At 36.8% G+C, this 72,089-nt stretch overlaps 3 protein-coding genes and 1 long non-coding RNA gene across 5 annotated transcripts in view; all 4 read left to right on the top strand.

The window, feature by feature from the left end:
- The window catches only part of LOC108989214 (serine/threonine protein phosphatase 2A regulatory subunit B''beta), a 32,997-nt gene extending 4,628 nt beyond the window's left edge, over positions 1 to 28,369 (top strand). For both annotated transcript variants that reach the window (XM_035695720.1, XM_035695719.1), the window contains exons 4-13: positions 1 to 85; positions 6,043 to 6,148; positions 6,331 to 6,421; positions 9,986 to 10,127; positions 10,301 to 10,448; positions 10,658 to 10,767; positions 15,212 to 15,368; positions 16,664 to 16,789; positions 16,906 to 17,056; positions 27,884 to 28,369. The exon at positions 1 to 85 is cut by the window's left edge and continues 15 nt beyond it. In XM_035695720.1, the coding sequence (XP_035551613.1) occupies positions 1 to 85; positions 6,043 to 6,148; positions 6,331 to 6,421; positions 9,986 to 10,127; positions 10,301 to 10,448; positions 10,658 to 10,767; positions 15,212 to 15,368; positions 16,664 to 16,789; positions 16,906 to 17,046 (1,106 nt within the window). In that variant the 3' untranslated portion in view covers positions 17,047 to 17,056; positions 27,884 to 28,369. The remainder of the gene's footprint in view (positions 86 to 6,042; positions 6,149 to 6,330; positions 6,422 to 9,985; positions 10,128 to 10,300; positions 10,449 to 10,657; positions 10,768 to 15,211; positions 15,369 to 16,663; positions 16,790 to 16,905; positions 17,057 to 27,883) is intronic.
- Positions 18,252 to 20,464, top strand: LOC108989210. The gene is made up of 5 exons (XM_035695848.1): positions 18,252 to 18,417; positions 19,122 to 19,266; positions 19,701 to 19,957; positions 20,052 to 20,314; positions 20,393 to 20,464. Exons 1-5 carry the CDS (start codon positions 18,252 to 18,254, stop codon positions 20,462 to 20,464), a joined length of 903 nt encoding a protein of 300 aa, XP_035551741.1.
- A 12,033-nt stretch (positions 28,370 to 40,402) lies between the features above and the next one.
- On the top strand, positions 40,403 to 41,502 carry LOC108989213. The gene is made up of 2 exons (XR_001995801.2): positions 40,403 to 40,454; positions 41,256 to 41,502. It is a non-coding gene; the product is annotated as an uncharacterized LOC108989213 (long non-coding RNA).
- An 18,835-nt stretch (positions 41,503 to 60,337) lies between these two features.
- LOC108989209 lies at positions 60,338 to 60,937 on the top strand. The gene has a single exon (XM_018962746.2). The coding sequence runs from the start codon at positions 60,338 to 60,340 to the stop codon at positions 60,935 to 60,937; it is 600 nt and encodes a 199-aa protein (XP_018818291.2).
- Positions 60,938 to 72,089: the final 11,152 nt, after the last annotated feature.

The raw sequence follows: 72,089 nt of genomic DNA, 5'->3' as shown, positions 1-72,089 counted from the left end.
CTAAGGATGTCTGCAAGCTACCATCATTCTTCTCCGCATCCATTTTCAGAAAGATTGATAGTAATAGCTCTGGTTTTGTGACGAGGTATGCACTTTTCATTGTTGGAGAAAGAAGTGGTTATTGTCTAATCTAACTATTTATCACATATTGTGTATTTTTAATTTTGCTGCCTTTTCCAAATTCAACAGGATTTGTTTTTTCATATTTTTCAAGGAAACTCAAATATCTGAATGTTCTCTCTGCTATACTAGAAGTTCCACCCTACCCATACTTTAAGGACGTGCTCCTTCCCCCACTGAACTGGACAATAGTTCAACTCCTTGCCCCTTCCCCAAGGAATGACTGGTTTTGGGCATATTTCCGCTCCATTGTACCTGTTGGGTACGGGTGCTTTTAATTAGAGTATATCACATTTATGAAAGGCTTACCACTGCCATTCCTAGCGAGCTTACATGTCAGGGGTTTCTAGATGCCTTCATAAGTTTTAGACTATGCCAAATTGACTTCCTGCAAATTTATGCAGACACTTCTGTGATTATTCACATTTTGACCAGGATAAAGGAAGAATATTATAGCTCTTACAAATTCCTCAGTAGTATGACTGCAACTAATCCTGAAAGGAAGGAATGGAAAAAACAGCATGTCGTGTAATGGAGAATTTTGAGAATATTTTATTTGTATCTTATCAAATCGATACAAAATCTTGTTTGAATTCTTGACACAGAAAAATAAAGATCAAATTTGGGTACAATCTGGTCCAACAAACATGGATTAGGTAGCCATACTTCTAGGTGCTGACACCAAATTTTGAGTCGACTGGAGTGCTTAAGTGAATTTAGTGGATTTTATAGTTAGACAATCATCAAAGCATGTGTTGTGCTCCAAAGACCAGTGTTCAACCCTCTATCGCTGAAGTGGAAATGCTCTTGGTTGTTTAGCAAGTTAGCATGCCAATTCTTTGCCACAAGTAGTATTCACCATGTGACAAGTTCACTTTCAGTTTATTTTACTTGTAACAGCCCCTTCCTCTAGGATTAGAGATGCTACTATTGTTACTATTCCATGAGCCATGTTATAAGAGAATTCCATAAACATCAAAAGCAAGATGAAAATTTTATTGGTAAACTCAATTACTTGCAGTTTTAACAAAATTCATAAGCTCATAAGTTTTGTGAAAATTTCTGATGTTATTTTTTTTGGAGCAGTAAAACAAGGACTTTATTGAGGATAATAATAGGCATATCCCAAGTGCATGAGACATATACAAGGGCGCCACCTCATGAGTGTCCAATGATACATGGAAATCATGGCCATTCAAGTGTTAAAAAAATAGAAGTCTAAGCTCGTCCACTAACTGTTGATGATCCTCAATTTTGCTTGCACCAAAGACACCATAGACAAATTGGGACCATTTTCTGTAGAGAAATGCTAAGCCTTACACCACACATCCATCTAACCAACATGTGATTTGTCATTTTTTCCATTCTATCTAAATACCCACATATTTAAGCATTAAGATAAAAGGGTAAAAATGACAAATTACGTGTTGATTAGGGGGAGATGTGTGTTGTAAGACTTCCATATATAATTTCTTTTTTCCATATTGCCGCGATTTGAGCATTACCATTTAGCCCATTCCAACTTGCTAGGAAGTCAACAACCCTTCTTGGCATTATCCAAGCTAATCCCACTCTAGCAAAGAAATTATTCTAGTGTGACATGGTCACCTCACAATGACGTAGTGGGTGATCGACAGTCTCCCCACTCTTTTTGCACATACAATATCAATCCATAATAATAAACCGGCGTTTTCTTAGATTATCTATAGTGAGAATTTATCCCAGTGAGGCTGTCCATATAAAAAAAAGGCTGTTTTTAGGGGAGCCTTTGTATTCCAAATGTGCTTACAAGGGAATGAGTTTGCATTGTATGTGGTGAGAGACTTGTACAATGAACGAACAGTAAATCCCCCTTCCCTCATGGGTCGCCACACCAACTTGTCTTCTTCATCCTCCCTCACTCTAGAAGAGTATACAAGATTTTAGAACTCAGAGAAAGTGTCCACTCTCAGTCTCGTGTAGCTCTAAAGAAAGTGGCGTTCCATTGGGGAGATCTACGGGATAGGTCAAGAAGATCCACAACTGAAGCTGTCTGGACCCTCGAAATGCCGTAAATAGTGGGGAAGGCTTCCTTGAGGGACCTTCTGCCACACCAAAGATCATGTTAGAATTTAATTGTAGACTTGTTACCCACGTCGAAACAAGTGTGCTTGGAGAAAGCATCCCATTCTTCTTATATGTTTCCAAAGCCCCACCCCATATGTCCACACCAAACTTTGAGTCGATAACAACTCTCCATAAGGCCCTCTATCTAGTTGGTATCAACATCTTACCCAGTAGAGCTTTGTTGAAACTAGCAAGTTCTGAACTCCCAAACCGCTGCTTGAAATTGGGGTGCATACTGGGACAAGTTCACAAGGTGGGATGTTAACTCCTTGTCCATACCTCCCCATGGAAAATCCTGCTACGCCTTCTCTAATTAGAGGGCCACAAGTTCACAAGGTGGGATGTTAACTCCTTGTCCATACCTCCCCATGGAAAATCCTGCTACGCCTTCTCTAATTAGAGGGCCACCATGGTGGGTGGTAGAAGCAAAGATAAGAAGTTGGTAGGTAAGTTGGAAATAGTACTTTTGATCAAGGTAACCCTTTCCACCTTTGGATAGATCCATACTTTTCCTACCAACCAACCTTCTCTCAATTTTTTCAATCACCCCATCCTAGATAGACAAAGACTTGAAAGAGGCAGCCAAGGGGAGAGGCTGAGATATTTCATAGGAAAAGAGATACCTTGAACCCCAGGAGGTTGGCCATAATCTCCACCTCAGAGATATTCCCAATTATGACTTGGCAAGTTTTACACTCAATCTAGAAGCAACTTTGAAACAAAGACAGAGCTCTCAAAGCTCGAATATCATCTTGGTTGGCCGCGCAAAAGATGAGTGTCATATGCAAAAAGGAAGTGAGAGATATCTAACTAACCCATATTTACTGCTCCCACTGAGAATCCAAAAGGAATCTGCCATCCACAATAGTTGAAATCATTTTACTGAAAGCTTCTATTACAAAAACAAAGAGTAATGGGGATAATGGATCACTTATCTCAAGCCTCTAGAGCTATTAAAAAAACCCATTGGCGATTCACCAAAACAGAAAAGCGGGCCAAGGATATGTAGTGTTTAATCCAAGCACACCATTTCTCCCCAAGACCACATCGCTCAAGCATGTGAAGCAAGAAGTTCCAATTAACTTTTTTTTTGAAAAGTTTTAAAGCAAATTAATCAAATAATCATGTTTCCTTCCAATTAACTTGATCATAAGCTTTTGACATATCCAGTTTGCAAAGTAAACCCGGTACTCCCGACTTGATCATGCTATCTAAACATTCATTAGCAAGGGGCACTGAATCAAGAATCTGTCTACCTTTTACAAAGGCATTTTGGCGCTTTGATATGATCTTCTCCATCCCATTCACCAGGCTAATGGGGCGATAATCTTTTACCTCTACTAGCCCCTATGTTTTTGGCACTAGAGCAGTGACTGGTTTTGATCACTTCGCAGCCAAGTTTGAAAGAATGTCATAGTGAACCCATCAAGATATGGGGTTTTGTCACCAGCAATGTTCTTGACCACTTTCCATATGTCTTCCTCCTCAAAAGGCCTCTCTAGCCATCCCACGCCCTGTGATTCAAGAGAATCGAAAGGTAGTCTGTCAAAGTTTGGTCTCCAAGAGAATTATTCAGAGAGTGAAGGGACCCGCTGAAGTTGCACATGAAGGGTCATCAGGGGTAAAGGGACTTGATGTCATACCATTGGAGAGAACCAATGGAGTTGTTGAGGAGGTACAGGATTTGAATATGAATTTGGCGTTGGTGCAGTTGGATACTGTGTTTGGGGATATTGTGGCTCCCCTGGTCTCTCTTCCTCCAATAGCGGGTTGGATTCTGCCTAAAGTTAACGATATTTAGCAGTTCATGGGAATTTCACATGGAAGATGTGAAGACCAATTTAAAGAACTAATTATGGCGATCGAGGCAAGCCACGCGCTTGAAACCAAATCAAGTTTCAAGAAAAGCAGGGAGTTGCAATGTCTTTTTTCGGGAATCAATTACGACACTAAGGGTGGTAGCTCATCTAGAGGGAAGTCTAAAGGGAGGGCATTGTGAAGATAGGAAAACAAGGGGTTGGGGCAGGGTTTTTGGGTAGAGTTTTAGTTCTACGGAAAGCAAGGGGTTGGGTCGGGCTTGGTGTATTTTGGGTTGTTTTTCACTGGCTTTTTGGGTTATTAGGAGGGGCTTTCTATTATGGGCAAGGTGTTCTCTTGTATACATTCAGTGTACTTGGTTACTTTTTTTGATATATATATATATATAATATTTTTACTTATAAAAAAAAAAAGAATTATTTAGAGAGTAAGTGCTCATAATATTGAACGATATGCTCTATGTGCTGTGGAAGATTTGAAGAACCTTTACTATCCACCACCATTGTTTCAATGAAGTTGTTCCTCTTGTGAGAGCGACATGATGAAAGAACTTGGTACACTTGTCTTCCTCTTTCAGCCATAAAGCCCTCTACTTTTGTCTCCATGAGATTTCTTCCATTAGTATCACCCTTTCTATGTCCATAGTCACCTCAACATCCGAACTCTCTCAACATCCGAGAGAATCCTAACCTCCTCCATACCTTCCAAACCTTGAAGTTCCTCCAATAAAGAGTTCTTTTGGAGTTCCACATTTGTTTTGATCGGTAGGAGTTCCATGGCACCTGCTCATTCCAAGCTTTCAAGTCTTTCTTTAATGCCTTAAGCTTGCATGCCAAGATGTAACAAGGGGTGCCAAAGAATGTGAGGACCACCATTGCTGAACTCTATCGACAAACCCTTTAGATTTCAACCACATATTTTTGAACTTGAAGTACCTATGGCTTCCAGGAATCCCCCCACAATCACGGAAAATAGGGAAGTGGTCTGAGCACAATTGGGGAAGTTGCTTTTGGATAAGATCTGGATGGTGTGCTTCCCAATCTAGGGATACCAAGAATCTATCTATTCTCAACCAAGAAGGATGCTCGCGAGTGTTGGACCAAGTATATGCACCACCAACAAGAGGGATGGCCCATAAGTCCAGCTCAGAGATGAAATTGGAGAAATCCATCATGGCAAAGTTGAGGCTAGAAACCCTTGATCTTTCACTTGGAAATTGAGTGACATTAAAGTCACCTGATGCACCACGGAATGTAGTTTTGCCAACTCACCCCACAAAAATTTTTTGCTGCCTTAGACATATCAAAATCCCTTCACATTCATCTCTAACCTGCTCCAACAAGCTTTTTACAAATTGCAGAGTACTACGTAAAGCCTATGAATGTCTTCCTTTCTCGTCCAAAATTTTTGCTGCCTTAGACCCCAGAGTTTGGTGCAATCTTCTTTTGAGATCCCTATGCATATCTCTAAGTGCCCTGCTACCCACTGACTTGGGTTGACTTCAAATTTCTCCTGTTTTTCAAACTCCGAACAGGACATCAACAAATGGGAGTTGGCCAACCGTCGATCATCTCTTATTGCATTGTGAGCTTGCTAGAGTGCTATGGGATGAAGTTTTTCACATATTAGACTTAGCTTGGGTTATGCCCGCCTCAGTGACAGTGTTGGGAGGTCCCACAAATCAAAGCTGTGTGGAAGATGGTTCCTATCTGTATTCTATGGTGTTTGTGGCAGGATCGAAATGATTGGACATTCGAAGACAATGAGCGCATGATAGAGGAACTTAGATCTCTTTTTATTAGAACTCTATTTCTATGTGCCTTAGCTGTAGATTTTAATGGCCGTGATGTTCATGACTTTGTTGTAGCCTCTGTTTCTTCCTAGATAGGTGCTATCTTTTGTATACCATCTTGTGTACTTGAAATATGCCTATTATATTATTACAATCGTTTACTTATCAAAAAAAATGTTTGCTTAATTTTTTAACATGTTTTGTAGGGATGCATTTCTCAATTATTGGGTAAATGGAAACATGCTGACAATGGATATAGCAACCCAAATATATACTATTTTGAAGCAACCGGATGCTAAATTTCTTACCCAGGTATTTTGTTTTGTTTTATATCTCTAGTTCTTCTCCTTATTATTTTGCTCAAAATGTGAGATATCTTTGCAGCCTAGGTCACATTCATTGAATTCAATGTGTGGTATTAATTGATTGTCAAAGTTACTTGCTATGTCAATCTCTATTTCTCTATTATGTTGAGAATGTCCTACTTGCAACAGGATGACTTCAAACCCGTGCTTCGAGAACTTTTGGCAGCTCATCCAGGGTTGGAGTTCTTGCAGAGCACACCAGAGTTTCAAGAAAGATATGGTTTGTTCTCAACTTGTTAATTTGCTCTACATGTTTTGTGGCTAGCAAAGATTTATTTTCTTCTTCTTTTTTTTCATTTTTTAAAGAAAGGTTTCATCCCTTCTTTACGATGTGTTGGCCATTGGGTGCATGCTATTGTTTTGGTTCCTTTGATTTCTTTTGGATTGAAGGAACTCAATCTACTGAATCTTCAAACCCTATGTCTATTTTACTAATTGGATGGATTTGGGTTCGGCATATTTCCTCTCCAAGGATGCTTGTATAATTTATATTCATATTGGAACTTGAACGTGGCACATAAATGAAGATTGCTATCTGCATCAACACCCTTCTTTCTCTCCTACTCAAACAAAAGCTAAATTAAACTTTTTTTTTTTTATAAGTAATAAGAGATTTTATTGATAAGTAAATAGGCATAGCCCAAGTACACAAGAAGTATATAAGAGAAAACACCTAAATACAAGTTAAGAACTAGAGTAGGCTAAGAGCAAATCATGAAGGTTATCTCCATTCAATACAAGAAACTTAGCCCAAGTACACAAAGTACTAAAGAAAAACTCTCTAAGTTCTCCCCTTGAGTGTTCTCTATCTTCAAAGCATCGCCCATTCCTTTCCAACCATAAGCACCACATTAAGGATATGTTTGGATAGTGAGATGAGAATTTTTGGTTTTAGATGAAAGTTTAAAATATTTATTATTATTATTATTATTGTTTTGGAATTTGAAAAAGTTGAATTGAGATTTGAAAAAGTTAAATTGTTTATTATATTTTGTGTTGAAATTTGAAAAAATTGTAATGATGAGATGATATGAGAATTTTGTATCTCATCCCACTTGCCAAACCTATCTTAAACATGAAGGAATCATCTTCCATATCACAACAATATGATGGCTACCCTTAAATACTTTCCAACATGCTAAAAGATCTACCACTTGCTTGGGCATCACCCAAGCAATACCTGTCCTACCAAAAATCTCATCCCACAAAATCTTAGCCACCTCAAAATGTAGAAATAAATGGTCAATAGATTCACCATCTTTTTTGCACAAGAAGCACCAATCCGCAACAAAAAAACCACGCTTTCTCAAATTATCCGTGGTCAAGATTTTTCCAAGAGACGCTAACCAAGAAAAAAATGCAACCTTACTAGGCACCTTAGATCTCCAGATGCTCTTCCAAGGGAATTTGTTGGCACAATGACAAGTTAACGCCTTATAAAAGGAGCTAACTGAAACTCTAGAATTTCCAGCATGTATCAACTGCAAACTGTCTTCCCTTCCTTGCACAATCTTCATGTGGTATAATCTTCCAAAAAAATCAGAAACACTGTTCCCTTCTCAGTCATGCACATCTCTAATGAAATGTACATTCCATTGGAGATTACTGTTTAACAAAATAAAGGAGTTAGCCACTGCAGCTTCTTAATCACTAGCAAAATACGTTTAACCCTCCTGGTTTTGTGCCTCTAGACGCTGGGATAATTCTGCTATTTGCCTTTGCAAATCTGCAATCATCGCGTCTTGTACGCTATGATCGTTGTGAGGGACTTTCTCAATCGAAACCTGCCCACGCCGACCAAGACCTCTACCACCATCCATGAAAACTGATGATAAATCATCCTAAGAAATTGCTAAAGCTCTGGTGCCCACTAACGCCGGATGCAGAATAAGAACTATTTTGGCGGCTAGCTAAACAACAGAAGCTAGAGATTGAGATTGAGATTAAGATTGAGAAAAACGCAAACAGAAAGAAAACTTTGAGATTAGGGTTTCTTCATAAAAAATGAATTTTCTTTCTGAAGCCCACAAGCTGGGCTTATATAGCTAAGGAAAAGAGGCAAAATTACAATTATGACCAAATAATAAAATAGGGATAAAATAAGTATCTTGCTAAAATCTAGCTGAAAATCCAATATACAATCAGTCCTCAAACTAGACATTATCATAATAGAAAAATAACTTAAAAATGACGATTCAGAAGGGAAACAAAACTGATTTTGGGCTCGAAACGGGAACCACCAGGTGTAGCGTGGTGACTACGACGTGTGTGCTGAATAGAGCTTTCCGGATTGGGGGTCATGCGAGATTCTGACACCCGTAGCTAAAGTTATGGCCATTATACTGGCATGTGCGCAAGCTAACCGAGGAATGCTGTTCCTTGCCCAATCGAGGAATGCTAATCTCTTTCAGTCGGTTTTGCACTAATCTCCCTTCTCGAGGTAGTCTAGTGCTATTAACGTCGCACTTGTTAGCCGAGCATATCGGACTCGAATTCTCCTGCATCACCTGTGCACTCCCGGGATTAGTTGGAACTTTGTTCTTGGACACCTGGTGCCATTAAAAGAAATTGCGTTCTAAGCTAGTTTTTTTTTCTTTTTATTTTTTTTTTAAATATAGTTCTGAGCTAGTTGTATCCTAGAAGCTGAACGTGGATTGATTATCCTTTTCATGGTGATCAAATTATACGTTGTTTGGGTTTCAGTTGAGTTTGGACCTGATCTATGGTGCCTAACAACTACTTGTGGCGATTATAAAGGAGACCACGGTCAATTATATTGCTGATCAGGAACTAATGTAAACTATTAGGAGGTTCTCCTTTGATTAGTTCGGATGTGGATTCTTATAAGCTGATTGAAATTGAGTGGGCTTACTGCAGAAGAGAGCATAAGAACTCTACTTAGGTTTTACTTATAAAAAAAAGGAACTCTACTTAGGTTTTCTTTGATCTGCAGTATAGCTACATATTTGAGGTTAATGACTGTCGTGGGCAAGACAGGTACTGCCATTTCTACCTAGAATGATAATTTGAGAAGACAATTTTTTTACAGTATAATATTATTAATGAGCAAAAGGTGCAACCAAGTACACCAGAAATATACATACAGAATCACCTATGTGGAGAGAGTAATAAATAAAGACCAGGTAAAACTGGAGAGATTCATGATTGCTGTCATCCAAAGATAAAAAGGATCTGAAGAAGAAATACTTCAGCTCCTGACATCCTTCTTGCCATTCTTCAAGCTGTGAGCCTTCCTCTTCCAGCAAATGCACCACACTATGCAAATTGGGACCATCTTTCACAAAGTTTTCTATGATGGCTGCCAAACCAACCGATCCAACAATGTTTAGGTCCACTACCTGTCTTGACATTACTCAATTTTACCTGGTGGTCTGAAAATGGCTATATTATGTAGAACTTCCCCAAGAAATTATGGCTATTTATTTTATGTAGATATTAGCTTTATTATATGTTCTCTTATACGTAGTACAAATTAATGTAGCTTCGTGTACAATATTATACATTGTAAATGCTGATTTTGAACCAGAGACTACTCTTGAATTTGTTGTACTTCTGCTTCATAAAAGAAGTATGTGCACCACTTTCTGATATATTTTTCCTTGATTCATGGTTTAGCTGTTGATTTATAATTAGCTTGTAATTGATATGGACCATAACCACTCATCTTTTGGTACGCCCTTATGTTCCTTATGCGTGTCAAAAGATGGAATTGTTACTTATCTGTTGCAACTTGGTAACTTAAAATATTATTGCATTGGGACAGCTGAAACTGTAATATACAGAATATTTTACTACATAAATAGAGCTGGGAATGGTCATCTTAGCCTCCGGGAGCTGAAACGTGGTAACTTAATTGACGCAATGCAACATGCAGACGAAGAAGAGGACATCAACAAAGTATTGAGGTATAGCAAATGAAGGTCACCTTCAAATAAAAGATAAATGGTGGTTAAATAGGGAACTGATGTTTATTACAAGTAACACAATCAAGAATTTGTTTTAGGAACCGTGCTTAGTGAAAAATATCTAGTATCAAAATTTTAACACTTTTACCCTTTCTTTATATCACACTTCTCAGGTACTTCTCTTATGAACATTTTTATGTTATATACTGCAAGTTTTGGGAGCTGGATACGGATCATGATTTTTTGATCGACAAAGAGAACCTTATCAGATATGGTAACCATGCGCTTACCTACCGGATTGTTGATAGAATATTTTCTCAGGTTTGTGTCAGTTGGGCGTTGCTTTAGATCAGTTTACCTGCTGTTCAGTGGAAGAAATTTCTTCCATTGAAGGATTCTAATTACTATTTCTCTCTCTTTTATATTATCTATCCGATTACTCTCTCTCTCTCTCTCTTAATCTCTCGATATTCTGTGTGTGTATATTGATGATATGAACACTCACTTGCTATTCTTTAATATCTGCTCAGGTTGCAAGGAAGTTCACTAGTAAGGTTGAGGGAAAGATGGGGTATGAAGATTTTGTGTACTTCATACTGTCAGAGGAGGATAAATCATCTGAACCTAGTCTTGAGTATTGGTATGACTGGACATCGTATTTGTGTTATATATCACTTTCGTTACTTCTCATACTTTTGATATGTTTATCAGTACTCAATAGGGAGGAAGGGTTATGAAATGAGATATATCCTTTGGATGGTTCAGTAAATTATTAGGGATGGGAGAAAGAGATGTATGATTTTAATCATATACGAAATGTTTAGAAGTGCTGGTGAAATGAAAACTTGGATGAAATTCTTGCAAAATGAAGAAAGGCCTCTGAACAAACATGTTATTGCAAAGTTTCACATGTTATATTGATTTCCAAATAGTTAAATTAAAATTTGGTGTTAAAGGTTTTAAAAAGCCTTAAAAACTCATGCTAGCTGTTTGAAGTTGAATTATTTAAATTTTTTTCCTTTCTTTTGGGTTGATTGTACTTTGCACACCCAAACTTTGTTAAAGTTGTATTTTTGTATCTATACTAAATCAAACCCAACAAAAAAAAAAAACTACTACACTTTTTTAATGTCCAATCTAAACTATTGAATTTGACATCTTGGATCCTCAAACTACCTAAAAGTTACCATGTGCACCTTTGGTTAAGATCAGTCTTTAAGATGAGCTAAAACAATAGGCCAGATGGCACCATCTTAATGGCTAGGTATTTATTGAAGGTGCACATTACTACCTTTTTCATAATTTGAGAATGCAATGTATCAAAATTGGAAGTTTGGAATGCACATAGCAAAAAGGTCATAGTTTATGGTAGATCTCATATATGTTTTTATTTAGTTCTCTTTCTCCTCTTTTTCGTCATTCTCTCCCGATGATAGTGGGCCAGTGATTTCTTCTAGGTGACTTTTTGCCGGGATTAGTTCAACAGTTAGTTGTTGATTATTACGCTATTATTAGCCATACAAGATGGGGTTCATAAAAAAACAAAGGTGGTTGATTTATCGTTGGAGAGTGCAAAGTTCATACACCTTATCGAGAGTAGGAAGGCTAAGAAGGAAATGGTGCTATGCTGTCATAGTGCATGCTGCTTCGCACATACAATGTAAAAATGCTCATAATTAGTGGAGAATAAGACTTCTGCAAAACATATCGTGAGGACAGCAAAGCATATTTTGCACAACAGTGGTCTAATGCTTATGGACGTTATCTGGACTTGACAGAATACGGTGAGGTGGGCGACAAGGCCTTATAGTTATATTGGAAGGAATGGAGGGAAGAGGGTGGAAAAGCTTCGCAGTGGAGCTAACACAAACGCTGTCTGTGCATACTATCTTGATTGGCAAGGCCTTAAACAAAGGCAAGCATGAGACTCAAGCCTTGCCTCTACTTATCACTACCTCAGGCACAATGTTAAACAAGGGGAAACAGGTTAAGTCGAAGTATGCAGAGGCGGTGATGGATGGTGCATCCACGAAGCATGAGCCAGAAGGGATGGAAGCTGGAGGTGGCGATGGGGGGAGTGGGCCATGCATCAGTGATGCAGCTAAGGAGTAGGGGTAAATAGGGAAGATCGGTAGGGACGAGTGTTACGGTTTAAGGAGTAGGGGTAAAAAGGGCTTTACTCATTGCCATCAAGGCAGGATATTCCCATCCAATATCTTAGCCTATTCTCCATTCGGCCAAAAAATAAGAGAACTAAAGAGGCTTACTTGGGCAATGAATGATGATGTAGGAGAGAGGAGCTCTAGCCAGGGACGATCCAATGGAAGGGCAAAGGTGGTCTCTTTATGAAACAAAAAATAATAGCATGGAATGTAAGGGGTTGAACGAGTTACAATACTGTCAAGCGGCTCCAAATTAGAAACTTACTTTGTCAATGAAAGGTAGATGTAGTTTGTTTGCAAGAGACAAAGCTGAAATTTATCACAAGAGGATTTGTTCGGAGTTTGTGGAGATGTCAACATGTTGGTTGGTCTTACCTGCCGTCAAAATGGACATCTAGGGATGTTTTAGTTATGTATGACAAAAGGGTGGTGGAGAGATTGGATGAGTGTGTGGGAGAGTTCGCCGTCTCTTGGTCATTTAAGAACATATAATATGGATTATTGTGGGCATTTGTAGGTGTATATGGCCCAAATATTGACTCTGAAAGGTTACTGTGGGAAGAGTTGGCTGGGCTTCATAGTTGGCGGGATATACCATGGCCCATAGGTGGTGATTTGAGTGTCATTCGTTTTCTGAATCTCACATTAATCGCTCTATGCTGGAATTCTCTGATTTCATTTTCGAACCAGCTCTTATGCATAGGGGTGAAAGAAAGAACTGACGAACCGTCCAAACCGATCAGTTCAGTTAGTTTTATTAGTTCACTGAGCCGGTTTTTCTTGGAATTTGGTTCAGTCTCCAGTTCCCATGTTTTGTGAACCAAACCAAACCAAACCAAATTATACATAATTATATATATATGTATAGAATTATTATATACTATAGAATATATATATATATATTATACATATCATAAATATAAAAATCATAGCATGGAATTTTAATCTTATTATTTATGCTTCCTTGATATAAACTTACTCTTATGTATGAATATTAATATTAAGTTAATTAATATTTTATTTACTAATTTAACATGTTTTTGGCTATGCTTTGGTTAAATCATGTGTGCTTGGTTTACTTGGTATTTGACAATATGCGATTTTAATTTATTTTATTTTGGCAAAGTAGTTGGTATGTAGTTGTTCTGTAATTTTCTTTTATATACTTTGGACGGCTGGACCTTCGCTTTGGTGGTTGCAATTGCAATTGTTTTACTGCATTTGCAATTGCTTTGGCGGTTGCATTTGCAATTTTCTTTTATAGATAAGCTACTACTGAAAGGATAAAGAATGCAGCATGTCATGCTAAATGCAGATTTAGAAGGCACTGTAGATACCGGAATTGCAAAATCATTTCGTGCAACTTTTGAAAGCATGCTTATCTCACAGAGTTGCGTTCCACTAAACTAATATGTCAAACATCCCCTCGTCTTCCTCACAATTCCTAGCCAAGATTTATCCACTTTTGTTTTCCTTTCCAAAGAATTTCCCAGCTCTAAATGTTTCTTAAATTGAGCCAACCGCAATTCCTCCTATCCTCTATTTGAATCGTATTTTTACTTATTTCCTCATTCGATTGACTTGTATTTCGCTCTTGTGCATAAAACAGCCCTATTCTTCCTCTTCAAATTCACATTATATAAGCGAGTCAAAGCATATTTAACTTTATTAGTCAACACTATAACCTTGATAACATCATTAGTATACCATGTTTCCTAACAAAATTCAAGGTTTCACAACTCGTATCAAGGATCAAGAACCAACTCAATATACAACAGCATATTCAATTCTATTTGCAAAGTCTCTTGCATTCTCTATAGATACGAATAAATCGGACAGACTCGACGGATATGATAGATTTTTTTTATAAGAAGATATTTTATTGATATTCTATCTTATAAAAAAATAAAGATATTTTATTGATATAGAGTCGACGGATACGATAGATGGAATGGGTAGCTTGTCTTATAATGTAGACAGAGGTTCTTGTGTTCTGACTTAGTTAGGACTGTCTCCCTTTCATTATCTTCTGCCACCATCAATACTTTTCAAATTTATCTTTCACACTTGTTACCATTTTTCTCGACACAACCCCTTCTTCACACTCTGTCTTAATTGCATCTTGAATTATAACTAGCTCCAGAACAAAAATAAATGCACTTTATATTCTTACCCCTGTGAATTGTATGCTTGTTAAAAAAGTTCAAGAAATTTCACAAGCGCATAGCTTTTTTTAAATCCTCAATATACATGGATCATAACTTTCACAAATAACTGACTGAACAAAAACACTTTCACAAATAACTAGATTACCTTTTATAGTCTCAAGTATGAAGATTCATACGCTTACACTAGTAAATATAATTTTTATTTATGCAATATTTATTAGATAAAAAATTATGTTTTTGTTGGTTTGGTTGGTTTCAGGGTGCAAAATTCAAACCTCAAAACCAAACTGAAAAATGGAAAAGGTATACCAAAACAAAACCAACTGAGATGCATAGAAAACCAAACCAAACAGTGAAAAACTGGTCAATTCGATTTTACTGATTCCTTACAAGCCTATTCAGAGGTGAAATGATGAAAATGACACACCATTGAAACAACTAAAATAATTTTAAAACTTTGAAGAGCAGAAAAATAAAAAAGAGGTAGCGCAGATCCACAACTTCCTGCAGCCTCCCAATATTATAAAACCCGTCTTTATCTTGTCATGAACATATTCCATATTTTATGTTCGTCTAAACTGAACTAGAAGTAATACATATTAGAGATTGAATTCATTTCTTTCTGAACTTGTCATTAATTCATATATAAGACATGTCTGCCATGGGTGACTTTATTCTGAGATCCTTTGATATCCATAAAGACTATTTGTGCAATTAGCAGTGCTCTAGTTTTGACACTACACTGTCTTTTCAGGTTCAAATGCATTGATCTGGATGGAAATGGGATTCTTACACGGAACGAATTGCAATTCTTTTATGAGGAGCAGTTGCATCGAATGGAATGCATGGCCCAAGAGCCCGTGCTCTTTGAGGATATATTGTGCCAAATAATTGACATGATTGGACCTGAGGTTCACCTTCTCTTTTACGCTTCTGGCTGTTTTGTTTTCACTGACTTTATTTTTCAATAAAAGTTACTGCTAATGATAATTGATATATCATATATACTAGAGCACTAATTGGTAACTAAAGCTTTTTGTAAGTGAAGTGATGTTGGACGTCCAGAAAACATTTTTTTCTCTGTTTTTGGGTAAATTCCAAAAAGAATAAATAAATAGAACTCAAACTACAACCCTCATCTTAAATAGACTTTCAAACCATAACTCGTAACATCTCACCCCTAAATTGAACATTTTTTGTACCACCCCAAATGAAAGCGCTTGGGCTTTTATTCCAAAAGGACTAGTTAATGGTATAATTGGAGCCCATTGGAACCGTTATAAAGAGTAAGAACTTCTTTCTCTCAAGCAATGCGAGATCCCATGTACCACGTACACATATCAGTTAGTAGACAGTATGGTATCACAATCTCTCCCCCTTAGATTCCTGACATCCTCATCGGGCCAGTCCATCGTAGGTGGCACGAATCAAGTCCTACACTTCTGGTTGAGATAGACTATGATACCATTTGTAGTTCCTCAAGTGAATGCCCAAGCCTCATATGGGTCTTTACACCAAAATGACTAATCAATGATACAATTAGAGCCCATTAGAACTATGACAAAGAGCAAGAACTTCTCCCCCCCAAGCAATGTGGGATCCTATACACAACCTATACATATTAGTTAGTAGACAGTACGGGTTATCACATTTTATTTCGAAGTTTCCTCCAATTCAAAGTGGGAGCTTAATTGTTCTCCACTAAGAGGTTGGTGACCATGGGAGCAAGGACCATGGCTCTTAAGGTGGGCCACTGATATCTTATACTTTTATTTTTTTTCAAAAGATTTTTTCTTGAGTTAGTTTATATTGTATATGGGAGTAATTTCCTCATTTTACCCCCATTTGATGCCTCAACCTGGCCCAAAGGGCAACTTGTAACAAATGGTGTTTGTTTTGGAGATTAGTTGTTATGAATCATAGTTTGAAGGTGTTTTTGAGACTGAATAATATTTTGTTGGGGTCTTTTGTAATTATCCCTTCCATTTTCATTTCTTTCCTTTTGGACCAAAAAAGAAGTGTAGAAACACAGTTTACTTTCCAAGTCTAGAAACAAATTTAGTAGGAGAAACTGGTCCTTTGATAATAATGCTTATCGTGATCTCATTTAGCTATTTGTAGCGAATGTTTCTTGAATATTGTTACCAAGACATCAGCAACTAGAGATTATTTTGCTGGTTTTTACTCCGAGTTTTTGTGCTTGCAGAATGAGAGCTATATCACACTGCGTGACCTGAAAGGATGTAAACTCTCAGGAAGTGTATTTAATATTCTTTTTAACCTTAATAAGTTTATGGCCTTTGAAACTCGTGATCCATTTCTCATTCGCCAGGTACTTGAAATGCTTCTATTTCTTAATTCTGTTTGATGACACATTAGAAGAAGAAAAAAAGTGGTACACTGCTGCTTGCCATTGTTGGTGACAGAATAACGTTGTGTTTTGAGCAGGAACGTGAGAATCCAACATTGACAGAATGGGATCGCTTTGCGCATAGAGAATATATTAGACTTTCGATGGAGGAAGATGTTGAAGATGCTTCTAATGGGAGTGCAGAAGTTTGGGATGAATCACTTGAGGCTCCTTTCTGAGTTAAGTTAGGTAGGCTACTTCAGTTTCTGTGATTATAGTTCGTATTGTTTTCTTTCTTTCTTCCGTCATTTCGTTTTTAATATATATATATATATATATATAGATATATTTATTTAAGGTTTGTATATATCAGTTTAAGTTTTGAAACTAAGATTATTTCAGCAGTGTCAAGTTTGGTAATTTTAAATAAATTTATTCTTGCCAAGAATATATACATGTCTGCGTGTGCCTTATTGGATGAGTTAGCTTTTGTACGTGGCATGGACTCTTAATAGCAGGGAAATGCAAGATTTTTAGCTAGGAAAAGTATTATGCATTTCTTTTTTGGACAGGCAAAATAATATTTTTTTGGCTGATTAAATAGCCAAAGCAAGTACAAAGGAAGTTTACATAGAGAACAGCTAGTTACAATTGAGTATCTAGAAATGGATACAAGAAAATCATGGAAACTAGTCCCACTGAGGAAAATGACAGAATCCCACACGAATAAAGTATGGAAATCTTATACATTTCTTATCTCATGTTCTAATTTGGAAAAGAATATAACATATAGCTTATTCTCCAAAACTAGTGATTAAATGGCATGTAATACTGCTGACTTTAAGTAAATTTTGAGTGTAATCACTGCTAGTGTGTCACTGATTGCTCTCCAACGTGTTCACTACTTTCCCTGCACTTAAAGCTGGACAGATGAAAGTTAAGTGGAGATGGAATTTCGGAGTTTTGCTGTAACAGAACTTTCCCATAAGGTTAGGAATGTCACCAACATAAACATACATGAGGCAGGTATAAAAGATTCTATAAATATAAAAAAAAAGTTTAATTCAAAGTTCATGAATGAAAATCATCAGTAGTACTTATTGGAAAACCATAGTCCTGTGTTTAATCATAAAACTATTAATAATTACAAAAAAATTAATTAAATTTCTAATAAAGTCATAAAAATTGTGAGTTCTGTTGGGGAAGTTTGTTGTCTTCCTCCGAGCCTGAGGTTCTGATGGGAGATTCTCTTCTCGGGGTTGGAAGGTTCTCTTCGCAGTCGTTACAAGCTCCTAATGAGCTATGTTTTGGAGGCACTGAGAGGGTTTCAGAGGGGTTGGAAGTGGTGGAGGGAGATGCGGGATTGAGTGGTAATGTCTCTGAGTCCATTGAGGAGTTTGTCTCTAGGGACCCTTGCACCTAGAGGTTTAACTCTGAGACATAGATGGTTCTTGGAGGGGAGAAGGAAGTAGAGTCAAGTGAGTCAGGAGAGTTGAGGGTGTCTGATGAAGAAATTGACCCTGATCCGTTGTGTTCTATTCTTCCTGAAATTGATTGGCCCAATTCTTCATCTGATCAGGTGATGAGGAAAGTGGATGAAATAAAGGATTGTGTGGGAATCTCTTGTGTCTGATTCGAGGAACAATTTCGAGCACTTCTAATAGCTATAGAGGCTGGTCAACCTTCTTTGGCTAGATCCGCTCTAAAGAAGGAGAGGGAATTGAAGAGGTTATCATGCTCCGTTAATTATAATTCAAAGGGAGGAAGTGCCTTTAGAGATAAAGACAAGGAGAGGGTTGTTTATAGTCATCAATGAAACCAACAATCATCTCTTGGAATGTAAGGGGGCTGAATGACTATAGAAAACGTCTTTGGGTAAAGAATATGCTTCGAAAGTGGAGTGCTGATGTTATTTGTTTCCAAGAAACCAAGCTGAAGTTGGTTAATCAAACAATTGTGAACAGTTTATGGAGCTGTCAATGTGTGGGATGGGTTGAATTAGTTTTGAAAGGGGCTTCGGGTGGTATTATTGTTATGTGGGATAGAAGGTTAGTGGAGATGGTAGATCATTATGTGGGAGAGTTTATGGTTGCTTGCCGATTCAAAAGTGTGGATGATGAATTTGAATGGTTTTTTGCGGGGATTTATGGTCTTAACGTGGATAATAGTAGGAGTATTTTGTGGGATGAAATGGCGGGTGTTTGCTGCTGTTGGGATGTTCCTTGGTGTTTTGGAGGGGATTTTAATATTACATGGTACCCTAGTGAGTGAATGGGGGATAATTATTTCTCTCATGCCATGAATGTTTTTTCAGATCTGATTTTTGAGCTTGGTTTGATCGATTTACTGATGGTTGGTAGGGATTTTACGTGGTCCAATGGAAGGGCATGGTCTAAGCTGGACAGATTTCTGGTTTCAGCTTCTTGGGAGGTTCGTTTTCCTGATTTGAGGCAGAAAAGGTTACCGAGAATGTGTTATGACCATTATCCTATTATGCTGGAAAGTCCCTTTAAGGCCCCGTTTGGATAGTGAGGTGGAATGAGATGGTTTTAGATGAAAGTTGACAGTTCCTTTTTGATATATATAATATTTTTACTTGTATAAAAAAAAAAAGATAGAAAGATGAAAGTTGAATAAAATATTTTAGAATATTATTTTTTAATATTATTATTGTTTTGGGATTTGAAAAAGTTGAATTGTTTATTATATTTTGTGTGAGAATTTGGATAAGTTGTAATGATGAGATTAGATGAAATAAAACCGTTTTTGTATCCAAACGGGGCCTAAGAGGGCTAAGGTATTTTAAATTTGAAAATACGTGGTTGGAGGCTGAGGGTTTTGTGGATAGGGTGAGGTCATGTTGGTCTTCGTATTCTTTTTTTGGTACTCCGAGCTTTGTACTGGCGGGTAAACTTAAAGTATTAAAAGCAGATTTGAAGAAGTGGAATGTTGAGGAGTTTGTGAACACGAAAAATAAAAGGAAACTTTTGATGCAGTATTTGCAGAGTTTGGAGGAAAGGGAGCTGCTGGGTGACATTTCCGGCGAGGAATTGGAGAGAAAAAAAGTGATTGTGGATGAATTAGAGAAGATCATTTTAATGGAGGAAATCTCTTGGAGACAGAAATCCCGGGTCCTTTGGCTAAAGGAAGGTGACGTGCACGAAATGTTTTCACCGTATGGCAAACTTTCATTGAAGAAATAATGCTATTGAGGTTCTTCATGATGGTGAAAACATCATTTCAGATCAAGAGGTCATTAAGGATCGCATTGTCAATTTCTATGAGAAGTTGTTCAGCGAAGAATACTCATGGAGACCAAAGCTTGATGGAATGTTTTTTGACTCCATTGATGAGGCAAGTGCAGATTGGTTGGAGAGAGCTTTTGAAGAGGATGAAGTTCTTGATGTGGTTAGAGGAATGGCTAGGGATAAGGGTTCGGGTCCGGATGGTTTCTCAATGGCTTTCTTTCAATCTTGTTGGGATATAGTGCGGGATAATATTATGAAGGTTTTTCTTGAATTTTATACATTTATGAAATTTGAGAAAAGTTTCAATGCTAAATTTATCGCACTTATTCCCAAAAAGGTAGAGGCTGTGGAGATGTGGGATTTTCAGCCTGTTAGTTTGGTGAATGGGGGTATACAAGATAATCTCTAAGGTGTTAGCTAATCGTATGAGTGTGGTGTTGGGAAATATTATTTCGAAATCTCAAAATGCCTTTGTAAGAGGTAGACAGATTCTTGACTCAGTTTTAGTTGCTAATGAGTATGTGAACAGCAGAGTTAAATCAAATGAATCTGGAATTTTGATTAAATTGGACATGGAAAAAGCATATGACCATGTTAGTTGGGATTTTCTCTTGTATTTGCTTGGGAGATATGGTTTTGGAGAGAAATGGTGTATGTGGATCAACATTGCATTTTGATGTTGAGATTCTCCATTTTGGTGAATGGCACCCCGGTTGGGTTTTTTAATTGTTCACATGGTTTGAGACAAGGAGATGCGCTATCTCCTTTTCTTTTCATCATTTTCATGGATGCGTTGAGTAGAATGTTGGAAGTGGCAGTTGAAGGAAGGTATTTGTCGGGTTTTGAGGTGGGAAATGAGGAACGGAATAACATTAAATTATCTCATCTTCTTTTTGCCGATGACACTTTGATTTTCAGTGAGCCCAACCAAGAGCATATTCGAACTTTGAGAGCCTTGTTGTTATGTTTTGAAGCTATCTCGGGTCTCAGGATTAACCTAAACAAGTTCGAAATTGTACCCGTGGGTGCCGTAGGCAATATTTCAAATTTGGCTAATATTTTGGAGTGTAAGATTGCTTCACTGCCATTGAAGTATCTTGGTCTTTCTTTGGGTGCTTCTCACAAATCTGTTTTGATATGATATGAGGTGATTGAGAAGATCGAGAGAAGGTTGTCTGGATGGTAAAAGTTATATTTTTCTAAAGGGGGAAGAATTACTTTATGAGAGTACGTTGTTTATTCTTCCCACATATTTTCTTTCACTTTTCCCTTTGCCAGCTGGGGTTGCTAGTAGAATTGAAAAAATTTATCTTAATTTCTTATGGGGAGGAGTAGGAGAGAAAAATAAGTTTCATTTGGTTAGTTGGAATAAGGTTTGTCAACCGGTTTCTTGTGGATGATTGGGGGTGATAAATTTGAGGTTGTTTAATAAAGCAATTCTTGGAAAATGGCTTTGGAGATATCATGAAGAGAGAGATGCTTTATGGAAGAATGTTGTTGCTGTTAAATATGGGAGTGGGTGGGGGGATTGGTGTTCTAATGAAGTTAGAAGAGCGTATGGGGTGGGTTTATGGAAGTTTATTAGGAAAGGTTGGGGGGAGTTTCCTAAACATATTAAATTTAAGGTGGGGGAAGGGAAGAGAATTCTCTTTTGGAATGAAATTTGGTGTGGGGAATCAGTTCTTAAATCAGATTTTTGATCTCTTTACAGGATTGCAAGGGATAAAAATGTTGCTGTAGCAGATTATCTTTAATGTACGGATAATAAAATTCTATGGAATGTTGACTTTATTAGAGATGTAAATGACTGGGAAGTGAATGTTATTTCAGATTTTTTGGGAAGAATTTACAATTCAAAATTGATGCAGGGAAGAGAGGACAGGATACTGTGGGACCATACTTGAAATTCCAGGTTTTCAGTTAGTTCTTTTTATAAGGTGCTTAATTGTCATTCTGGCTGTGTATTCCCATTGAAAAGCATTTGGAGGGTGAAGGTTCCTACTAAGGTGGCGTTCTTCAGTTGGGTGGTTGCTATAGGGAAAGTATTGATCACGGCTAACCTTAGAAAATGGGGTTTGTGTATAACTGATTGGTGTGTCATGTGCAAGAAGGATGGTGAATCTGTAAATAATCTTTTTTTACATTGTGAGGTGGCAAGGACTTTGTGGAATGAGGTTATTGGTCGGACAGGTTTATATTGGGTGATGCCTAAGGAAATTGTGGATCTTCTTGCATGTTGGCATGATGTTGAGGTAAGGAAATGTGTAGCTTCCAGATAGAGAATGATTCCTTTGTGTTTAATGTGGTTTCTATGGCTGGAAAGGAATGAGAGATGTTTTGAAGACAGACCGGTCTTTTGAAGATCTTTGAAATTTTTTCTTTTCTACTTTGAGTTTGTGGGCTAAGATTTTTGTAAGGAATGATGATAATGTACTGAATCTGTTTCTATTTTAGTTTTCCTGTTTTCTAGAGTGTAGTAGGTATTTCCTTTGTATACATCTTGTGTACTTGGACTGTGCCTATTCTTGGTAATAAAATTTCTTATTAATTATAAAAAAAAAGTCATAAAAATTATAAGACTTGGTCTCGTATCCGGGAACTGTTTGTGGATCTACAGACTCATCCTCATACTCTCTTTCATCTGAAAGGTTGGCATATAAAAACAAACTTGAGTCAAATACTCGGCGTAAGTAACCACATCACGCAATAAACATTATAACAACATAGATCTTTCATTTTAGGAAAGGACATGCTTGATTGGAATTTTATTCTACACATTTAGTTCATTTTCATGTTGACCCGTACACATTTATGTTTTGTGTTAGTGTTAGTGATCCTTATGATCACGATTTCACCCATGATCATATGTAGGAATCCTTGCATGAGGATTAGCATTGCCAGGTGCACTACCAATGAGCCTCTCCTTGCGTTGCTATTTGTCCTTGCCTTGCTGTACCATTATAATAGTCATACATGTGGCCCATAATCATTTTTACATGTCATGCATTCAATCATGTACTTGCATACTTGTCTTGTCTTATCATGTCTTGTTTTTCATTCATTCTTGACATTACATAAAGCATAAATAGGTATAGTCATCACATGCTGTATCATGCTTCCAAATTTGATCCCATTCATCATAACTTTCATGTATTAAGGGTACATTTAACATGGGCTATCAAGGAACAGGTCATACATCGTATAATCATTTATTAAAACATGTACATATCTTATATTTTAGAAAAAGTACATTTTGCTTCCGCCAACTAACAAAAGGGGTGTGTGATCATAGTTACTTCTTAGCCTTATGCAGTAATCATGCACATAAACAAACTCCTATATGAACACACAAATTGTAACACCCTCTCCCTCTAGGTTTAATAATGCTAGTTTTGGAAAATAGAGGGAACGAGATGCTACTAACTTCCTTGAAAATTACTTACGAGTCGGGCATAAAGATTTCATAATTTAAGTTAAAACATACTTTGTTAAAATTTAAATGAGAGTCAACGGAAACACTTATTATAAATAATTCAAAATTATGTGCTAATTAAATTACTTATTAATAAATGAGACATGAATTGTCTAGGCCTCTGCCTTTTCTCCCTTAGCCAAGTCCCATCTTGTGGTATCATTCTCACGTTGACCATAACCTTGGGTGGTTAAAAACTTTAAATAAATAAGTCGAATATTCAATAATCAATACATCATGCAGTAAAATAATATAATTAATGTAGGCTTTTCTCTTAAAATCATAATGCATTAAAGATAAACATAGAACATAAACCTTCCTAATCATTCATTCCTTCACATTATATCTGTCATAATCTTCATCCGTCATTATCACAAACAATTACCCCATAGGCCTCAAGTGAGATCCCATTAAACCGTTAAAACATATGGTTATCGCTAGGTGCACCACTAATGAGCCACTCTTGGCGTTGCCATCCGCCCCATAACCTTTGGTACCATAATTCTTCATTATTTATCATTTATCCGTCATCAATCATGAATCAGATCATTCAATTATAATTATAATAAAATCATTTATGTAGCCTTCACATTCACACACTTTCATAATTATAGACTACGTAAAAAGGGGCTGCCAATGAATAGGCTTTTCGTATAATAATACTTTAAAAACCATGACATGAGAAATGAGCTTTTTTGTAATATGATCATGATTTCATATAAAAAATATGCATTTTGAAGGATACGATCATAATTACTCACATAATTTTGTAATATATGTGTGTCCAAATGGCATGATCATATTGCTTACATAACTTAGAAAACGTGTGATAATGAAGGGTGTGATCATATTACTTATCTCGAGACTTATGCAATATGCACCTTCTGCAATTTAATTACAATTACATCAATATGCACCTATACATATAAGCATGTCGTTTCATTAAAATCTTTTTTTGATCAGTAAACAAATTTTATTGATTGAAATAAGCATAGCCCAAGTACACCGGACATATTCAAGAGCAACACCGAGTCATGATTATCTAGGGATACAAGGAAGTCATGGAGATTCAAACCATTGAAATCTATTACAATAGACCAATGGAATAAGCTGTTGAAAATGAAAGTTCTAAGCTCTTCCATGAACCGCTCACAATGTTCAAAACTTCTTGCATTCCTCTCCCTCCAAAAATAGCACCAAAGACAGGTGGGGACCATATTCCATATTGCTAAAATTTGCTAATTACCACTTAATCCTCCAACTTGCCTGGAACTCTAGCAAAACAATTGTACCATAGGGTCGCAGCAACCTTGCAATGAAGAAGTATATGATCCACTCTCCTTGCTTTTCTTGCACATACAACACCAATCCGTTGTGATTATCCATCAGGGAACTCTAGAACTCCTCAAGCGGATAATCAATCTAGAACTTTGCCTAATGAGGCTAGCGGGAACTTCTAACCATGGACTTGTAACACCCTTTCCCACAAGCCAGGAATGTTTTACACCGGTAAAGAGATTCAACATCATAGAAGAACCTCATTTATTGAATCATAAAAATAGCTTGGCATAGCAAAGTTTCATAAAATGAAAACAAGAACATAATAATGTAAACTAGTCCTATGTGGAAATAACACTTATTTGTGTAGTCCAAGACTGCGAAAAAATAAATCTACTCGACCCTCCTGCTCGATGTCCATGTCGTCATCATCTAGGATATTAAAACATAAAAACAAACAAAATGGGAGTCGAAGACTTAATAAATAGCACATCTTACTGTAAACATAATTTAACTTGACCTTAGGCTTTGTTTTGATATTTTCATGCATAATCATACTTATACATATAGCATGTGGATCATTCAACAGTAACATATGCAGAATTTAAGGATCGTGGCAATTCATGTAACATGGATGAGTGAATGATTGACTCTGTGCATCTAAAATATGCATGACTTATTAATCTTGTCTCACTTGCATAATGGCAATTATAACATATGTGCATTGGTCCAATTGTCGTTGACCTCGTAAATCATAGCATAACATATGGTATCCCACACTTAGGTCTGTGACTTGCACATCGACTCATAACATAAGGCCAAGCATTAAAGCTCACTTATCGTTCAAATGACTTCTTTCTTATCTTATCGTAATGCATGTGAACATGCTGTCTTCATGATGTTCATGGTGTTATGAACATAAGTATGTTCATAAACATGGCATATTAACATAAGTATGTTTATCATGACAGGCATCCACTTCTGGCAATCAATAAGCATAGCACAGCATAAGAGTAATTTTCATGATATAGCATCCATTCTAAACAAACAACCAATCAGTGTATCATACATAATTGCATCCGCAAGCACATTGTCATAGTTCATCAAGGGTTCATAAAAAGGCGCTAATATTGAATATGGCTATACATATCATAGGTAAACAACATTTTTTCATGAAAAACAGAATAATTACAGCACTCATAAAGGTTATGATCATGCCACTTACCTTATCTCCTTAGCTTTGAGAATCAATTTAGCACGTAAATCAAGCACCTATTAAGTTAAATACATATCCTATATTAATCTCAACTCAAACTCTTAATATTTGACTAAGGTATGTACCTATACTCTTTAGTGTTGCTTGCTGTCTACCTAGTGAAACTGAGCAAAACTGACCTTTGGTCATGCATGCCTACTCTTAAATTTCACTACATGCTGTCTACGCTCTCATGATTTTTGGTAAGTTAGAATGCATGCAAGTGTCAAAACAGTGGCTGTTTGGTCCACTTGGGGTTGTAACAGCAACCCCTTTTTAAAGTTTTAGAGAGATTTTGACAAACTTTAAAAAATCATGCATGTACATTTTGTTATGCAATGCGGTTTTCAAAAACTTCCCTTCTCTGGTCTCTTTATGCTATGTGCCTCATATAACAGTGACTATATTAAATGTAATATGTCAAATATGCAATGAATCATGGCTTGATGAATATTTGTTCATAGTTATGCTCTATATGCTAAAATTTCTACCTTTTTAAAAAGTCTGATTTCTGAGTTACAAAACATACTTGAAAACAATTTACATGCTGTGAGTGGGTGTAATGCATGTGCTAAGTGTGTCCCTTAATCTCTAGACAATCCGAACATGAAAATCTATGACTTTACTAGCTGTGTGATGTTGCTGTGATGCTCTCAGGCTCCTGACAGCAAATGTTTTGTTTGTGTCCTGCCTATAGTGTCACATTGAATACATAGGAATTTGTAATGCACGTTTATTAGCCATTCTACATGCGATACTAGGCAAGGTAGGGTTGTAGGTGCTTTCTAGGTTGCTGGCAGCAACCTAGATTCTTAGTGCTTCTAGAAGTTGGGTGATTTCTCACCTTTTCCAACTTGAGGTGGAGTTGGAGGAAGTCCTCGGCTTCCCCAACGCAGCTATGTCCCTGAAATGCCACTAAGATGTGAGTTCTAGGCCCAAACTTCCATGATGTAACATAGGGAATTTTCTAATGCTTAGGACATGGAAGTTTTGATGTGTGGAAGAGAAGTCATTACCTATCTTGCAGCAGAGTTTAGGAGGTTCCCTCTTAAGAGTTTTGGTGGAGAGAACTTGGGAAAGAGGGCCGTGGAAAGGCAATATACTATGAGAGGCTTAATGGTATATTCCTGAATAAGAAACACTGGCTGTGTGATTAATACTTCAAACCTCTGCCCTAACCCTAAAATTTTAGGAATTGGGGTGACATTTGGCCCTCGTAACAAGTTATGCCTTATCACTTCTTTCGTTCCCTTATCTTTGCATGCTTGGTCAGAAATTCACCTTGATGTTATGTTTGGGATTTATAGTGCAGTACATTTATTGGTGGGATCTATGAGTTTCAAGTGTTAATTTTCTTATCTGGTTTGATAAAGAATTTACTTTGAGATTTCTGTGAAATTTTAAACTTTTCTTTCAAACATATCATAAGCTCAAAATTTATGGGCTGGTGAAATTGATTACCTAATACCACCGAAACCATCATTCCCAAACTGACACCGCTACCTTTTGCAATGCCGCTACCATCTTTACTGTTATCATCATCATCACCACAGCCGTCATCTCCACCAGTCCCACCACCATAACCATTACATCCACACTATTACCAACATTGTTGTTGCCACCACTGCAATGATTTTCAGTGCCATTGTAACTCACCGCTATGGACAAACATCTTAACACCACATGGCTATTGACTTCGTAATTACTGCTATAATTTTTATATTTTCATTCAAACAGTAGAAGTTTAAAGTGGTGAGAATCTTAATTCCATCAATTTAAATGTCTTCTCTTCAATATATTATATTTGTTGTTTCTCACTACAGGTCTTGCCAAGGACGCTCCGGGTTCTTGTAAATTGGCCATCTGTCAAAGACACTCTTGAATTCATGTATCAGCTCTTGAATGAGCTGTGCAGATACTATCGACCACATCAGGCAGAAATTCTTTGCTTGGCTTTGTGGAATGGGTTTTTGATGCGCCGAAGTGACTGTTCAGATCCCTCTGCATTAAAATGAGAAACAATGAGAGTTACAAAGGAACCTCCCTTTACATCATTCAAACTCTCTCCCGGAGGTGAGTATATAATGCCAGATTGAAGTAATTCGGAGCATTTAGTACAATATTTGATTATTTTTCCTTTTTCGATTATCTTTGTAAGATATCATTTATGTCATCATCCCTTTTTAAGTTAGTGGATCGTTCTTTTAATACTTCAAATTGTATGGTAGTGTGTCCTGGCAGTGCTTTCGGCCATTTTGGCTCAAATTCTGGTCATTTATAAATTTGATTCTAGTTTGTTTCATCCTTGACATGAATAGGGTGTCATCAATCTCTTCATTAGTTAATACCCTATGTTTGTGAATAAACTGTCTTCTACTCGCAAATGAACCAATAACATGGTTGCTTTTTTTTTTTTTTTTGTTCTCCTGGTGTATGTCATGACTTTTGTGTCGGCTTGACCGTGTCGGGGAAAGTAATTCTATTTGTCTGTTAAATGGACAGTAGTTGTATAATTATATCTGTTGAGAGTTTTAGGAATCAAAACTTCATGATTGGGAAATATAAATGTTTATTTATAGAGGTTGCGTCCATAATTTCTCTGTTGTGAAACAAACAGTCGCAATGAAATAAATAGCTGGTCAATTTTGTGTATTCCTTTCCGCACTCCACTAATGTGATTGAGTGCATCACTTAGTTTTAATATAAAATAATTATTTTTGTTAATTACATTAGTGGAGTGTACAAAGAGTATGCAAAAGTGACTGTACGTTGCAGAATTTAGAAATATTATTTTTGTTTTAGAATTTGGAAGTTGTATTATTTTGTGTTTTGTTTGAAAGTTTGAAAAAGTTGTAATTAATAAGTAATGATTAGATAAAAAAGTTGAAGATTAAAATTGAAAAGTATTTTTTGAGTGTTGTTTGCGAAAGAAATTAGGAGATAAAATAAAATGAGATGAGATGACGTCTCACTTTACTAACACCATTTTATACAAACTGAGGTGACGTCGTAGACTTCAGCTAATAAATTGATGTTAAAAGTTCCCCAATTCCAACTGGTTAATACTAAAGCTTCAAACATTTAGCTAGATGTAATTGAAGAACAAATTAGCATTTGAGCTATATTAATACTGAAAGGAAGTATTTTTTATACTCCAGTATTTTTCTATTTGATTAATTATCCTCGTGATTTTAGAATCAGAAAGTGAATCTTGCATATTTTGAAAAATAGATACCACTCTGACACTTGTATAAGAGAAAAGCGTAGAACCGGATGAAGTGAAAATGTAAGATTTACACCCTCTAATAAAAAAAGAGACGTTAGCGATTTTATAATCTTATCCTAGGATCATATATTTAATATCTTTCTTTGTCTCTCTCCTCACTCTCAGCAAACTCTCTCTTCGCAAGCTCTCTCTCTCTCTTACTGCATCAATACCTTGATGGAATGGATATGTTTCAAACTAATATTTAGTCAGAATGAAGACAAGCTGCTTTTATGATTACATATGTACCACATCAATACCTTGATATAGCCCTCTGTTTCCAGAGTAAAGCGGTGATCAATTTTAGCAGGTAAAACCTTCCCCCTTATCCACCCTGAAATCAAAATATCCAGGGGTGTAAGTTTGGATCGAAAAATCGGTCCAGACTCGACCGGTTGGGCCGGTTTTTCGGTTTTCTAGTCCGGAACCGGTTCTTTACTTGCACTAACTGGCCGGACCTGGCTCGGTTATGGTTTCATGGTTTTCGGGACCAGACCGGCCGGGTTGGAGAAAAAAATAAATAAAAAATAATATTATATACATAAGTTTTATACAAAAAGAATATTATACAAAACATTTTATATATATAAGTTTTATATATAATATATAAAAAGAAAGAAAATCATTCAAATATTATTACTAAATTTTGATAAGTACATAGGACATTAGTAGTTATACTAATATAAACTATAGTTATATTAATATAGTTATACTAAATCACTATAACTAATACCAACATATAACTATTACTAATAGTCTAATATAGACTATAGTTATAATATAATAATATAGTTATACTAAAATCACTATAACTAATAATAACATATAACTAATGCTAGTAGTCTAATATAGACTATAGTTATAATATACTAATATAGTTATACTAAAATCACTATAACTAATAATAACATATAACTAATGCTAGTAGTCTAATATAGACTATAGTTATAGTTTTACTAATATAGTTATACTAAATCACTATTACTAATACTAATAGTCTAATATTAGTACTATTATATAGTCTAATAATCACTATAACTAAATCACTATAGTCTATAGCTATGTATTAAATGTATTACAAATATATAAAAATTATAATTATCATTAAAAAAAAAGAAGAAGAACCATATACATAGAAGAAACTAACAAGAAACGACGCTGTTTTCTCTCCAAATCTCCAGAAATCAATAGTCTAAACGGCGTGGTTTAGACTTATAGAAGGCAATAATGCCAATAAACCCTAAAGGCTAAAATTGAACTTCACTCTCGTCTCTTCCTTGCCTCTCTGCCCCACTCTCGTCTCTGCCTCTCAGCCTCTCATCTCTGTCTTGGACTCTCACCTCTCTACCTCACTCTTTGCCTTGCCAGTTGCTGCCTCGCTTCTGTCTCGAACTCTCGCCTCTCTTCCTCGCCTCTCTGCCTCACTTTCTGCCTCGCCAGTCGCCGCCTTGCCTCTCTTCCTCGTCACTCTTCCTCGCCGCACAAACATTCAGCCTCACTTCACGGTAATGTTTCTCCATTTTTTTTTTTCATTTCATTACTTGTTAGATTTAGATATTCATTTCGGCCATGTGACAGAGAACAAGGACCTAATCGAACCCACATATTTTCTTTTTGATTAGAGAATGTCGACAAGTATTTCCTAGTCATTCAAAAATTATAGAAAATACCTACAAAAAGTTGGTGTGCTCAATAAAGGAACTCAAAGAACATATACAATACAACAATGGAGACAAATAATTCTAAATAGAACTGAAAGAATACTTAAAAAAATATTATTTGCACACTTTTCGTGTTATTGAAAATGCTAGCATTTTTTGTCTCTGAGTTTGGGAGAATATAAAAAAAATAAAATTATCAGTGAAATGCAGAGGTCTTGTGTCTAGTTCAGTACTTCAGATCTCTAACACGCTTGAAATCTCCTTTCTATTCTCAACTACAGATTTTTTGAAGCAGTTTTTTTTTATTAACTGGTTTTTAATGACAAATTAACATTTTAAAAAATCGGAAAACCGGAGTGGACCGGACCAGAAACCGGTAAAACCGGAGATACCGGTTTAGGAGGGTAACCGGTGTGTAATCAGTTTTGAAAAATTCAAAACCGGTACATAACAGTTTGATCCTAAATTTTATCCAAAACCAGATTGGTTACACTCCTAAAAATATCCTTCACCAAAAAGCAAGCAGTCAACAACCAAATTTTTTGGGTGAAGCGGTGACTATAAACGAAACTAAAACATATATACTCTTACCACTTCCAGACACCAATAGCGGATCTCCTCTTCGGTGTGTAGTTGTTCTTCAAAAATTTTTTTGATCTTCTCTTCATTTGCATAACCAAATGTTATCGACAACGTATTCGAAATAGCAGTGCTATGAAAATATAAACCAAACAAAAAACTTAACCATTTGATTTTTTTTAGAGTCTGTCCGGTTTGAGGAGAGAGAGAGAGAGAGAGAGAGAGAGAGAGAGAGAGAGAGGCGATGGTGGAGAGGCCTAATTGGTGTAAATCCCACTTATACACCACGTCCGGTTCCAAGAGCCTCTCCTTACATAATAATTGACAAAAACCTCTCTCTAACATTTTCTAACTAGTAGAATCAAATAATAATGAATTTTAGAGGCTTTGAAATTGGATAGGTGTGCATTTATCTTATGGTATGTTTGGATGGTTGGATTTGAAGAAGATTTGAATTTGAGTCTTAAAAACCCAAATCCTTTTTTCGAATTATATATCAAAATTTGGAGATTTACACAAAATTCAGATTATATTGCAGTATTTTCAAATCTTGGATTTTGAAATACATTAAAACAAAAAGGAATTTGAAATTCAAATCCTTCTATCTAAGCACAATATTAATGAAATTCACATGGTATATATGTACGTAATTAATTTAGAATAATACCTAAATACTATGTAAGGTGCACACTCCCATTAAAAAATGCATTTTTTCATATGAATTTTAGACTTATCCATTTTTTTCCCAAATGGAGTGCAATGGATTGCACATCCTGGGAATTTACAAATCATTTCTCCTTAATTTATACAGAAGTTCCTAACATTCACTTCCTTTATGCTAACCACTAGATCTTCCATCACCTTAAAATCGTGAAAAATAAATGGCACACCCTAATGCTGAGAAAAAAAAAACTATATATTCGCACCATAAATAACCATGATCAAGCGTATAATGCAAAATTGTCACGGGTGCCTGGCAGAGGCCTTGAAGTGCTGCTGTCCAGAGAAGCCATGAGAGTCTGTTATGAGTTGTTAGGAAGTTAGTTGCAACAACTTCAACTGTCGGGAGGAATCAAGAAATGAAAGGCTTTAATGAAACGAATCGTTTTAATCTTCATAAAAAGGGTTTGCGTTTTAATTCTTAGGAGTTGTGTTTAGAAGCTTTAATGAAACGTTGCGTTTCATGATGTAAATAAATAGCTGCGTTTTACATACGTATTCGTGCGTTTTATTACATACGATTGTTTTAGAAAGGTTAGTTGGCCATCTGCTTCTATAAAAGCAGAGGTAGAAATAATGGTTGAGTAGTGAATAATCTTGGAAGTCTGTTTTGGAGGTTGAGAATTCCTCGAAAATTCTCTACAAGGTTTACTAAAGAAATCTTGTTCAGCTAGTTCTTGTGTTGAGAGTCTTTGAATTTGTGCATTACGAGCCTTGGGTTCTGATTCTGGAAGTGCAGTAAGTTGAACCTTACAAGTGGTATCAGAGCCAGGTTGGTCCTACAATGGCAGAAGGCACGAGAGGTTCAATTAAGGGTTAGCAAGAAATGATTCAGAAGCAATTGGACCAACATCAGCAGGCAATCAATGGTATTTCAGAAAGGTTAGATCAACTTACTGATATGTTACGTTCTGTTATTGAATCTAATCATGTTAATAATCATGAAACTCGTGAGGGGAATGGTGAGGATAGAAGTGCAGTTTATAGAGGGTTGCGTTTGGATTTTCCACGTTTTAATGGCACTGATCCTAATGGGTGGGTTTTTAAAGCCACTCAGTATTTCGACTACCATCAAACACCATTTTATCAGAAGTTGTTAGTGGCTTCTTACCATATGGAAGGGGAGGCGTTGATATGGTACCAAGAAGGGTTGGATTTTGGCCAATTTAATTCATGGGAGTCCTTGACCTTGGCTTTACAAGTGAGGTTTGGGCCATCAGCATATGATGACCCAATGGAGGCTTTGATGAAATTGAAGCAGACTTCTTCTGTCACTTTGTACAAGTCACAGTTTGAGGCCTTGTCTAATCAATTGAAAGGGCTATCTGAAGAACATAAACTTAGCTGTTTTCTGAGTGGGTTAAAAGATGAAGTCAGATTACCAGTTAAAATGTTTAATCCTATTAATCTTGGGGCTGCTTTTGGATTGGCAAAGATCCAAGAGGAGTATGTTTTATCCTCGAGAAGGCCTTGGAAGTATAATCTGAATAGTGGTGATAAAGGGGTTGTTGATAATGCAGTAGAAGTTTCTAATAGAGGACCAAGAAATTAGGTTCTAGCTAAGAGGGTTACTTCTTTACAAATGGATGAAAAAGGAAAAAAGGGACTTTGTTACCACTGTGATGAGAAATGGAACCCCAATCATAATTGTAAAAATCCAAAGGTTTATTTGTTGCATGTGGATAGCAATGTAGAGAAGGAAGAAAATCAAGTGGAGGAGGCGTTGGTGCCAGAAATGAATTCAGCTCTTGAAAAAGAGTCTGAAGAATTTGAGATTTCTATTAATGCTATCTCTGGTTGTACTAACAGTAATGCAATGAAGTTAATGGGCAAGATTGGTTCATTTTCTGTTGAAATCTTGGTGGATTCAGGAAGTACTCATAACTTCTTGGATCCATTGGTAGTAGAGGCAGCAAAGTTGAAGGTGATCAAAGGTGTGGGTCTTCAAGTGAAGATGGCTAATGGTGATAAAATACTTAGCCAAGGAAGATGTGAAGAAAATATCAGCATTCAAGGTACCAAGTTTTTGGTTCCTTTTCATGTATTGAATCTAGGGGGTTGTGATATTGTATTGGGTGTCCAATGGTTGAAGACATTGGGGGCTATTCATTGGGATTTTACCAATATGACCATGGAGTTTGTGGTGAATACTGAAAAGCTTTCCTTGCAAGACTTAGTTTCTGATTCAGTAGCAGTACAACCTGGACTGAATCTATTGAAATCCTCTTTTGTGAGGCAGCAAGGGTGGTTGCTGCAGATAATGGCTTGGGAAAATTGTGGAGTTGAGGAGCAGTTGCAGAGTGAAGTTGAAGAGTTACTAGGCCAGTTTAAAGCTGTATTTGAGGAACCAATGGGTTTACCCCCACCTAGGGAATTTGATCATCAGATTCTGTTGAAGGAAGGTGCTCAACCAGTTTTAGTGAGGCCTTATCGTTATGCTCATTATAAAAAATCTGAGATTGAAAAGATAGTGAAAGATTTGCTCAGTAATGGAGTTATAAGGCCTAGCCAAAGTCCATTTTCTTCACCTGTATTGCTGGTGAAAAAAGCTGATGGTAGTTGGAGAATGTGCATTGACTACGGAGCCCTTAACAATGAAACCATCAAAGACAAATTTTCCATACCTGTCATTGATGAGCTTCATGGAGCTAAGATTTTTTTCCAAACTTGATTTAAGGTCAGGTTATCATCAAATAAGGGTGAAAGAATGTGATATTTCAAAAACTGTATTTAGGACTCATGAAGGCCATTATGAGTTCTTGGTAATGCCATTTGGGCTTACCAATGCACCTGCTACATTTCAGGGATTAATGAACCATATCTTCAAGCCTTTTCTTAGAAGGTTTGTTTTGGTATTTTTCGATGACGTCTTGGTTTATAGCCAAAAGTTTTCTCAGCATCTGGAACACCTAGAGGCAGTTTTGACTATTTTACAGCAACACACTTTATTTGCTAAGAAATCTAAATGTAGATTTGAAGTGCCTGAAATTGACTATTTGGGCCATATTATCTCGGGAGATGGAGTTAAAGCAGATCCAGCCAAGATTTCCTCAACGATTGATTGGCCAATTCTAAAAACAGTGAAGGCATTGAGGGGATTTTTGGGCCTTACTAGTTATTATAGGAAATTCATCAAGCACTATGGTTCAATAGCTGCACCACTTACCAAGTTGTTGGAGAAAAACTCTTTTTCTTGGAATAAAGAAGCTGAGGCAGCTTTTATACAGTTGAAGAATGCAGTATCCAAACCTCCTGTATTAAGGCTTCTAGATTTTTCAAAGGAGTTCACTATTGAATGTGATGCTTCAGGGGTGGGGTTGGGTGCTGTTTTGATGCAAGAAAGCCAGCCAATAGCTTTCTTCAGCAAAGCTCTAAAGGGCAAGGCTTTGTTACTTTCAACATATGAAAAAGAACTTTTGGCATTAGTTTGTGCAGTGGCAAGGTGGAGACCATACCTCCTTGGTCAAGTTTTTAAAATCAAAACTGACCAACAGGCATTGAAACACTTATTAGAACAGAAGGCAGCAACTGAAGCTCAACAGAAGTGGATTTCCAAGCTTATGAGATATGATTTTAGGATTGAATATAAGAAGGGTAGGGACAACAAAGCAGCAGATGCTCTTTCAAGAAAAATAATAGACGAGACAGCTACATTAACTCTCATATCTTTTCCTACTCCCATTTGGGTGGATGAGCTTAAACAAAGCTATATTCTTTCTGATGATCTCTGTAGTATTATCACTGCTTTACAGCAAGGCAGTCCAGTTTCTAAAGATTACTCTTTACAACAAGGTCTTTTGTTGAGGAAAGGTAAGCTGGTTATAGTACCTTCTTCCTCATTTCCATAAAAGATTTTACAATATATCCATCATAATCTAGAAGCAGGTCATGTTGGGTATTATAAAACACTACAGAAGGCACAGATGGATTTTTATTGGCCTGGTATGAGAAGGGACATAAGAAGGTTAGTCAAGGAGTGTCAGACTTGCCAGATGAATAAGCATGAAACAACACACCCAGCAGGTCTATTGCAGCCATTACCTATTCCTCAGACTCCTTGGTTGGATATTGCAATGGATTTTATTGAAGGCCTTCCATGTTCCAATGGAATGACTGTTATTCTCACTGTAGTTGATAGATTGACCAAGTTTGGTCATTTCTTTCCTATGGCACACCCTTATACAGCTAGCAAGGTAGCTGAGGTGTTTTTTGCTAGAGTTTTTAAGCTCATGGGTTACCTAAAACCATAGTATCTGATCGTGATGTGGGCTTTACTAGTAAATTTTAGAGGCAATTATTTGAGATGCAAGGAACTAATTTAGCCTTCACTTCAGTATATCACCCCCAATCTGATGGCCAAGTAGAAGCTTTGAACAAGTGTGTGGAAGGCTATTTGAGATCATACATTGGCACCAAGCCAAAGAATTGGAGTGCTTGGTTACCAATGGCAGAGTGGTGTTACAACACTACCATGCATTCATCTATTGGTATGACTCCATTTCAATCTCTTTATGGAATCTGCCCTCCTAAGTTGTTGACATATGTTCCAGGTACTACTGCTAATGCTGCAGTAGATCAGCAGCTTAAGTCTCGTGATGAAATACTTTCTCTTTTAAAGGAGAATTTGGAAAAGGCACAAAGTAGAATGAAGCTATATGTTGATAAGAAGAGAACTGAAAGGGTCTTTGAAGTTGGTGATTGGGTGTTCCTTAAACTGCAGCCTTATTGACAGAAATCAGTAACATTGAGAAGAAATATGAAATTGGCCCCTCATTTTATGGTCCCTTCCAAATTCTTGAAAAGATTGGTTAGGTAGCATATAAGTTGAATTTACCATCTTCAACAAGGATACATCCTGTTTTCCATGTATCTTGCTTGAAAAAGAAACTTGGAGATCAAATTTCTCCATTATCTACCTTGCCTCCTGTTGACAATGAAGGGAATGTGCAACCTGAACCTGAATGTATTTTAGAAAGAAGAATGAGAAAAGTGGGAAATCATGCTTCAACTGAGGTATTGATTAAGTGTGTTGGGGCACCTATTGAAGATAGCTCTTGGGAGCTGTTGTGGAAACTCAGATCTCTATATCCTCACTTAGTGAGAACAGTCTTGCAATGATTGTCACGGGTGCCTTGTGGGCAAGGCCTTGAAGTGGTGGAGATTGTCACAGGTGCCTGGCAGAGGCCTTGAAGTGGTGCAGTCCAGAGAAGCCATGAGAATCTGTTATGAGTTGTTAGGAAGTTAGTTGCAACAGCTTCAATCGTTGGGAGGAATCAAGAAATGAAAGGCTTTAATGAAACGAATCGTTTTAATCTTCATAAAAAGTGTTTGCATTTTAATTCTTAGGAGTTGCGTTTAGAAGCTTTAATGAAACATTGCGTTTCATGATGTAAATAAATAGCTGCGTTTTACAAATGTATTCGTGCGTTTTATTACATACGATTGTTTTAGAAAGGTTAGTTGGCCATCTGCTTCTATAAAAGCAGAGGTAGGAATAATGGTTGAGTAGTGAATAATCTTGGAAGTCTATTTTGGAGGTTGAGAATTCCTCGAAAATTCTCTACAAGGTTTACTAATGAAATCTTGTTCAGCTAGTTCTTGTGTTGAGAGTCTTTGAATTTGTGCACTACGAGCCTTGGGTTCTGATTCTGGAAGTGTAGTAAGTTGAACCTTACAAAAATACTGGAATATGAACAATAAAAAGGTACATGCACACGATAGACCATTGTTCCACAAGCATCATGTCACACTGAAGCCTTTCCCTTGGGTGGGTTCTAAAGAAATTATTAGCGAGTTTGGAACTTTTAAACCATTTTTGTGATGTGCTTGTTAATACTTAATTTTCAGAAGTTTTTAATTAGTATAATAATGATTTCCTCTATTTACTATACATTTTTTGGTAAGAAACTAAACTAAAAGAAGAATGGAGTAGTAAACAACCATATTAGTTAGTCGAGTTGTAAAAAATCCTGCAGCGAGTCGAGTGGTGATGTATTGATACTTGATACTCCTGACAAAATATTTCACTTGCAATTATTGTCGCCTAGAAGAGATAGCGGGTTGTATTTGGACGTTGAGTTGAGTTGAATTGGGTTGAGTTATAAATAATAGAATTTTGTGGGTCTTATTGAGATGGGTTTAATTTTTTAGATTGAGATGAGTTTAACTTTTTAGGTTGAAATGTATGAAGTAGGATGAGTTGAGCTTTTTTATGAGAAATTGAAAAAATAGTAGGTTTCATCAATGATTAGTTTAAAATGAATTGAGATGAGTTGAGTTGGGTCCAACAACCAAACACACCTAAACTCATCGAAAACCCCCCACATGGCTACAACCTATCCTAAAATACGGTAATTAATGGAAGGAAAAAGCTAGGTATACTGATGTAACACCCTGCCTATTCCATCAGGTCAACCAATGGCAAGCCTTCTATGCCGTGCCTTAGCACCCTTGGAGCCCTATATAAACTCATCTCCTCTTCACTTCTTCCTCACTTCATTTCCTCAAGTTTTCTTTAAGTGTTCTTGAGAGCCTCTCTTCCCTTGTTCCTTGATTGTTCTTGAAGTTCTAAGTGAATTCTTGAGTTTGTGAGTTTGAGTGAGAAGCTTAGGAGGGCCATGAAATCATTGTAAGTTTTCCTCTCTAGATCTTAATTTATGTGTTAAGTTGTGTTTTTTAGTGTTAGTATTAATCTTGGGTGAGTATAGCATGAGATACCATGTTTAGCTAGAAGCCAAAATATTGGTGGATAAGTTTAGTGTTTTAAATTATTTTTTTGGTGAAGATATTAGTTAGGGTTAATTACACTTTGCCCAATTGTATTTTCACTCAATTCACAATGTGTACCTGAAACTAATAATTGTATCAAAGTGGTCCCTCGAACTTTCAAAACTTCCCAATCCCCCATTCTGTCTACCAACAACGTTAAATCTAATGAAAATTCACTGCACGTGCTGCTCATGTGCATAACATTCACTGCAAAGATGTAATTTTCATCTAATTTATTATCATTGACTATATTAAATATAAAATAATATATGTTATCAATTAATAATAAATCATAAATCATTAAATAGTTTTTTTAATTAATTTATATATGGTTAATGAATATAAAATAATTTCATTGTATACATAGATTATTCATACTTGCTTGCAACTTCTATATAAAATAATTTTATATATGGTTAATGATTAATGATTTATTATTAATTGATAGCATATATTATTTTATATTTTATATGGTCAATGATAATAAATTAGATGAAAATTATATATTTGTAGTGAATTTTCGTTATATTTGACGCTCTTGGTAGACGAAGGGGGGATTGGGAAGTTTTGAAAGTTCAAGGGTTCACTTTGATGCAATTATTAGTTTTAGAGGTACATTGTGAATTGAGTGAAAGCTCGAGGGAATAATGTGTAATTAACCCTATTAGTTATGGCATGCCTTGGTAATCTATGTTATGATTCGAGTATGTCTTAGAATAAATTCTGAAGGTTTAGTTTGAGGTTAGAAGCATGCCATAATAGGTTTTAATTTCTATCTTGTATTGATCGTCAAAGCATGTATGGTTTGACTTTTAATCATGCTTCATTTGAGGAATTTAACTTGTTTTACTTAGGCTTAAAATGTGAGCATTTAGAAAGCATTCTGATTAGGATAAGAAGAATGCATGATTTAATTCTAGCATGTCATTGATGGAGAGGTCATGTCATGCATCATTTGAGGTTTAGATAGAATTTAAAGATTTTATTAGGCTTGGCTAAGTGTTGGAATGAACTTGCTCAAGGTTAAACTTTTATTTCATCATTGAGGATTTCTTGTGATCATCTTTTTATTGGGTGAATCTTTCATGCATGCATTCATAAGGATCAACAATCAAACTATATAGGCATCAATTAGAGAGCACGCTATGAATTGAGGATGAATAGGCTAAGATCCCTTTTGATTTTTAAGGCATAGACGATCTTAGAACGTACAAGATATGAAGACTATGGATTATAATTAAGTTTGGAGAGCAATTGCATTAGTACCAGTATTTGGAAGTTAGGGGCATTTTCATAATTTCTCTTTATCTAGAAGATTTTATTTTTCTTTAAGATACTATAGATTCTAACTTAGTTCAATTTTTATCACAGCCATTATCACACTTCCAACTTCAACAGTTGGTAAGTTGGTCTCTAACTTACAATTTGATGATTATTTATGATTTATTGATAAATACTGCATTCATTTTATAACTGTCATTTTAAGCATGAAATGTCATATCTTAGGTTCCATTTTATTACGCATACAACTATCATTTTTGAATTGTACCACATACAATGCATATCATGAAAAATTATTTTATCACAACCTCAAAGGCTAGGATGGGGAAGTATCTTGGTGGAACTCCTCTGTCCACTCTAGAGTGATTTAATATGGAGTGGTAAATCCTGGATTGACGAAGAACGATCAACAAACTTCGAATGGATTATTTTTAAAGATGCCGGAATGAAGTCAAACGTTACGACACTTAATGCTGGTGGGTGTATATGTTATGATTTTTATGATGTTATGTTATATTACCAATGCATTGAGAAAGAGTCTATAAACAACGTAGTTCAACATGAGTTGTACTATGGTCATCGACAGGTACTCACAATGCATATGGGGAACTGTGATGATACCATACGTTACGTTAATTCTATGATTTTATGTTAATCTTGATGAAAGATTAAGTTTTTACGACGGAAGTAAAATTATGTTCTCTGTAAGCAAATGTGCAGCAAAAGTCTACTTTCTGGAGAAATCTGAATGGGAGACAAATACAGTTTTTCTGCATTTGCATGCATTTCATGTTTATCATTCTTAATGCATAGTCTATCTTTGTGCACGTTAGTTGTCTAACTTACTGAGATTTCAAGTAAATCTCATCCTATCTCGACCCACTATAATTTCACTCGAAATGATAGAAGTTGTAAATGCAGATAGACCCAATGGACCAGTGGATCAAGATGATTGAGGAGGAACCAGACGTCGACAGGAGACTTGATCTTATTTTGATAATTCTAGGCCTAACCCTTCGTGCCAAAGAACGCATGAAGCAGCTAGTTTAGATTCTTTTTTGGAAACTTGGTATTTTGTACTAAGATTAAGCTACCTGATGATTTGAAACTTATAGTTTAATCACTATTATTGGGATGATTTAGTTATTCTGACGTAAGTTCATTTTCATCCTTACTTTCTGCTGCGATTATTGCATATTGATAGCTGCATTTCTATGATGCATTGCAAACTAACTATCATGTATGAGGATATGTAACCTTGTATTGCACGTCCCGACACTGAAAGTCTCCGTTACATCCCAAGCGGAGGTTGGGGCATCACAACCAGTTGGTCTATCGATATGTATTCCTGTTTTTTCTTTCAATATTAAAAAATATATTCTTAATATTTTAAAAAGTAGGAATGTATGCATTTTTTAGTCTTAAAAAAATAGAATTCGGTGCATTCCATCGATTCGTAGAAGCTCCCTTAATGAAATAATTGCCTTGGCTATTTGTGGTAGTTTTTTTTTGAAAGAAAGATGCTTTATTGCTCAAACAAAAATTACAAAGTTTCCTGCAAAACAATAGAATGGATACCATCAAGAACAACTTCAACATCTATTAAAGCCTCTCGGTGATTAAGAGCATCTTTGGCAAGAAAATGGGCTACTGCATTGGCTTCTTCTCTCCACGTGTGATTAATGGTCCATTAAGCAATAGAATTAAGCAACAATTTGGTGTCCTTTATAAGCAAGCTAGCTGGACTCAGTCATGCAAATCATTCTTTAGATAATTTACCACTGAAAGAGAATCCCCTTCAAGAATAAATCTTCTAATCCCCATCTCCATACATAATTTCGCTGCCAACTGCACTACAATAGATTCAACCATAAAGGAATCTGCATAAAGGGATCTACAATCACGATAAGATCCTATGACTTGGCCCATGAAATCCCTTATAATCACTCCTATACCAACTTTACCTCTGAGCTTATCAATAGTTGCATCCCAATTCATTTTAAAACATTCTGCAGGAGGTTTCCACCAAACAAAATTTTGAGTAGTAGAACTTCCCGTTGAGGATTTCCTCTCTTGAGCAGTTTGAAACATTAAAAGGTCCACATTCGCTTTATGGATCACGTAGTTAGGAGGACGAAATTCTTTACTATGAATAAAAGAATTCATCCTCATCCATATCAGCCTAGTGATCACAGCCACTGTTTCTATTTCTTCCTTTTCCAGCTTTTGGACTAACTCACTCCATATCTATGCAAATCCATAGCTTTGGAAAGACATATTTTGGATTCTTATACATCATATACTCCAAACATCGTGTGAAGCCACACAGTTCCATAGAGCATGCCCCACTGTTTCTGAATAAGTTTTGCAAAATGGGCATTTGTCATCTTCCATAACCTTTCTTTTACAGAAATTCGAAAAAGTGGGAATGACATCTCTACATGCTTTCCAGATGGACATTTTAACAGAGTTGGGAACATTTAATTTCCATATGGACTTCCAAAAACTAGTGTTGTTTCTCCCTGTAGAAGTACCTGCACTAAGTTTCGTAGCAAGCTTTCTATGAAGATGGTAAGCACTCTTTACTCTAAACTGGCCATCCTTGGAATAGAACCATACTAGCTTTTCCTATATTCCTCTTGAACTAATAGGAATTTTGAGAATCTGATTAACTTCCTGAGGCGTGAAGGTCCGAATCTATTAGATTTGCCACCTTAGCATCCTCTCCAAGTTTTGAGATTGAAGATTGAATGCTATGATTGAAAGGAATTGGTAGCCACTTGTCTTTCCAAATCTTCACACTGTTTCGATTTCCAATTCTCCAACAAGCTTCTACTTACCATGATACTTCTCCACACATATGAAGGCCGTCTAGAGCCTAACCTTGCAGTCAAGAAATCACATTGAGGAAAGTACTTCTCTTATAAAATTCTTGCAGGTTGTGAATCTAGGTGATTTTGGATTCTCCATCATTGTTTTGAGAGTATTGCTAAATTGAAACTTTTAAAGTCCTTAAAGCCTAGACCACCAAATTCTTTAGAAAGACCCTTTCGGTCCCAACTCATCCATTGAATCTTAGAATGGTCATTATTATAAACCCCACCAAAACTTCTTCATCATTCTATTCAACTTCTGCACTATGGTATGAGGGAGCAAGAATATTCCCATAGTATAAGTGTAAATAGCTTGGAGAATTGCCTTTTAGAGATTCTCTTTACCTATAGCTGATAACATTTTAGTCTTCCAATTGGTAATTCGATTTCAAATTCTGTCCATAAGAGAATGAAAAGCAGCAGCTTTAGCTCTACCAATGACTGCAGAAATACCCAAATACTTCTCAAAAGAACCAGCGAACTTCACACCAACAGTCTGTAAAATGTTGCTTTGAACCTCAGGATGGGTATTTCTATTAAAAAATATGAAGGTTTTATCTTTGTTGAGCATTTGCCCAGAGGCCTTTTCATAAATCTCCAATAAATAAAGGACACGATTCCATTCAAGAGAATTAGCCCTACATAATAGTAGGCTATTATCAGCAAACAACAAGTGATTAATGAATAAATAGTTATTCCCAATAGGCACACCTGGGATGCTCCCCATAGCTTCTGCATGATTAAGAAGTGAAGTCAAAGCTTCTGAACAGTGAGTAAACAGATATGAGGTGAGTGGATCCCCTTGTCTAAGACCTCTAGTAGGAGTGAATGTAGCATGTGGTTCTCCATTGATCAATACATAATAAGATACTGATTTAATGCAACTCATCATAAGAGAAATCCATCTTAAACCCAGCCTATGCATGACTTCTTCAAGAAAATTCCATTTCACACAATCTAGGCTTTACTCATGTCAAGCTTAAGAGCCATGAAACTTGACTTGCCATGCATTCTAGAACTCTTTGAGTGAAGAGTTTCATATGTTGCTAAGAGATTAGTAGTAATCAAACGACTTGAAATGCACTTTGGTTTGGAGAGATGATGTTTGGAAGGATTCTTTTCAGCCTATTAGCAAGGACATTAGACACAATCTTGTAAATCACATTACACAGACTGATGGGTTTGTAATTAGTAACCTTCTTAGGCTGCTTAATCTTTGGGACCATAGTGATGGAGGTGTCATTTATATCTTGTAGAGAGCCACCATGTTTCAGAACTTTCAGCACAAAATGATAGACATCAGCTCCAATGATCAACCAATTTTCTTGATAAAAATGGGCAAGGAAGCCATCAGGGCTAGGAGAGCTAAGAGGGGTCATTTGAAAGACTGCACCTTTGACTCCATTGCTGTAAACTCACAAAGGAGCTTAGAATTCATTTCTGCTATCACACAAGTTTTCAGTCCAGAAACACAACTAGAGAAATCAAATGGGTTAGTAGAAGAGAATAGGTCAAAGAAAAAACTTGTGAAGGTGTCTGCAATCATGATTGGATCCATTACTGAGTTGCCTTGACCATCATCCACTTGCTTGATTGTATTTATGGTTTTTGACTGATTTGCATACTTATTATAGTACTTAGAGTTCCTGTCCCCTTAATGCAACTAAGTCTGCTTTGCCCTCTGCTTTCATTTAAGTTCTTCCTCTTCAAGGATAGTCTCCACTTCCTTTTGGAGATTTTGTATAGGCCTATGGTTCTCTCCAGTTTCTAAATCAGCAAGAACCTTCATTTTTACTTTGATAGAACCTTGCAAATATTAAACCCCTTATAGAAAGGGGGGAAAACCCCTTACACTGTCATCACAAAATTTCTTGCAAATATTAAAAATACATTAAGAAAAATAATAGTATACAACAACAAATATCAATAATGATAACAATAATGAAACTAATGAGGATGATCTCAAAACTAATGATGATGATAATATGAAAAGATGATGCAATGTAACACCCCACTCCTCAATAAAGACATTTTTAGCACTTTCTGAGAGCCGGTGTGCTACTAGTGAACTTGACTTAAAGATTTAATTTTTTTTAACAACTCGCCAAATGCGACAGATTCCATAAATAAAACAAACAAATTCAATCTGTATTAAATACTTAAAATCCAAAAAGAGAGTCTGCGGAAACACTTATTTAAATTCAATAAAGTCTCACGTGCTTATCAAAATAACTTATTAAACTTTAAATCATAAACTGAGCATGGCATAAACTATCTAGGCATTTGCCTTGTCTATTTGGGCCAAGTGCTGTCCTGCAGTCCTATTCTCATAAATATCATCACCTGGGTGGTTTAAAAACATAAAAAAAAAAATTACAAAAAAAAATGAGTTGAATACTCAATAAGCAACACGACATATTGTAAACATAATAAACATATGGTTGTCTTGAAAATATGCATACTCATAAATACGTAAATAACATCAATATGAACTAATCTTTTACTTATCATAGGGCGATACCCACTGTTGACCCCTGTGAGTTAGGATTAGCGAATCTAAGTAGATTCCAATTTCACCCGTGACCGCGGGTTGTGAAATCTATACATAAGGAAGACACACTGGGTGTACTACCAACATGTACAACTTGGCAATGCAATATACCCATAACATACATTACCGTCTTCATATCATAACATAGGCCGTCACATATCTTATCATTCATACTTCATCATAATCATACTTATCATATCTTGTCATATCGTATCATAGATTTCAAATGAAATCACATATTTCATAAAATGGCATGATACATATTTCCTCACATAAAATCATAATTTTTCATAAATATGTTAATGCACAAATTTTCACATAAAATCATGCATGATTTTTTATAAATATTTTAATGTATAACTCAAATAAAGTCATGAATTTTTATAAATATTTTGACGCATAAAATCATAAGTTTTCATAAATAATTTAATGCATAATTCTTCACATAAAATTATGATTTTTTCATAATTTTATCATGACTTGGGTACGTAAAAAGGGGCTTCCATTGGAGGGCGTACATGCATAATATTTTTATAAAAGACATGCCGTTTTCCGCACATAAGTGTAAGGGTATGATCATCCTACTTACCTTGTAGCTCTAATATAAAATTTCTGGGACGCGACTGATTTCCTATAAAATACACATAACTTACATAAATTTCTAATTTATCACGTGCTTCGTAATTAAAACCTAAAATAATAAAATAGTATATATTTCCTAAAAATACTAAAATCCTCGAAACCCTAAAATCTTGTCACTCTCCAAATACTCTAATTTTCACAAAATTTCTCCAATAATCATGCATTTAAACCTTAGTACCTTACAAATATTTTTATAGCTAAACTTCTATTCTCTCTATTTTATTTAAATCATATGGTTAATACCATTTGGGCATGGGTATTATTTGAAATTTGGTAGTCTAATGAGGGAACAGAGAGGGGATAAGTTACAACACTGAGAATTTGAGATGAGGGACAAATAGTGTGCAAAGAGAGAGAGAGAGATACATTGGTAGATAGAGTTACGTGGAGTAGAAGGAGAGAGAGACCTAACTTGAGGGAGACGCTTACGTCTTGCGATGGAGGATGAATGGTAACTGAAGGTGGGTGATGGTGGTTCACGTGCAGCATGGGTCTTCATGGTGGATAAGAAAAGATGATGAGCTAAGCCGAGCAAATCGGTAAAGGTAAAACCCAACACTTGGCCTACAATGCGATGGAGAGCAGGTATGCTACTAGCCTGCATTCCATAGGTGGACAAACTTTAATTTGCCGGTTTTAAAGTCCAGCAGGCGGGTGCCAAGTCCCACCAGCCTTTAATATATATAAATATAAATATAAATAAAAATCATAATATCATATGTATATTAAAAAAATAAAATCCTAACTATAAATACCAATTTTTCTCTCTCTCAATCTCTCTTTACCGTCATTCCTTTAAAACTTTCATGCCTCAATAGCCACCATCCCCTCTTCTCTCTCACTCTCTCTTTCTTTTTTTTTTCTCCTCCTTTTTTTTTCCCTCTTTTAAACCAGCTTCTGAATTCTCTCCATTATCATGGGTACTCATGGCCAAGTCGTAGTCTATGACGGTAAGACCACCGTTTGGCCGTGAGTCTCTACGTCTCAATACCACGTTTCTCGTCATGGGTCGGTATCTTAGAGACCCACTGTGACTATGAGTGATGAGTCTGCAAGTTTAACAATCCACTATCACGACCATGGGCTATAAAGATCAGTGGCACAAGATCACGGCCTGTGGGTCTGTGCACAATTATTAATTGGATTTGTTTATTTGTTTCGTTTTATTTGTAATTTGGTGAGTTTGCTTTGGTTTTTTGTTGGATTTGTAATATTTTTCTGATATGTAAGTTTGTTTGTTTTGATCTGTAAGGTTGTTGATTTTTGTTTGGATATTTATTGATTTTTTTGTAAGAAATTTGATGTTGAATGGGGTGGTCTGATGGTGGGGGCTCCAATCTGCCTCCTGGTATCCAGACGGGGGCACCCACCCACGGGGTTAAGCTCCCCCATCCCTATCCATACGAGGGCAGATGAATGCAACAATTCTAGTGAAAAGTGGATGCTTTGCAAAATGATAGTAAAAGCTCCCTGTGCCTATTAATCTCTAATTATTTAAGCTATCTCTCAAATCTCAAGTAAGAGAGAACATAGTTTATGTTTGCAAGGTAAACCACCAATAATGGTGGTAATAGAGAATGCGAAAAACAATACAAATATTTTTACAATACTTATCTTAATTTTATAAAAATAGACATCTATGGGATAGAAGCAATAAATGGTATATGTCAAACTTGTAACTTTATAACTTCGAGATAACTTCATCTCTTAACAACCTGTCATCACAAAATCTCTTGCAAATATTAAAAATAAATTAAGGAAAATAATAGTATACAACAACATATATCAATAATGATAACAATAATGAAACTAATGAGGATGCTCTCAAAACTAATGATGATGATAATATGAAAAGATGATGCAATGATGATGTGATGAGATCATGATGATAGATATGGATATAATGAGATGGATCTTGACTGTCATGAAGATGAGGATGTGATGAAATCATGATGGTATGAAAAGACAATGAGATGATAAATGGTGAGATGATGATGAGTACGGTGATGTAAAGAGATGAATCGTGATAATTATGAAGATGATGTAATGAGATCATGATAATATAAAAAGATGATGTAATGATAAATGATATAAAAAGACGAGAAGATGATAAATGATATGAAAAGATTATGAGTTAGGCCGAGCAAATCGGTAAGGGTAAAACCCAACATCTTGGCCTACAATGTGATGGAGAGCAGGTCTGCTACCCGTTTGGATTCCAAAGGGGGACGAGCTTTAATTCACCCGTTTTAAAGTCCAGCGGGGGTGCCGGATTTTGCCTTTGGCCCACCCGGCCTTTATTATATATAAATATATATAAATCAAAATAGAAATCATAATATTATATATATTAAAAAACAAAACCCTAACTATAAATACCATTTTTTTCTCTCTCAATCCCTATCTATTGTCATTTTCTCCTTTCCCGCAACCATCCCCCTCCCCTTTGTCTTCTCCCCCTCCCCATTTTCTTTTCCTCATTCCTTTAGGAGTTTTATGTCTCAATAGCCACCATCCTCTCTTCTCTCTCTTTGTTCTCCTCCTCCCTATTTCCTTCTTCTTCTCCTGTTTTAAACCAGATTATCAATTCTCTCTATTATCATGGGTACTCATAGCCAAGCCGTAGTCTATGACGGTAAGACCACACTTTGGCCATGGGTCTCTAAGACTCAATACCACCGTTTTCGTCGTGGGTTTATATGTTAAAGACCCATTGTGACTATGAGGGAAGAGTTTGAAGTTTAACAATCCACTATCATGATCATGGGCTATAAAGATCAGTGACCCAAGACCACGACATTGGGTCTATGCACAATTATTACTTGGATTTGTTTATTTGTTTCGTTTTATCTGTAATTTTGAGTTTGTTATGATTTTTTGTTGGATTTGTGATATGTTTCTGATATGTAAGTTTGTTGGCTTTTGTTTGGATTTTTATTAGACTTTTTTATTTTTTTTTTGTAAAAAATGTGTTGTTAAATGGGGTGGTCTGACGGTGGTGGCTCCAATCGGCCTTCTAGTATCCAGAAGAGGGAACCCACCCACGGGATTAAGCCCCCCCTCCCCGTCCATGCGAGGGCAGGTGCATGTAATAATTCTAGTGAATAGTGAATGCTTTGCAAAAGAATTTTGCTATGTACAAGCAAGTTTGCATACCAATCTACGTACTAATATTGTTGCATTCATATTCTAAATTCAAATTAGCATTGTTTTCAATAAAATCTAATTTCTGACCAATCATATTGAATGGGTGCGCGTATTAGTGCACAAAATCATTTACAATTAGATTTTTCCTTTGCAAAATGATAGTAAAAGCCCCCATGCCTATTTCTCTCTAATTATTTAGCCTATCTCTCAAATCACAAATAAGAGACAACATAGTTTATCTATATATGATATTCGCAAGGTAAATCACCAATAATGGTAGTAATAGAGAATGCGAAAAACAATACAAATATCTTTACAATATTTATCTTAATTTTATAAAAATAGACATCTATTGGATAAAAGAAATAAATGGTATATATCAAACTTGTAATTTTATAACTTCGAGATAACTTCATCTCTTAACAGCCTGTCATCACAAAATCTCTTGCAAATATTAAAAATAAATTTAGGAAAATAATAGTATAATACAACAAAGATAAAAAACGATAACAATAATGAAACTAATGATGATGATGATATGAAAAGATGATACAATGATGATGTGATGAGATCATGATGATATGAAGATGAGAATGTAAAGAGATGAATCATGACAATAATGAAGATGAGGTTGTGATGAGATCATGATGGTATGAAAAGATGACGAGATGATAAATGGTGAGATGATGATGAGTATGGTGATGTAAAGAAATGAGTCATGATGGTGATGGAGATGGTGTAATAAGATCATGATGATATGAAAAGATGATGTAATGATAAATGATATGAAAAGATGATGAGATGATAAATGATATGAAAATATTATGAGCTAAGTCGAGCAAATCACTAAGGGTAAAACCCAACACCGTAGCCTACAATGAAATGGAGAGCAGGTCTGCTACCCGCCTGCAATCCACTAGTGGACAAGCTTTAATTCGCCCATTTTAAAGTCCAGCAGGGGGTGCCAGGTTGGTCCTTTGGCCCACTTGGCGTTTAATATATATATATAAATATAAATCATAATATCTTATATATTAAAAAAATAAAACCCTAATCTATAAATACCACCTTTTCTCTCTCTCTCAATCTCCCTCTACTATCATTTCTCTCCTTTCTAGTGGTCATCCCCCTCCCCCTTCTCTTTGCCTCATTCCTTTAGGGTTTTCATGTCTCAATAGCCACCATCCCCTCTTGTCTCTCTTTTTTCTTCTCCTACCTATTTCCATTCTTCTTCTCCTCTTTTAAACCAGCTTATCAGTTCTCTCCATTATCGTGGGTACTCATGGCCAAGCTGCAGTTTACGACGATAAGACGACAGTTGGGCCAAGGGTTGCTACGACTCAATACCACAGTTTTAGTCGTGGGTCTATATGTTAGAGACCCATTGTGAGTATGAGTGATGAGTCAACAAGTTTAACAATCCACTAGACCATGAGCTATAAAGATCAGTTACCCAAGACCACGACATGTGGGTCTGTGCACAATTATTACTTGGATTCGTTTATTTGTTTAATTTTATCTAAAATTTTTTGAGTTTTTTTTTGGTTTTGGATTTGTGATATTTTTCTTATATGTATGTTTGTTTGTTTTGATTCGTAAGTTTGTTGGTTTTTGTTTGGATTTTTGTTGGACTTTTTTTTTTTATAAAAAATGTGATGTTGAATGAGGTGGTCTGACGGTGGTGGCTCCAATCAGCCTCCCGGTATCCAGACAGGGGCACCCACCCACATGGATAAGCCCCCCTCCTTTTCCATGTGAGGGCAGGTGCATGTAACAATTTTAGTGAAGAGTGGATGCTTTGCAAAATGATAGTAAAAGGTGCCGTGCCTATTTTTCTCTAATTATTTAACTTATCTCTCAAATCACAAATAAGAGACAACATAGTTTATGTATGTATATATGATGTTTGCAAGGTAAACCACCAATAATTGTAGTAATAGAGAATGCGAAAAACAATACAAATTGTTTTACAATACTTGTATTAATTTTATAAAAATGGACATCTATTGGATAAAAGGAATAAATGGTATATATATCATACTTGTAATTTTATAACTTCGAGATAACTTCATCTCTTAACAACCTGTCTATTAACGTCGTATTTTGTATGCCTTTGGGCTAGGTTTTAGCAACTTTGGTGTTCAGAATTGGGCCTATGAAAATAGAGAAAAAGGCAACTGAGAAAGGGTGGTCTTGGGGTCGGGGAGTCTTAGAAACCAAAGTCAGTAAAGTCTCTTGAAAGTTTGTAAATAAGTAAGAGAGTCTAGGGATCAGGGAGAGTTTCTCATACCAGAAACTTGCTATTTATACTAGGAGTTTGGGGGGGACAGATCGTGTCTGCCCCCATGGAGTCCGTGTCCTTCGTATTTTTCCTTTTGTCAGAGTCCTTTAATGTGGCGTGGCTTTACGACGACGTCATTAATGTGGTGTGTAGCTCGAGTAGTGGTGCCCTTAATGTGGCGTGGTTCCCTGATTTAACTCACCCAGCTGTCATCCTTGCTGGTTCGTCGATGTTTTCTATGTTAGAGGATCGAGAGTCCTCCTTACTTTCTGCCACTTAGGCGGAAAGACACTCAATGGCTGGACATTGTTCGGGGGGGTCTCCAGGTTGGCAAGTCGCATCCACCTGCAGTGCGCCCCTTCATGGAGGTTGAGTCCAGAGGAGTCTACCCATGGGCTGGGCCGAAGAATCTACTTGTTCTAGGCTAGGCTGTCGCTTCTTGTTCCCTTAGCTATATACCCTTCTCAAACTCGCTAAGACAAAAGGGGAAAAAAACCCCTTACACTATCATCACAAAATCTCTTGCAAATATTAAAAATACATTAAGAAAAATAATAGTATACAACAACAAATATCAATAATGATAACAATGATGAAACTAATGAGGATGATCTCAAAACAAATGATGATGATAATATGAAAAGATGATGCAATGATGATGTGATGGGATCAATGATGATATGAAGATGAGAATGTGATGAGATCATGATGGTATGAAAAGATGATAAATGGAAAGATGATGATGAGGTTGTGCAGCACCTCGACCCAGGTCATTTTAGTATCCTATAAGGGTAGAGGGTCAAGACCTAGATAGCGGCAATGAAGAGGTCGTGCAACACCTCGACCCAGGTCATTTCGACAACGTGGCATATGATTCAGACGACGACGTGTACTACTACATACCCCAACACGCCATGCCAATGGACGACGATGCACCTCCACAGGAGGCGACCAGTGACGATACGTCCAGTGATGAACAGTAGTTTTGGTGACAACATCTTCTCCTTAGTTTGTTTAATGTTTGTACTTGCGTCGATTTCGATGATGAAATCTTTTTTTTAGGAGGGGAGGAAGTAACAACCTGCTAAAAATTCATTGGTGGAATTTCTATAGGGTTTAGAAACCTCGTGGAAACATCGTAAGTTTTCAAGATTTTACCGATCGCGTAGGTTTTAGTTTGTCAGCATAGCTAGAGTTATCACTCACTATGGTACCAGAAGTGCGATTTTATTTAGTTGATATAGTTAGAAGTATAAGATTGAGTTATGGTCTACACCATTAGACTCGGTTGATTATTTAGGATTTGAGGACACAATAATCTCATTTTCAGTTTTCTGACGAAACACTTGTTCGAAAATGCGTTTTGCTTATTTCGAGGCACTTCAGGATTGAATTTCAATAAATGAATTGCACAGTTAGGTTTGGGTGAATATTTAGGATTTTACAGTGCAAAGTTTATGTTTCACTTTCCCGAAGTGAATAGTAACCTTTCTAGTAGCATCTAGCGCAGTGTTTTTAAAATCACAGTGTGAAATGTTCAAATTTGGTTAGAGAAGCTTTATTTGGACACTTGGGAAGATTTTAGCCATACTTCGTGAATAGTATTGGACACTTGGCACAAAAAGGAACAATGAGATGGATTATTAAGGAATCAAGGTGTGAGATCATGCCACCTAAGCAAAACCTTGTTTTCCATTTGATCAACCAAATTGTGCCGAACCAAAGAGGGTTTCAACCCTAGTGAAACCCTAAATGGTTGGAATCCAATTGAAATCCCAAAAGTTTGGTTGAAACCGAAACCCTAAATGGTTTCCCCAAACCCTAAAGTTGGACTCCAAACCCTATTTGATCCAATTTCTAGCATTGTGTTTAATCACTTGATTAAATCATTTCCACATGCTATTAATTTCTCAAATTTGTGTTATGACATTATTATCCAACCTTTTAAACTTTGAAAATTTGTTTGGGCTAAGAATTAGATTTAGGCTTGATAGCATCTCTAACCCTAACCAAACCCTCTTTAAACCCCAAATTGAAGCCCACTTGTTAAGGCCCACCGAAGCCCACAAATTTGGCCACCTTGGCAAAGTTTCTTGAGGAATTTTCCTCCCCTATATGGCAGATCAACTTCTGCCCCTCAACAGCCCCAAATAGCCCTTGATGTGAGGGAAAAAACCACCTCATCACACCTCTTCTAGCAGCAGCAACACCCCACTCTTCCACTATTCTTGCCTTTTTGTGACCTAAGCACCATCCCTCAAGGGTCATTCAAGCCTATACCTCACCCTCTAGAAGTCTAGAGGTGTGCAAGGCACCCTTCCTTTCATTTCATCCCTTTTTCACCCCTTTTTAGAGAGAAACCCGAAAGAGCTCTCTCGGGCAGTTTTCTGAGTTATTTTGCATGTCACTTTTCAACCCTTTGTAAGTATTTCCTCGCAATGACACCTTCATCAAAGTTGTTCCTCTTTGAGTTAGTTTCCGTGTATATCTTATTTGTTTCATTTAGTGATCATTTGGTCAGTCAAAAGTTGTTTTAACTATGGAAATGTCATTCTGGGTGTTAAACTGGAGAGTGTGTTATATTTTGAAGTTTTTGACCAACCTAATTGACACATCTTGGTTCGAAAATTTTATGGAGTGCTGTTAACATGTGATTATGAATGTTCATTGAGGATTTGTTGCATGAATAAAGCTTTTGATGAAATATTTCCTTAGATCTAGAACTTGAAAACTGGAAGTGGAAACCAGTTTTTGTTTGAGAAAGTTTGAATATTTCGTGGCTTAATCTTACTTGAAAGGTTTTGATATTTTTATTTGATGATCCTAAGCCTCTTATATACCTGTTAGAATGTTGGTTTGAAGATATTTAGTATTAGTTTCAAAGATATGATTTTTCTATGCAAAAGGATTTCGGTTAGACCTAAGATTTTATTTTTTGGGTTAGATCCATGTTTTATTGATTTTCAGCCATGTGATATTAAGTTTGATGGTTGAATTTTATTTAGGACACATTTTTAAACCATGTGATGTTTTAGTTTAAAGATCTCATCTTTTTAAGCCATGGATCATGAGATTGATAAAAACTAGTTAAGGAAAAGTTTCAGTTTTGGACTAAGTCTAGCACCGAAAATTCTAAGTATTGTTTTGTGATTTTTGATGACTTTTGTTTGATGATTTAAAGCATGGTTAATCTTAGAACTAAAAAAGACAACATTTACCGAGTCCCCGCTCTTTTTTTCTCCAAGGAAAAACAGAGTTGGTGGTAGAATTTCTTCGACGTCGGGGGTTGGTTACGACAACAGAGTCGAAACTGAGTGTGATTCCCTTCGTAGCTAAGGGCAATGGAGAATATGCAAGAGATGTGGGGAAATCTTCGTCTAAATGAAGAAGAGGGAGACAAAATAGTGTTAGAAGAAGAGACTTTTTTAGAAGCCTAGAGGAAAGGTGAGAAAGCCTAGTTGGGAAGTTTTGTTCGGAGAGACATATCAGTAGTAAGGTGGTGGAGTCGATGATGGCTAAAATTTGGAGGTTGAGCAAACCTGCCAAGTTTAAGGAGGTGAGTACGAATGTTTTTATCCTCTCTTTTGAAACTCATGCTGATAAAAATAGAATCCTTGGAGGAAGACCATGGTTGTTTGATGGTTGTCTCTTGGCTATTGATCCATTCCAAGGTTTTACTCAACCAAGTATGTTGAAGTTCGAGACTGCTGCATTTTGGGTTCAATTTTAGAATATGCCTCTGGTGGGAATGAATCGGGAATGTGGCTTAAAACTGGGAAGCTCGTTGGGTGTCGTAGAGGATGTGGATGCTGACGAGGATAACATAGGGTGGGGTAGTTACCTGAGAGTAAAAGTTAAACTGGACCTCTACAAACCACTAGCTCGAGGAAGAACTATTACTTTGCAAGGGATTAAGTACTGGATTCCAGCACAATATGAAAAACTCCCGTGCTTCTATTTCCAGTGTGGGAGAATCTTGCACAGGGTAGAGAAGTGTGACAATCAAACAAGGGAGATTACGGCCCAATACGGGCCCTGGTTACGTGCAGACCCTGGAAAGAAGAAACGACGGGACCATGCTGAAGATAGGTTCTCCCATGGGGGATCTTGGCTTAGTAGTGATCAAGGCTTGAAGTCGAGGCTTGTAGAGGAGGGTAATCTGAGGGGAGCGGTATCGGAGCTGCCCATGGAAAATGAGACTACTGTTCAAACTGTAACAAATCATGTAATACCAGCTGCGGGCTAGGGTACAAAAGTCAGACGGAGTATGGGTCTGGGACAAAGGACGATATTGACAGGGAATGGACATCTGTAGACTCTCATGACTCTAATGTAGATGTAGGCCTATCAATTGAACAAAAGTGGAAACTAGAGTCAACGGGTGGTGTGGGAAAGCTCTGGGTGCCAACTAGCTGCAATGTCAAGGGCGGTACTTCAAGAGCAAACCCGGGATCTAGCACCAATCCAATCCTCTTCATAGACCTAGTGGAAGGGGCTTCAACTGGGTCTAGTCAACAGAGGAATGATGTTGTCAAATCCAAGGCAAAGGTGGATAACTAGGTCCCTTATTTGGCTAGCGAGCAAGCTCTAGAATCCCAAAATAAAAGGGCGGGAACTCAGAATGGGAAGTCAACTAAGGTAATCGGGGGAGCAAACAGTTATGGGTTGGGCCTAGGTGGACCATCTATGCACAACCCAGAGCAAGAAGGGTGCTTAATTGACCAGGCATCCCAATCCTTCACCCCAACTAAGTTTGCTAGCCCTCCAAAAGGCAGAACCTGGAGAAAGAGAGCTTGAGGCCCAGGTACCATTTGTGTTTCTCAAAATGATCACGTGGTTAAAAAATGTAGCTGGAATAAGGAAAATGTAGACTCAACAGAACTGAAGCTAGCTAAAAAATGTAAACTGACCCTACACAGCCCCAAGGTAGATCGTAACAAAGGAAGCAGAGGCCGTAGTGACACCATGAAATTGGCAGCGGCTGCTAAGCAGCCCTGCCGGAAACTATGATACTCCTAAGTTGGAATTCCCGGGGGCTTGGGAACCCACTGGGAATTCGAGTGCTTCGTGATTTAATCTGAAGAGAAGGACCCGACATTTTATTCTTGCAAGAAACTCGTTTACAAGGCAAAGTCATGGAGAAACTAAAATTCAGAATTGGTTTTACCAACTGCATGGCAGTGAGCAGTGAGGGGAGAAGTGGGGGCTTGGCTTTGTACTGGAACAATAATTCTCAGCTTGAAATCCTTAATTTCTCGAAACAACACATTCATGCTTTGGTCACCAATATGGAGGGGGATGATCGTGAAGGAGTCTCGTGGTATCTGACTGGAATCTATGGCCACCCGGAAGCATCAAGGAGGCTGGAAACTTGGAATATGATTAAATCTCTGGCAGTCACTAGTGATCGAGGGTGGTTAATGATGGGTGATTTTAATGAGATCCTAAGTAACTATGAGAAAAGCGGTGGCAGAATCAGACCAGAACGCCAAATGAGGGACTTTCGACAGTTTCTAGATGAGTGTGAGATGATGGACTTGGGCTTCAATGGTAACCAATTTACTTGGTGGAATGGTAGGGGTTAGCAGAATAACATTTGCGAGAGATTAGATCACTTTCTAGCTAATATGCAGTGGAAATGTCTAAATCTGTTGGCTGAAGTTAATCATGGCTTTGCACCTTATTCCGACCACATTCCTATCATCCTCACGACCCAAGATGACAGAAGACACATGGGTAGACAAAATACTTTCAAGTTTGAGGCCATTTGGGCGGACGAACCAGATTGTAAAAAGGTCATTGAACAAGCATGGTCAAGAGCAATAGGCCAAAGTGATTTATCAGTTATCATGGAAAAAATAAAGCGATGTGGGGAAAAACTTCATGTATGGAACAGAGCCTGCTTTGGCAATGTGAGAAGGAATATTGAACAGGCACGATTGCAATTAAGGAAGCTGCTACATTCTGACCCCTACCACCTAAGGAGTGACTCTCTTCGTGATGCTAGATCCGAGCTTCAGAAGTGGTTAGAAAGGGATGAACTATTGTTGAAACAAAGAGATAAAGTTAAGTGGTTGCAAGCAGGCGATAAAAATACCCGTTTTTTCCATAACAAAGCTTCCCAAAGAAGACAGAAAAATGTCATTGAGGGTGTGAAAGATGCAGCAGGTGAATGGCAGACGGGGAGCTTAAGAGATCAGATAATCACAAACTACTTCCATCAGTTGTTTAATTTCGTTGATCAACAAGGCCAAACTGATTTCTTAGATGACCTTGCAGGGAGAGTTTCAGATGATATGAACTCTTCTCTTACAAAAACCTACTCGACAGCAGAAGTGTCACAGGCCTTGAAACAAATGAACCCCCTTTCTGCTCCTGGTCCCGATGGCATGGCTCCCATCTTCTACCAAAAATATTGGAGTGTTATTGGTGGAGAGGTGACTGAAGCAGTTTTGAAAGCACTCAATTCTGGATCTTTTCTAGCAGGACTTAACCATACTTTCATTACCTTGATCCCAAAATAGAAAAAACCAGTTGAGGCGGCAGATTATAGACCAATAAGCCTATGTAATGTCCTTTACAAGATCATCTCAAAGGTCATTGCAAATAGGCTGAAAACCATCCTTGCTGATGTGATCTCCTCAACTCTGGCTGCTTTTGTCCCAGGCAGCCTGATCACTGCCAATGTGCTGGTAGCGTACGAAATAGTTCATTTCCTGAGGCAGAAAAGGAAAGGTAAGCAAGGTTACATGTCACTAAAGCTTGATATGAGTAAAGTATATGACCATGTAGAGTGGAATTCTCTAGAGAAGGTTATGCTAAAGATGGGGTTCAATGATAAATGGGTGAAGTTGGTGATGCTATGCACAAACTCACTCTCCTTTTCTGTTTTAGTCAATAGGGAACCGAAAGGCCCAATCTTCCCCTCCTGAGGCCTGCAGCAAGGAGACCCAATCTCCCCCTACTTATTCTTGTTATGCACCGAAGGGTTGATTTCTCTCCTTATGAAAGCTGAGAGATCCAAACTTGTCGAAGGTTTATGTATTTGTAGAGGAGCTCCAAGACTAAATCACCTCCTCTTTGCGGACGATAGCGTTCTATTTTGCAAGGCTGACCTGGATACTAATGTTCAAATTCAAGTCCTGCTGGAAACCTATGAGAAGGCCTCGGGCCAAAGAGTAAATAAAGATAAAACTTCTATAGTGTTTAGTAAGAATGTCCTCTATAAAAAACAACAAGAGATTCTTAGTTTTTTGGGGGTAAATCGACACCAACAATACGACAGGTATCTCGGCCTCCTTCCTATGGTAGGTAGAGAAAAAAAAGAAGACATTTTCAGATCTAAAACACAAGGTTTGGTCCAAACTCCAAGGGTGGAAGGAAAATGTGTTGTCTCAAGGTGGCAAGGAAATCTAGATAAAAGCTGTGGCCTTGTCTATTCCCTCTTACACTATGAGCTATTTTAAGCTTCCTTCAACCCTATGTGCTGAACTTGAGAGCATGATGGCAAACTTTTGGTGGGGTCAAAAGAAGAATGAGAAGAAAATCAAGTGGATTAGCTGGAAGAAAATGTGTGAGACCAAAGGGAATGGTGGGGTGGGTTTCAAGAATCTTCAGATTTTTAATGTCCCTTATTGCTAAGCAGGGATGGAGAATCATGACGGAAGAATAGTCTTTGCTACACCAGATTTTTAGAGCCAAATACTTCCCAAAACTGAGATTCCAAGATGCTAAACGAGGAGCAAATCCCTCTTATGTTTGGAGAGGCATTTGGGAGGCAAAAGAAAACCTGATAAAAGGATGTAGAAGGAGAGTTGGTGATGGGAAATCAATCAATGTGTGGTCTGACTACTGGCTGCCACAACATAAGCTCCTTCCTCAACCAGCCAGTTTCGAAGTTATACACCATAATGCTACTGTCGACACACTAATTGACAGAGAAACCAAGTGGTGGGACGTCACAAAAATCCAATGCCATTTTCCAGCCCCTCAAGCAGCAATTATCTTTAAGATTCTTTTAAGCTCTGACCCTTGTCCTGACCATTTAATCTAGGAGCATGAAAAGAACGGGAATTATAGCGTAAAAAGTGGCTATCGGTTTTTCTCTTCACTTGGGACAAATGAACATAGAAAGGAATGCTCTAATGCTCAAATCCATAGAAGTTTTTGGCAAAAATTATGGAAGATGAATGTGCCAAACCGAGTTAGAATTTTTGGATGGAGGGCATGTAGAAACGGATTACCCACCTTGTTGAATCTCCAGTCCAGAAAAGTGCTTGTAGAGTCTACTTGTAGATGGTGTAAGGCAGCTGAAGAAGATATCACTCATGCACTTTTAAGCTATCCAACTGTTAGAGATGTGTGGTCTTCCCTATTTCCTCATCATCCAACGGAGGCTATGAACACCAGCTGGTTTCAATTTGCTCTGTATGTAAAGCAAAGAGGTAGTAAGGGGAACTAGAAAAGATGTTCTTAATAGCTTGGGGAATGTGGCACCGAAGAAACCTAGATGATCCATGAAGATGTGGTCATACCAGCATTACAAGCTGCTGAAGCAGCCCTGTCCACCCACAAAACTCACTTGCAGGCTCTGGCTTCTCAAGGACCCAGGAATGCTTATCGCTGGGTGGCCCCTGAACATGGATTTCTAAAGCTAAATGTGGATGTGGCTGTTTTTGCAAATCAAATAAGCTCTGGTGTGGGCCTTCTTTTGAGAAACTCAAAGGCTGAAATCATCTTCTCGACTAGTAAAAAAGAAAATGATGTTAACGACCCTATTGAAATAGAGATGCTAGCAATTTTAAGAGGCCTCCGGTTTTGCTTTCCCCTTGGAATCTCTCATTTGGTTATTGAAAGTGACTCCTTACTAATGGTGAATGAAGTGCAAAGTGACTCCATATCAAGATCCCTCCAAGGCAATATGGTGCAACAAATTAAGCAGCTAATGTTAAGATTTCCTTGTTGTTCTATTCAACACAATAGCCGATTAGGCAATGGTGCAGCCCATGGGTTGGCTAAACTTGCATGGAATATAGATGATCTGATAACTTGGGGGGGTTCTTGTCCTGATTGTATTGAACAAGTTGTTTGGTCAGATTCTATGTTGTAATCTTTACTTATTAATGAAAGCAGTTTCTATTATCAAAAAAAAAAAAAAGTATGGTTGATCTTAGGATTATGTTATGATTATGTTAGTTGTAAGAGTTCATTTTTTTTTGAATTATTGTAGATGTTTTGAAGAAGGTCAAAACTTGTGATTCAATGGTTTGATTTTGGTTAAAAAGTTTGGATCTTTTTACTAAAAATTTTGCTGGTGATGATTAGCATTTCTTTTAATGAATGTTTAAGTACGTTTTTAAACTTAGGATATGAAGGTCTTTGTTGTAAAAAGTTGGTTTGATAATGAGTTTTGAAATTGAGAGAAATTGCAACAAAAATTAAGGGAAAAAGCCTATGCATGTCGGGCCCTATAGAGTCTTCATGGTTGTATTTAGTTTTCAATTTTTCTGATATGATATTTGAGTTTAGGATAAAATTTACACGAGGTATGTAAAGTTTGGTGATTTTTAGAGTTAGAATGCAAAATCTTTAAGTTAGAGGTAAAATGATAATTTTCCCACATGTAGAGGGTAAAATGCTAATTTTACTCTATGTTAATATTTTTCCATATTTCTAATTGTTAGTGATTAAGTTCTAACTTTTTGAAATCACTACTTTTAGTTCCTTGTGATCGTGCTTGAGTTTTTGCTTAGAAATGCGAAGGCCGAGGTAAATTATCTTTTAACTTACTATCAGTTTAATGTGTATGAATGACAAGTAAATGAACTACTGTGAATGTATGTATGTTATCTTATGTGCCATGTTAAGTCATTACATATTCATTTGGCACACAATTTATTTTTTCATGAATTATGCATCTGTTACACAAGATATTCTGTCACGTTTTACTATACATTGCAAGTGTATTTTTTTAAGTATGCTATCTGTTACATGTATGCCATGTCATGTAATATTCACTGTTGCAAGCATGTCATGTTAAGTATGTGGCTTGTTACATATTATGCCATGTTACGAAATGTTTCTATCTCAAGTAAGTAATATCTTTTGAGTTACGTTCAAGTCAGTTATGTTTAGGATACTCACGATGTAATTACTATGATTGTCTGAGCATCTCCATTTATAATTCATACAAGGTATTTTTGGCAAAATTATTTTGATTGTTAGAATTTAGCTCAAGTTTAGTTATACAAATACTCCTAGCATAATCATTCTGATTGTCAGAGTATTACTAGGTACTCCTGGTGTAATCATTTTGATTGCTAGGGTACGTGTTTTAAAATACTCATGATGGAATCATTCTGATTGTCTGAGTATCTCTAATGGAATATGTTGGGTGGAATCATTTTGATTATTCGCTATTCCTAACGAAACGACTGGCGAAATCATTTTGATTGTCAGAATTCAAGTCTAAGTTCATGTTAACTAAAGAAGTCATTTCAAATTCATGTAAAGTTAAGTTTCAGTTCAAGGTACTCTTGGTGTAATCATTTTGATTGCTAGGGTACGTGTTTTAAAATATTCATGATGGAATTATTCTGATTGTCTGAGTATCTCTAATGGAATATGTTGGGCGGAATCATTTTGATTATTTGCTATTCCTGACGAAACGACTGGCGAAATCATTTTGATTGTCAGAATTCAAGTCTAAGTTCATGTTAACTAAAGAAGTCATTTCAAATTCATGTAAAGTTAAGTTTCAGTTCAAGTTCCAGTTCATGTCAAGTTAAGTTCCAGTTCAAGTTCAAGTTCAAGTTCATGTAAAGTTAAGCTTCAGTTTAAGTTCCAGTTCATATCAAGTCAAGTCTCTGTTTAAGTCTAGTTCAATTTAAGCAAGTCAAGTTTAGTTCACATTTCAGTTTAAGTTATATAAGTTATACTATGTTGTATGTCAAGTTATGCTATAATTACTTATGACTTTGATTATGTATTCATGCTTTTACTGCCATACATGCATCATTAACCAGAGTGAAGGTTTTCTGTAAACTTGCTAATATTTGTAATCAAATCTCACTATGGTAGTCTCAACTATCATTCCCCCCCGAATGGTAGATCTTGTTACAAAATCAGAAGGAGAGCCGAGACTCAACTAACTGGAAACGACCGACTAAGTGCTGGTGCGACGTTGATGTTAGTATAGTAGTTAAATTAAATTACTACTTGTACTTATGGAGTTGAATCTCCAGTACTCTTTTGATCACAACCATTTTGGACTAGCGTTGTGATCTCAGATGTTTAGTATGTCATTATTATGTATATGAAGTTTAAGTATTTGGGATATTTTCAATTTGGTGCATAGTGTTGCTAAAAAAAAAAAAAATTATCTACTACGAATATTTGCTAGATACATGTTAGGAACATTGCATCTCTTATATGTTATGAACGGGGGCTGATCACCCTACGTTGCATGTCTTGACGCTTCAGATGTCCGTCCGATCCCAAACGGATTCTGGGGGTGTCACAATGACTATGTAAAGAGATGAATCGTGATGGTTATGAAGATGATGTAATGAGATCATGATGATATGAAAAGATGATGTAATGATAAATGACATGGAAAGATGATGAGATGATAAATGATATGAAAAGATGATGAGCTAAGTCAAGCAAATCGGTAAGGGTAAAACCCAACACCTTGGCCTACAATGTGATGTAAAGAAGGTTTGTTACCCACCTGCATTCCACTGGTGGACGAGTTTTAATTCGTCGGTTTTAAGGTCCAATGGGCAGGTGCCAGGTTGGGACTTTGGCCCACCCAACCTTTAATATATATAAAAAATATAAAAAATATATAATATAATATATATAATAAAAAAAAAACAAAACCCTAACTATAAATACCATTTTTTCTCTCTCTCAATCTCTCTCTACTGTCATTTCTCTCCCAGTAGCCATCTCCCTCCCCTTTCTCTTTTCCTCATTCCTTTAAGACTTTCACCCCTCAATAGCCACCATCCGCTCCTCTATCTTTTTTCTTCTCCTCCTCTTTTAAACCAGCTTCTTAATTCTCTCCATTATCGTGGTTACTCATGGCCGGCCAAGCCGCCGTTTACGACGGTAAGACCACAGTTTGGCCGTGGGTCTCTACGACTCAATACCATGTTTCTCATCGTGGGTCTGTATCTTAGAGACCCACTATGACTATGAGCAACAAGTCTGCAAGTTTAACAATCCACCAACCATGGGCTATAAAGATCAGTGACCCAAGACCACAACCTGTGGGTCTGTGCACAATTATTACTTGGATTCGTTTATTTCTTTCATTCTATTTGTAATTTTGTGAGTTTGTTTTTATTTTTTGTTGAATTTGTGATATTTTATGATATCTAAGTTTGTTTGTTTTGATCTGTAAGTTTGTTGATTTTTGTTTGAGTTTTTATTGGACTTTCTTTTGAAAAAAATGTGATGTTGAACGGGGTGGTTTAACGGTGGGGGCTTCAATCCACCTCCTGGTATCCAGACGTGGGCACCCACCCACGGGGTTAAACCCCCTCCTCCCCATCCATGCGAGGGCAAGTGAATGTAACAATTCTAGTGAAGAGTGGATGCTTTGCAAAATGATAGAAACAACCCCTGTGCCTATTTATGCCTAATTATTTAGCCTATCTCTCAAATCACATGTAAGAGACAACATAATTTATGTATATACTATGTTGCAAGGTAAACCACCAATAATGGTGGTAATAGAGAAAACGAAAAATAATACAAATATTTTTAGAATACTTATCTTAATTTTATAAAAATAGACATCTATTGGATAGAAGTAATAAATATATATCAAACCTGTAATTTTATAATTTCGAGATAACTTCATCTCTTAATAACCTGTCATCACAAAATCTCTTGCAAATATTAAAAATAAATTAACGAAAATAATAGTATACAACACAAGAAATACCAATAATGATAACAATAATGAAACTAAAGAGGATGATCTCAAAACTAATGATAATGATAATATGAAAGATGATGCAATGATAATGTGATGAGATCATGATGATAGATGTGGAGATAACAAATGGATCGTGACAGTCTTGAAGATGATGTGATGAGATCATGATGGTATGAAAAGATGATGAGATGATAAATGGTGAGATGATGATGAGTATGGTGATGTAAAGAGATGAATTGTGATAGTTATGAAGATGATGTAATGAGATCATGATGATATATGAAAGGATGATGTAATGATAAATGATATGAAAAGACGATAAGATGATAAATGATATGAAAAGATTATGAGTAAGGCTGAGCAAATCAATAAAGGTAAAACCCAACACCTTGGCCTACAATACGATGGAGAGCAGGTCTGCTTCCTGCCTGGATTCCACAGGTGGATGACCTTTAATTTGCCCGTTTTAAAGTCCAGTAGGGGGTGCTAGGTTCCACCTTTGGCCCACCTGGCCTTTAATATATATGCTAAAAAATAAAACCCTAACTTTAAATACCATTTTTCCTCTCTCTCAATCTCTATTTACTATCATTTCTCTCATTTCCCGCGGCCATGCCTCTCCCCCCTCCCCCTTCCCCCTTCCCCCTTTTCTTTTCCTCATTCCTTTACGATTTTCACATCTCAATAGCCACTACCCCCTCTTCTCTCCCTTTTTTCTTCTCCTCCCTATTTCCCTTCGTCTCTTCCACTTTTAAACCAGCTTCTCAGTTCTCTCTGTTATCGCCGCAGTCTACGACGGTAAGAGCATAGTTTGGTCGTTGGTCTCTGCAACTTAATACCACAGTTTTCGTCGTGGGTCTATATGTTAGAGACCCACTATGACTATGAGTGACGAGTCTGCAAGTTTAACAATCCACTATCATGACCATGGGCTATAAAGATCAGTGATATAATTAATACCCGAGTCCTACTACGTAGGTCCTTACGTCATTTTATTAATTCTTTAAGTTAAATATTTTGAGATAAAGATTTTTATTACTTTTTATTATTTTATTTTAAGATGAGTATGCTTTATTTTTAAAATATGATTTATTAAAATAAATTAAGGGTATTATTTTTAAGACTTTGAAATATTTTCCTTTAAGCCCTTTAATTTTATTTATTTAAGAAATGACCCAATTATTATTTACCATTGGACTGGTAGGTGAAAAGTATCCTTGCGGTGGATAGATCTCCACCATTCATCTCTCAAACTTATGTGATAAGCTTTGACCAAAGCAACTAAATTCTTTTTTTTATTTCTTTCTTTTCTTGGACCTGTAAGCTTCCTAAGGAAGCTATTGAATTCACTTTTTCCTTGCACCCATCGGTCAAGGCAACCAAAAGAGAGAAGAAAAAAATAAAAACTAATCCTAGGCATATCTTCTCCTACACGTCGGCCTCTCACCCAAGGAAGAAAGAAACTTCATCCTTCTCTCCAAGAAAAAGCCATAGCCGATGCCACCTTCTTCTCCTCTCTTCTCATCTTCAAGAAACCAAGTTCCCTTCATCTCCTTCAAGCCTTGTGACTCCATAACAAGGGAAGAAGAAAAAATATTTTCTCTCATCCTCTCCAAGCCATACGAGTAATCTCCCTCCATATTCATTTTCGGTTTTTGCCTCGAAGCTTGGAACTCAAGCTTGATTTCATCTTCCAAATGGTGAAATATTGAAGGTAATAGACTTTTGGTTTATTTCATAGTATGATTTACATTTGGGTTTTGAGTTTCATCATTTTTCTTACCTATGATGTTTCAGTTTTGGGGTTTAAAACAGTGTCATCGTGTTGCTCTTCATCCACACGGTTATACCTCTATGTGGTCTTCCACTTGTGTTTTGAAAGGGGGCTAAGAGCTTAAGGTGAAAATCCTAATTTGACTCATTTATTTTTAGTGTGATTTGGAAGCCAACTAAGTTGTTTTAGCTTGTGTTTTGATGTAGTTAATTTCCTATGTTGCAAATATATATGTATGCCCTATTTTTGGCCCAAACCGAATGGTATTATAGTTGTTTTGCTATGTATTCTCCTATATTTCAAAAATGCTATGTTGTTGCTATTAAACTTGGTTTAATCATAAGTAACGATTAAAGTGATTTTAAATTATATATGTTGGTATCATGTGCGTTGTGTTGAGATTTGGTTGGTAACATATTTTTAGGATGCTAGAGGTTTGGTTTAGAGGTTTTGCTTGGTTCTATAATTTTATGTTTTTGCTTTTAAAAGGTATTAAGTGGGTAAAGAATAAGCTTGTGTGTTTAAAGGTTTTAAAGTTACTTAATGGGTAATTAAGCAACTTTGCTATACTTTATGCTACTTTAATTTTAGTGGGAGGTTTTATCTAAACTAATTAAAATATTTTTTATGTGAATAAGTTATAGCTTAGTTAGTTTAGATATAAGAGATTAATTGGGCATAATATATTATGATATGTGAAGCTATCCAAGTACCCCTAAGCCTATGTCATTCCATGTCTTGATGTAAATAGCCTATTTATGTTGTCCCTCGTTTGGTTAAATTCTACCTAACCCAAGAGTCCAAAATATTGTTGAGCTAAACTTTTAATAATGAGGGACCACAAGTTGATTTAAAGGGCATGTTTCTTAAGCTTGTTTAGTCTACTTGAGATGCCTAAGGGCAGGTTTGTTAACCAAAACAAAACATAAAATTCTCATCTCATCTCATCTCATCATTACACATTTTTCAAATCTCTATACAAAATATAATAAAAAATTCAACTTTTTCAAATCCAAATACACATTTTTCAAATCCCAAAACAATAATAATATTAAAACATAATATTTTAAACTTCAAAACAAAATACAAAATTCTCTCACCCCCCAAACCTGCCCTAAATCTATTTTAAAGTCCATTGTTGAGAATTTTCAGATTTTATCTCCTAATGTCCATAACCCAAAGTGAGCTTGAACCAAAGAGACATTGCTTTAAGCCTATGAATTCTTAACTACATTTCATGTAAACTTTTAAAATAGCCATTTCATGGACAGCTAGCATGTCTTAATATTTAAGTTATTTATCTTGTAAGTTGATGTGAGGAGTAGTCATCGAGTTAATGCAAAGCATAGAAGGGACGTTAAATTGTAATATTGTGGCCTTCTCTTTTAAATGGAGGGCTAAAGAATATTGTATGAGTATTAATATGCTTATGCTATTTATTGAAATAGGAATATTGATGATGGAAGTATCGAGGAGCATAGAGGTAAGTAGCTATGACCATGCTTCTTATACCAAGTTTTCTTTATGAAAGAATGTCTCTTCTCTCTTTTTAAATGTTCTTCTAAAGAAAGAGTAAATGTATACAGTATGTACAAGCCTTTCTTGATAGCTCCTGTTAAGCACCCTATCGATTATATTTGTGTGTATGTGTATAAGGTAATGCATGCACGTAGGTTCTAAGTCATGAGATTTCCATACATGCTCTCTCAATAAACTTATTGATTATTCCTATATGTAGTATAGTATGGAAATGTATCTTATTCATATAAATGCATGTGCATCGGAGTAAGAAAGATGATGAAAATGTTTTGATTGCAAAGGAAAGGAAATGAATGTCTCATGCCTTATGCGCCTTATGCTTTAAATGATGTTTTAAATGAATTTTAAAATGTTTCTAAAAATTGATGCTTTAAATGATGCGAAGAAAGTATTTTAAAATGTCCCTATGAACTCATGCTTTCAATGATGCGAAGAAAGTGCTTTAAAATGTCATTATGAACTGATGCTTTAAATGGTGCGAAGAAAATGTTTTAAGATGTCCCTATGAACTGATGTTAAATTGTCCCTATGAACTAACGCTTTATGGATGATGCCATGAAAAATGATGTTTAAGCTTATGCTTTTAAAATGATGTTTTTTTTTCATGAATGCACTGTTAAATGAAAAGATGATGTTTAAGTTCATACTTTTAAATGACGTTTTTCATGAATGAACTATTAAATGAAAATGACTGAAATGAATGAAAGAAAAGACTGAATGAATGAATGTCTTATTGTATGAAAATACGTAACGACCATATAAATGAAAATGGTACTAAAGGAATGGGCAGATTGCAATGCTGGGTAAATAGTATTGGTAGTGTACCCAGTGACGCCCCCTGACTGAAAGAGATTCCCAATCTGTGGCCACGGGCGGAATCTAGGTCCAAAAGAAGACCGCTAACCCCAATACACGGGGCATAATAGTGTGTATCGGCCAAATAAAGTGAAACATGAAAGTATGGTTAATTCTTAAAATTTTTATACATGAAAACATTGTCAAAAATTAACAAAATGTTTATGTATGCATGTTTTCAAAAGAAAAGAATAGATGCCTAGTATGTTTACTGCATGGTGTACTACTTATTGAGTATTCGACTTACTTTTGTTTTAAATGTTTTAAACATCCAGGTAATGATGAAAAGGCTGGGGAGCAAGGCATTACTGCAGAGGGAGAGGTAGATGCTTAGGGTCTTCCCTAACTAGAACAGTTATGTTTATGGATGATGAGTTATGTTTATGTATAGATATTTTATGTTGGGATGGACTCTGAGAGTCTCTTATGGGTGAATGTTTGAATAGAATGTCTATCAGGTGTTCCTTTTATTAAATTAGAGATTTAGAGTAAACGTGTCATGTCCATGCCGATTGCATGTTATTAGAAAAAGAAAATAAAAATAAAGGACAAATATCTACGTTGCGATCTCGCCCTTCTTGGGGCGGGGTTGTGACAAGTGACACAAGACCATGACATATGGGTCTGTGCACAATTATTACTTGGATTCATTTTGTTTTATCTGTAATTTTGAGTTTGTTTTATTTTTTGTTGGATTTGTGATATGTTTCTAATATGTAAGTTTGTTTGTTTTAATTGTAAGTTTGTTGGTTTTTGTTTGGATTTTTATTGGATATTTTTCTATAAAAAAATGTGATGTTGAATGGGGTGGTCTAATGGTGGCTCCAATCGGCCTCTCGGTATCTAGACGGTGGCACCCTTTCACAGGGTTAAGCCCCCTCCCCGTCCATGCGAGGGCAGGTGCATGTAACAATTCTAGTGAAGAGTGAATGCTTTGCGAAATGATAGTAAAAGCCGCCATGCCTATTTTTCTCTAATTATTTAGCCTTATCTCTCCAATCAGAAATAAGAGACAATATAGTTTATGTATATATGATGTTGCAAGGTAAAAACCATCAATAATGGTAGTAGTAGAGAATGCGAAAAACAACACAAATATTTTTATAATGCTTATCTTAATTTTATAAAAATAGACATCTATTGGATAAAAGAAATAAATGGTATATATCAAACCTGTAATTTTATAACTTCAAGATAACTTGATCTCTTAACAACCTGTCATCACAAAATCTCTTGCAAATATGAAAAATAAATGAAGGAAAATAATAGTATACACAACAAATATAAAAAATGATAACAATAATGAAACTAATGAGGATGATCTCAAAACTGATGATGATGATTGTAACGGGTTCCCCCCACCCAACACAATCTGTCGGCCTGAGAAAGGCAACTAAGGAGGGGAATGGGAAGTGAAGGCCCAGCCCAGAACAAGTAGACTATTTGGCCCAGTCCACGAGTAGACCCCCTGGACGCATCTTCCATGAGGGAGTGAACTGCAGGGGGATGAGACTCACTGTCCTGGAGACCCCTCGAACAAGGTCTAGTCCTTAAGTACTTGTCCACTAAAATGGGCAAGAAGTAAGGGAGACTCTTGATCCTCTGACAAGGAGACATTGACGGACCACCCAGGGCACCAGTAGGGTAAGACAAATCGGGAAACCACGCCGTATTAATGGCACCATTACCCGAGCTACACACCACATCAATGAAGCCGTCGTAGAGGCATGCCACATTAAAGGATTATGACAAAAGGAACAGTAAAAATGACCCAGACTCCATGGGGACAGACATGATCTGTCTCCCTTAGACTCTCGGTATAAATAACAACTTCTAAGTATGAGAAAACACTCTAATCCTTAAATTCTCCCACTTATTTACAAACTTCCAAGATACTTCTGATCTCTGGAGCTTGGTTCCATAGACAGTTTTGGCGAGCTGGGTTGACTATTTTTGACCTAATTCATGTTGAGTTGAAGAAGGAGACGCCCAACAACATATCTCCTCACTATCAAGCAGGGAGAGGAGGAAAGTCTGAAGATGCATCTGTCTTGGTTCAACATGGAGCACATGACCACCAACGACCAGGATGAGAAGATAACCTTGGCGACGCTTCTGGGAGGGGTCTGGCCCCAGTCCCAATTCATGGTCGAGTTGGTGAGATGGACTCCCGTGACGCTGTGGGAGTTTATGAACTAAGCTGACAACTTCATTAACGCCGAAGACACTCTTCGGGCCCTAATAGAGCCAAGGAAGAAAGAGCTAGAGTGAGCATAGAGGAAGGCAAGGGCCCCCAGCCAAGGCTAAGGTCAATGAGAAGCCGAACAAGAGCTCCCACGACATGAGAAGGGAGGAAGCTCAAACGAAGAGACCGAGACCTCGCTTCGACCGGCCCACTTTTACCATCCATGAGGCCGACACCTCTGTCGCCAATGAAGACGATGACCGGGGCATTGTTCGCCGCTACTGCACATACCACATGTTCACCTCACACAACACTGATGACTGTTTCTCCCAACAAGGGAGGAGGGAGCATGCGAAACGGACGAGACAACGTTATCCCCCCACCCGAAGACAGGAGTAGGAAAGGAGAGGAAGATCGAGGGAAATGAGTAAGAACCGAGTTGACCGACGAATAAGGGAAGAAAGCCCTCGACAACCACCATTAGCACGAGGGCCGCAACAAGGTCGCCCCTGCTCACCACCGTTGGGGGGGACCCCACTCAGGAAAATCCGGACCATAGTAGAAGGATTTCCTCCTCAAGCAGAAAGGCACAATCTTGGCGGGCTCGGTACCATGAGGTGTATTCGGCAGAGTACCGCCCTGCCAAGCACCGAAGCGGCGAGCCGACTCCGATCATCTCCTTTGGGGAGGTTGACGAAGAAGGGGTCCTGTACCCCCACGATGATGCCTGGTGGTGACCATGTTGGTTGACAACTTCACCACCCAGAGAATCCTCATTGACAATGGGAGATATGCTGTCTGTCTACAACCAGCCCCATGCCATTGAAAGGCTTCTCCGGGAATATGGTTCATCCTGTGGAAACCATCACATTGTCGATCCTCGCGGGCAGCACCCCCTGCACTGCTTCAATTATGGTCGACTTCCTAGTGGTGAGAACATCGTCATCGTACAATGCCAT

Source organism: Juglans regia, chromosome 11 (assembly GCF_001411555.2).
Source record: "Juglans regia cultivar Chandler chromosome 11, Walnut 2.0, whole genome shotgun sequence".
In the NCBI taxonomy this organism is placed as follows: domain Eukaryota; kingdom Viridiplantae; phylum Streptophyta; class Magnoliopsida; order Fagales; family Juglandaceae; genus Juglans; species Juglans regia.
Note: the sequence above shows the minus strand (reverse complement) of the source record. Positions and strands in the feature narration are given on the sequence as shown.

Excerpts from the sequence above, each read along its gene's own strand:
- LOC108989210 (XM_035695848.1), top strand. The coding sequence starts at position 18,252 with ATGGTTCTTGGAGGGGAGAAGGAAGTAGAGTCAAGTGAGTCAGGAGAG. Across the intron at positions 18,418-19,121 it reads AGTGGATGAAATAAAGGATT|ATCTGATTTTTGAGCTTGGT; the intron begins GTGTGGGAATCT and ends ATGTTTTTTCAG. Across the intron at positions 19,958-20,051 it reads GGTCCTTTGGCTAAAGGAAG|ATCAAGAGGTCATTAAGGAT; the intron begins GTGACGTGCACG and ends ACATCATTTCAG.
- LOC108989209 (XM_018962746.2), top strand. The coding sequence starts at position 60,338 with ATGATCCATGAAGATGTGGTCATACCAGCATTACAAGCTGCTGAAGCA.